This window comes from Crinia signifera, chromosome 2 (genome assembly GCF_055691185.1).
Source record: "Crinia signifera chromosome 2, ASM5569118v1, whole genome shotgun sequence".
Classification (NCBI taxonomy): domain Eukaryota; kingdom Metazoa; phylum Chordata; class Amphibia; order Anura; family Myobatrachidae; genus Crinia; species Crinia signifera.
The window spans coordinates 391,428,393-391,500,481 of NC_139218.1; the positions used below are offsets into that span (position 1 = coordinate 391,428,393).

Consider the following 72,089-nt stretch of genomic DNA (forward strand, 5'->3'; position numbering starts at 1 on the left):
TTCCACCTCCTTTCCTCGGCGCCGGCGGGACCTTTCCTGCTGCTGCTCCTCCAGCAGCTCAGAACCGCCCTCCAGAGGCCGGCGCCCTAGGCAAATACCTAAAGATGCCTAGTGGTGGCGCCGGCACTGCATGTAACATAATTTGGTGACAGATTCAATGTGGGAAACGAAGGACATTTCATAGTCAAGGATGACCCCTAAGCAACGAGCTTGTGCGGTAGGGTAGATTGTCCTTTTTAGTTCTGATTTGGAAATGTTCTTTTTTGTACCTGCGAGCGATCAGGTACAAGGCATGTAAGGCTGAAGCGTGGGGGAAGCACGGAGGCTTCATCCAGCTGCTACACATGGGATTTGGAATGAGGAACCATAGATTAGTGGACTCTAGGAGAAACGTTGATACAGGAAAAGTCTTTGACCCCAGCAGACAGCATGACTAGAAGCAGGAACAAGCTGGGATTACTGGAACGGGTAGCTGGGATTACTGGAATGGTCGGGTAGCTGGGTTTACTGGAACGGGTAGCTGGGATTACTGGAACGGATAGCTGGGATTACTGGAACGGATAGCTGGGATTACTGGAACGGATAGCTGGGATTACTGGAACGGATAGCTGGGATTACTGGAATGGTCGGATAGCTGGGATTACTGGAATGGATAGCTGGGATTACTGGAACGGATTGCTGGGATTACTGGAATGGTCGGATAGCTGGGTTTACTGGAAGGGATAGCTGGGATTACTGGAATGGGTAGCTGGGATTACTGGAAGGGGTAGCTGGGATTACTGGAATGGATAGCTGGGATTACTGGAATGGGTAGCTGGGATTACTGGAAGGGGTAGCTGGGATTACTGGAACGGGTAGCTGGGATTACTGGAAGGGATAGCTGGGATTACTGGAACGGATTGCTGGGATTACTGGAATGGTCGGATAGCTGGGTTTACTGGAACGGGTAGCTGGGATTACTGGAAGGGATAGCTGGGATTACTGGAACGGATTGCTGGGATTACTGGAATGGTCGGATAGCTGGGTTTACTGGAACGGGTAGCTGGGATTACTGGAAGGGATAGCTGGGATTACTGGAAGGGATAGCTGGGATTACTGGAATGATCGGATAGCTGGGTTAGTGGGCAGACTGGATTCAGGTAGACATCTAGAATGGAGTAACTCCTATTGCTGATTCTGGCTTGGTTACCAGTGTGAAGAAGTCTTGGAGGCTGAACGGGAACCAGAGAGCTCCCCCGGCCTCTTAGGACATCTGGTGCGGAAGTCTCTGTAGTCCAGGGCGGCTCACAGGAAAAAGGGGGCATGGCCTTATGAGTTGGGGGTGTGGTCTCACAGCCTGGAACCCAGTGGTGACAAAACCAGGGACTCTGGCTGCGTTGCCAATGACCTGCAGGGTGGAGTGGTCAAAGGTGATGTCATTGGAGGATATTGGTAACAATATCGTTCAGTGTGTATGTGCTATATCGTTCACAAAAAATCGTAACTGTACCGCACAAATCGGGACAGATGGTACACATCCATTTATGTGACAGATATGAACAACCTGAGATGTTACCACTGAATCGTCATTCTCCTTTATTCATAAAATCAGCAGATTATAATCGATGCCACAATACATGTATCTAAGAACATAGCGTCCAGATCGGATCATTCACATTACAAAAGGATGACGTGGAAGTGGTTATAACACTGACAATTAGTGATCTTCCTTAGAATGGTTCTTAAATCACATTAATTATAAGTAATCATTGAAATATTCACATAATGTAATATCAATAATTCAGTTCTTCATATATACGTGACCGTAGTGGTTACATAATATGGGATAGTGCGCCCCCTAGTGTACGTATTGGTAAATGACAGGTCACTGAGTTCTGTGAATGAATATATAGAGGACGAGTGAGCCGGCGAGGGGGTTAAACGGCAAGGATCAACGAAAACAAGCGATCCTCACTGTTTGACCCCCACACCGGCCTCTCACCCTATTCTACGTTCCAGGAGAATACTCGCTGTTAGGCTCGGGGCTAAGGCAGGGAGCCTGCTGCATTTAGCCGCGAGTCTCGCTGTTTTTGCGGCCGCATACGCCATTTCCCAATCGCTACAAAAACCTAACGAGGGGGAAACGGCGATGGCAGGGGGTAGTTTGAATACTGACCCTGCGAGCTGTGACAGCGAGCAATCAGCACTGGTCGCTGTCACAGTTCGCAAAGAGCATTGAATACATCCCAGAAAGTGGTGATGTTTTACAGTGTGTGTGTGTGTGTGTGCGCATGTGTGTGTGTTTGTGTAGGGGGCAGGGGTGACATGCATCTGTACTGTATTTACGGTATATAATACAAGTGATGAGATCAGTAAACAAGATTATAGCAGAATAATTAATACAACATCACAGCATCGGCATTACTGAATTGGACACAACACTTGGTTTAATCAGTCACATTTTGGGGGCGATTCTGGTTGATTCTGGTGTTAATAGTAGGTGAATAGGTGCATTTTTAAGACTCCAATTCCATACCTCCCAACTGTCACGATTCCGTCGGGACAGTCCCGATTTTCGGGTCCTGTCCCTACGTCCCACCCGCGGCAGGCATTGTCCCGCTGCGGGGGGTGGCAGTTGGGAGACCCCCCAATCTAGTAGAATAGACGCTGTGTCCTTTTTAGTTCTGATTTGGAAATGTTCTTTTTTGTACCTGCGAGCGATCAGGTACAAGGCATGTAAGGCTGAAGCGTGGGGGAAGCACGGAGGCTTCATCCAGCTGCTACACATGGGATTTGGAATGAGGAACCATAGATTAGTAGACTCTAGGAGAAACGTTGATACAGGAAAAGTCTTTGACCCCAGCAGACAGCATGACTAGAAGCAGGAACAAGCTGGGATTACTGGAACGGGTAGCTGGGATTACTGGAATGGTCGGGTAGCTGGGTTTACTGGAACGGGTAGCTGGGATTACTGGAACGGATAGCTGTGATTACTGGAACGGATAGCTGGGATTACTGGAACGGATAGCTGGGATTACTGGAACGGATAGCTGGGATTACTGGAATGGTCGGATAGCTGGGATTACTGGAATGGATAGCTGGGATTACTGGAACGGATTGCTGGGATTACTGGAATGGTCGGATAGCTGGGTTTACTGGAAGGGATAGCTGGGATTACTGGAATGGGTAGCTGGGATTACTGGAAGGGGTAGCTGGGATTACTGGAATGGATAGCTGGGATTACTGGAATGGGTAGCTGGGATTACTGGAAGGGGTAGCTGGGATTACTGGAACGGGTAGCTGGGATTACTGGAAGGGATAGCTGGGATTACTGGAACGGATTGCTGGGATTACTGGAATGGTCGGATAGCTGGGTTTACTGGAACGGGTAGCTGGGATTACTGGAAGGGATAGCTGGGATTACTGGAACGGATTGCTGGGATTACTGGAATGGTCGGATAGCTGGGTTTACTGGAACGGGTAGCTGGGATTACTGGAAGGGATAGCTGGGATTACTGGAAGGGATAGCTGGGATTACTGGAATGATCGGATAGCTGGGTTAGTGGGCAGACTGGATTCAGGTAGACATCTAGAATGGAGTAACTCCTATTGCTGATTCTGGCTTGGTTACCAGTGTGAAGAAGTCTTGGAGGCTGAACGGGAACCAGAGAGCTCCCCCGGCCTCTTAGGACATCTGGTGCGGAAGTCTCTGTAGTCCAGGGCGGCTCACAGGAAAAAGGGGGCATGGCCTTATGAGTTGGGGGTGTGGTCTCACAGCCTGGAACCCAGTGGTGACAAAACCAGGGACTCTGGCTGCGTTGCCAATGACCTGCAGGGTGGAGTGGTCAAAGGTGATGTCATTGGAGGATATTGGTAACAATATCGTTCAGTGTGTATGTGCTATATCGTTCACAAAAAATCGTAACTGTACCGCACAAATCGGGACAGATGGTACACATCCATTTATGTGACAGATATGAACAACCTGAGATGTTACCACTGAATCGTCATTCTCCTTTATTCATAAAATCAGCAGATTATAATCGATGCCACAATACATGTATCTAAGAACATAGCGTCCAGATCGGATCATTCACATTACAAAAGGATGACGTGGAAGTGGTTATAACACTGACAATTAGTGATCTTCCTTAGAATGGTTCTTAAATCACATTAATTATAAGTAATCATTGAAATATTCACATAATGTAATATCAATAATTCAGTTCTTCATATATACGTGACCGTAGTGGTTACATAATATGGGATAGTGCGCCCCCTAGTGTACGTATTGGTAAATGACAGGTCACTGAGTTCTGTGAATGAATATATAGAGGACGAGTGAGCCGGCGAGGGGGTTAAACGGCAAGGATCAACGAAAACAAGCGATCCTCACTGTTTGACCCCCACACCGGCCTCTCACCCTATTCTACGTTCCAGGAGAATACTCGCTGTTAGGCTCGGGGCTAAGGCAGGGAGCCTGCTGCATTTAGCCGCGAGTCTCGCTGTTTTTGCGGCCGCATACGCCATTTCCCAATCGCTACAAAAACCTCTCGTATGAAAATAAGGTCGCGGCTAATTAGCATAAGCCGCGCCCTCATTTGCATACGCAACGCCCCCTTTTCGGGCGCTCGCGCGGCTTCGCCGCGCGAGTGTCCCTATTTCCTCCGGCCAGAAGTTGGGAGGTATGCAATTCTGAGTTTGGTGACAATCAGAAGAAGTAAGTGACTATCTGGAACAAACCATGCGGCAGTGAAGGGGTGCTGGTGCATCGCACAGAATGTTCCACTTGGCCCCTCTAGTCTCACACGGAATCGGTACATCTGTCAGAATGAACTTAGGTCTACAGTCATTAGGTCGACCCCACTAGGTCGACTGGCAGGAAGGTCGACCTGACTTAAGGTCGACATGGGCCAAGGTCGACATGACTTAAGGTCGAATTTGCATAAAGGTCGACATGAGGAAGGTCGACTGGTCATAAGGTCGACATGGGTTTTTCACTGTTTTTTTATCCGAATGTCGACACAGTCGACATGGACACAGTTGGCAATGAGAATCGGACCCTCGCATCGCTCGCTTTGCTCGCAATGCTTCGGGCACGGTGCCTCGCTTATTTTATTCTCCCACCACGCCCTAGTGGATGGTAGGGCATGAAATGCCGCCTGTCGGCACATGTCGGCTCAAAAAACAGTGAAAAACCCATGTCGACCTTATGACCAGTCGACCTTCCTCATGTCGACCTTTATGCAAATTCGACCTTAAGTCATGTCGACCTTGGCCCATGTCGACCTTAAGTCAGGTCGACCTTCCTGCCAGTCGACCTAGTGGGGTCGACCTAATGACTGTAGACCTAAGTTCATTCTAATAGATGACCGCTTCCCTCTCACACACACACTCTTACACACTAGGGTTAATTTGTGTCAGGAGACAATTAACCTACTAGTATATTTTTAAAGTGTAGTAATAAACAAGAGAGCCCAGAGGAAACCCACGCTGGATGGGACACATACAAACTCCACACAGTTAGAGCCATGGTGTGACTCAAACCAGCCCATATTGGCCATTTACAAACCACCAAACCTGTCCCACGGTCCCACTGGAAGGCCAAAGTGTCCCGCGGTGGGGTTGGACGTTTCATTTCACCTCTGCTTAGAAGAGCAGCTGTGAATAGATGCTGTGGGCATGTGAATGGCATTGCTTCACAGGAGAGAAGGACGGGGGGCATTACCAGCACCTCCCAGAGCACTAGGCACACCCCCCAGGTGGACAGAAAATGTGGGGTGTGGTTTGCACCCCTCAGCTGCGAGCTCCTGTGTTTGGCTAGAGGTCCCGGTCTGCAAAAAGTTGGGAGATGCAGATATTGTTCTTGCATGCAGGGTAAGTAATGGCTGCTTATACACAAGGCCCACAAATGTTGGGCATATTTATTTTTACACCTCAAAAAGCAGAGCAAAATCTACCAACAGTTCATGCTTTCCAGAGCATCTAATAGGTGTACAGGTGCAGTCATTACTAACGGTCACATTATACAGACCACCTAGCTGGTGCACAGGTGTAGTTATTACTAACTGTCCCATTTCCCAGACCACCTAGCAGGTGCACAGGTGCAGTTATTACTAACTGTCACATTTCCCAGACCACCTAGCAGGTGCACAGGTGCAGTCATTACAAACTGCCCCATTTCCCAGACCACCTAGCTGGTGCACAGGTGCAGTTATTACTAACTGTCCCATTTTCCAGACCGCCCCTAGCAGGTGCACAGGTGCAGTCATTACTAACTGTCACATTTCCCAGACCACCTAGCAGGTGCACAGGTGCATTCATTCCTAACCGACACATTCTACAGATCCACAAGTGCCCACCACTTCCTATTAAGGATGACCTTCAGTAAACTAACCATCGATGGTCAGCATCCATGACACCAATGGTGGTTAACCTCAATGGTATGAACCCACTGACGTGGAACCACCAATGGTTTTGCCCACTGATGGTCATCCCTGATTTATTCATTACCAGGCAGTGGTAATTAATAGAGGGGTAGTCAGAGGAGTAGGGGCGGTGCTTCACAGGTGGGGCGGAGCTACAGATGGAGCCCCTCTCAACTATCTTCCTTAGGTCTTGGCTCACCATGGCTAGCCATGGCTATCCTATTGTTCTCAGCAGCAATACAATACATAGAACAATACAGCAGGGGATTAGCAGAGTAATCCTATTACTCACTTAATCCTATTAAAGGGCTAGACGAGGAGGGCTCTATCTGTAGGCTCTGTGTCCCAGTGCCAGGGAGAATAGGAAAAAAACATTGTGTATCCATAGTGGAGAACTTTTAGATCTCTGTCATCGATGGCAAAACCATCTAACATCTGTGTTGAACCATCAGTAGTAGTTAACATCGATGGTCACTGTCCATCCCTACACACATTAGAGAATTTGATTATATACAGTATATACAGGTTACATAGTCCCATGAGGGCTAATGGTCTTCATATTCTTAGTAATATTCTTTGTTAATTGTCCTTCATGTTCAGAGATGAAGCAAACATTGTTTTATTCTTTTGCCCCCCTCAGTGGTATATATAGACAGTAAGGGGTATATACAGACACTGAATGAGCTTGCTCATTCCGACGTAGGACCTTTTTGGAAATCATGGTCTCCGAGTTCCCCAGACTTGATCATCATAATTGAGTCTTAGAAGTGCTGTCAACCTTCCATTTGCCGGTAACCCTCAACAGCAGTGATTTGGTGCCTTGCCGAAACTTCTGCTGGGTGAAATAAAACAAGATGGGGTCCAAGACGCTGTTCATACTGGCGAAGGGCCTGGTGCATTTATACACAATGGCAAAAGTCTGCAGCTCTAGGCAGGGAACCCCGGTGCGGGAACGTATGACCAAATAGATGGTTTTAGTGAGATGGAACGGGAAGAAGCTAATGGCAAAGACTATGACCACAATGATGATCATGCGGATGGCTTTGTCCTTCCTCCGACGCACCACCGCATCAGAGAGATCATCCTTCTGGCAGAGAATCTTGGTCATGGCACAATAACAGCCTAAAATGGAGACGAAGGGGATCAAGAAACCGGTTATAGTCAACGCTATGCCGTATGGAAAATAGCTCGAAGAGAGGGCGGGAGGGCTCAGGTCATAACAGACTGTCCGGTTCCTCTGAGTCCCCGTAGACGCGAACAGGAAGGTGGGTATACACTGGACGATGACGATGAACCAAACCACCCCACAGACCACCCACGTAAACTTCTTGCCTCTCTTCTTGTGCCAGACGGACAAGGGGTGGCAGATGCCCATGTATCTCTGGAAGCTCATGCAGGTGAGGAACATGATGCTGCCGTGCAGGTTTGTGTAGAACTGGAACCGGACGAACCGGCAGGTGAAGTCCCCAAACGGCCAGTAGTCGTGCTGGACATAGTTATAAATGAGAAGCGGGAGGGAACACACGTAGAAGAAGTCGGCCATGGCCAGGTTTAGCATGTAGATGGCGGTGCGGGTCAGTGCTTTCTTCGACAGCCATATTTGAAGGATGACATATAGGTTGAGTGGAAGACCGAAGACTAAGACCACAGAGTAGACCACGGGAAGGAGGATTTGCTTAAACTCCTCATGAAAAGTGCAGTTCGTCGCCACAGACGTGCCGTTGTCCATGTTTCCGGGGAAGGTGGAGGGGATCACATCGTTACCTCAGGAACCTGAAAGAAAAATACAAGGAATGTTGAAAGGAGAGATTGCAAAATACACCATATACTATCAGTATTATATATATTTATTTATATTAAGTGGCCATAAGAAACATTATTTGAAAATGCATATAGCAATAGGGATCATTGTGGTGGGCAAGTCTGCCACAATCCCCTCAGCCTCCTGCAATCCCCCCTCCGCATCATCATGGCCCCGCACCCCGCTGTGCAATGCCCATAATACCAGCATGGCCACGCCCCCATTCAAGGCTCGGTTGCTTAGCTCCACCTCTGGCCCTGCCCCTTTTGTGTCACGCCTGCCCCCTCTTGCTTCCTCTAGCTCTGGGAGAGGGTAGTCTAAAAGTAGGCAACCTTGGACCATTTTGTTGTCCCAGAGTCTACCTCGCATTTGTAGGTCTCTGGGAAAATGCGCAGCCACCATTTACCCAGTCTTTTTTTTATTTTTTATACTGTGTATGCCACAGCAACATTTTCCTAGTGATTTCTGCAGCGGTGCGCTGAGTCCTGCGTGCACTGTACACACTACAAATATGCCAGCAATAACAGCGTCTTTGGGATATGGTCGGTTGGTCAACCTAAAGATGGCCGACAGTCATTAGGTAGACACCACAAGGTCGACATCATGCAAGGTTGACAGGGGTCTAGGTCGATATGGCACAAGGCTGACAGGTCGTTAGATCGACACAAGCATTAGGTCGACATGGTCTAGATCAGGCATGTCCAACGTTGGCCCTCCAGATGTTGTGAAACTACACATCCCAGCATGCTTTGCCACAGTTTTGCTATTAGAGAATGCTAAAACTATTGCAAAGCATGCTGGGATGTGTAGTTTCAAAACATCTGGAGGGCCAACGTTGGACATGCCTGGTCTAGATTGACAGTCAAAAGGTTGACATGGAGTTTTTCACTGTTTTTTTGAGCCGACATGCGCTTAAGGGGCGTTATTTCATGCCCTACCATCCTCTAGGGCGTGGTGGGAGAATAAAATAGTGTGCCGAACGCAGTGAGCCATGTGAGGGGACGCAGTGCAATTAAAACTGTGTCCATGTCAACTGTGTCGACATTCAGGCAAAAAACAAAACCAGTGAAAACCCCCACGTCGACCTTTTGACTGTCGACCTAGACCATGTCGACCTAACGAACTGTCGACCTAGACCCCTGTAGACCTTTTAGTATGTCAACCTAGTGGTGTTGACCCTATTTAGGTTGACCATACAATCCATTCCCGCATCCTCAGGTAACCAGGGAAATTGCTACTCTTTCAGGCAGTCTCCCTGGCTTCCACGTGTATTTGTGCACCACGTAGTACTGCCACTAGAGGCCACTTGATGGATCAAATTACTCCCTTGTGGGCTAAAAGATGTCATAACAGAAAGCGAGAGCAGTTTTTGTTGGGACACTGATCTGTTTCAAACTTGCTGGATATGGAGAGAGGAAGCTGTGAAGAGTTAGTGGGCTAAAAACTGTCACAGCTCAAAGTGAAAGTAAAAACCGTCACAGCTCAAAGTGAAACTAAATTGCAGAAACGGTCATTGTGACGGGCTTTAACTAGTTAACACGTAATAATGAAAAGACTTGTAGCAGTATACATTTCTCAGCTTGTGATGTACTGGCTGGCCACTAGATGGTGCTGCTGTCATACATTTCACATTTCCAAACTCATTTCTCTAAGGAGGTTATTCCAGACGCCTCGCTCCCCCGCGTGTTCGCACGGGGCGGCGAGTGGCCAACTTGCAGAACTTTTTTTTAAATCACTAGTGTTTCAAACCCCCCCCCCCCACAAAAAAAAAAGTTTTTTGCAACGGAATAAAAAAAAAGTCAAACTTAATTTATGCAAATAGAATGTTGGGCCAAGTGTGCAGCACCCCAGCTGTAAAATAAAATTACCCAGCGTCCTCACTGCCTGTTAGGAGTCTCCTGTAAGCCGCTGTTCGGTGGTACTCTGCGCAGTGCATTTTAGGGTCCACATAGTAATTAGGTCATATTTAGCACAATAGGAGAAAGGGGCCCAAATTCGCATTTTGGGCCCATTGGTATCTCATTCTGTCGCTCGAGCCCAGTGTGTAACCTTGGCAAGGACGGGGTTACTGAGGCCGCAGTCTCCTTATTACCTAGAGGTTTGGCCACAGAGGTTTGTATGCAAATCCTAATGTTGAGGGCCTGAGCTTGTCCAGAAGGGTTGGGATCATTTGGTCTACAGCATAATGGTCAACAGTCATTAGGTCGACATGGGAAAAGGTCGACATGGTTCTAGGGCGAAAGGTCATTAGTTCGAAAGGTCATTCGTTTGGCAATGTCTAGGTCGACAGTGAAAAGGTCGACATGGGGTTTTTCACCGTTTTTTTTACCTGAATGTCAACACAGTCGACATGGACACAGTTTAAAGTGCACCGCATCCGCTCGCTATGCGTCGGGCACGGTGCCTCGCTGCGCTCGGAACACTATTTTATTCTCCCCCCACGCCCTAGTGGACGGTAGGGCATGAAATATCGCCTGTCGGCACATGTCGGCCCAAAAAACAGTGAAAAACCTAATTTCGACCGAGACACTGTCGAACTAATGACCTGTCGACCTAGATTCATGTCGACCTTTTCCTATGTCGACCTAGACCCATGTCGACCATTTCCCATGTCGACCTAATGGTGTCGACCTAATGACTGTCTACCATAATGCTGTAGACCAAATGACCGCATCCCGTCCAGAACAGGTCCCATGACATCACTTGCAGCTCTCCCTTAGCTGCAGCTTGGCGGACATGCAGCAGTGTTTGGGGGCCGACTGCGTCTACTTGAGTACACAGGGTCGCGTCGCCCCATTTTGTGGATGCGCCGAGGTCTGTTGGCCTGATACCACCTAATGCAATATAATACAGCTGCCGTAACTACGGAACAGCCCACTGTGACCTACTAGAGCCCTCTGTGAGCCGTCGGCAGGGATGTCGGTCATGCAACGTCGTGAAATTTGAGGGAAAAAGACAAATACCTGATAATTGCTGTCTCCCCGGTGGGCGCAGGACCCTCCTCAGATCCACTTGTACAGCGGGGTCCTTACCGGCCGCAGATCAGATCCTTCCACTCTGAGGAAGAAAGAGGAAACGAGAGGATGAGAGAACCGGCGCGTGAGATTTCTACCAACTTCCCTCTTTTCTCATTTTCATGTTAAAATGATGAAACAACAAATCCCCTATTTATAGATAGAATTCTGCAGTATTAGCGTATAATGTCACACTCACAACATTGTAATTGGCCAAACGTCAATCTACACACACACACACGCACACGTACACACACGCACACGTACACACACGTACACACACGCACACGTACACGTACACACACGCGCGCGTGCTTTTGTATCGCAAGGGACGGATCTTAACGGAAGAAATGTCCCTTGTGATTCTGTTTTGCATCCCATGGGCCTAATTCAGACTTGACCGCGGGTCAAATTTGTTCGCAAAATGGGAAAAACCATGTGCACTGCAGGTGGGGCAGATGCAACATGTGCAGAGAGAGTTAGATTTGGGTGGGGGTGTGTTCAAACGAAATCTACTGTAAATTGCAGTGTAAGAATAAAGCTGCCAGTATTTACCCTGCACAGAAACAAAATAACACCCAAATCTAACTCTCTCTGCACCAGTTACATCTACCCCCCTGCACCGCAGCATGGTTTTGCCTGTTTTGAGTACAAATTTGTCCTGCGGTCAGCTCTGAATTAGGGCCAATGCAGAATGTTGCGCCAGAAGATAAGGAGAATCGCCGTAGGGCTGACTCACATAGAGCGCGCAGGAATGGCGCGGGAACATAGTGTAAACAGTAAAACATTCACTACGGGGCTCAGATTACAGTCACTGCTGTCTCTTTAATGCACGTTTGAGGCCTTAACAAGTGGATAACAAGTACATGAAACTCGGAACAAATAAGAGAGAAGAGTAGGATTACGTATTCGTCATTTACCAACACACCGTGCCCCTTCCACCACACCCCTTACTCATGCAGCAATGATACAGAGGCAGTTTCATCTGTTCCCTAGTGCATCTTTGTGAATCCTCTCTTACTGGGGGCATGTACCAAGCCTCAGAGAGAAATAGAGGGTCTGCTAATCAACTGATAACTGCCATGTTACAGGCTGTGTTTGAAAATGACAGTTAGAAGCCGTCTGGTTGGTACTTCATCTCTTTGTCAGGGGTTATTATGGGGAACTGCACTAATTATTGGGGATAAGTATCACACTAATTAGGTAGAATAGGGGATAAAACTGATTTTAATTTAGAGGAATATTATTTGTATTTTACATCACACTAACCTCTACCCTAGGGTCCTAGGCTGTGGGAGTGATGTTCAGTGATGCACCCCCGAGTAGGGCCACGTAATATTTAGCAAAAAAAAGAAAAAAGAAACTCGGGTGGGGTGCACTCTAAATCCCCTAACTAAGGTTGTTCTGTTAAGTTAAATTTGTCATTTTTATATTTTTCTCTGCTGTGCACTTATTTTTTAATTATAATTAATTTTGGTATTTTTTGTGTATTTAAAAAATAAATATATTTTATATAAAATGATTACTGTATAACCGGACCCCACGATGATGCAGGTGGTCAGACTCTATTAAGGGTCCCGCTGACATCTAGTAGGGAGGTGGTCCGTTTTTATCCATTCCACCTTTCTTTGCCTTTATCTGTGGTTGCCCTCTATATATGGGGGATTGATTGAACGTCACCCTGCATTTGTAATGTCATTGGATTCGGCTACATAGTGGTGTGCATCTATAAAAAGAGTGCACATCCAATATCCCACTGAGACTCTGTATGCAAGTTGGGGATAAACACCCATTGATTTTTTTGAATGCAGCTTGGTTCTAGCAATGGTGTGGTGTGTATGCAGGCGTACCAACTAATGTGTTGCATGCTGGAAAAACTCCCAACAATTTACCTGTGTACACACAATATAACTATGGAGTGGGTGTGAATTCTGATTTGGTAAGAGAGAGGTGTGTGTGCTGAATTAATTAACCAAAACTGGCATCAGTAGGGTGTTAACCCCTAGTGGATACTGTGATAATGAAGTTTTCTGTGAGGATACTTTGTTATTACTGGCACAGGGAGTCAGCATAGCCACGAATGTTTCAATATGTGCAGAGGAAACACACTGTTGCAATAAGTAAATAAATGGTTACACATACTTCTTATGCTGTGTACACACGGGGGAGATATATTGCTCAGCCATATATGGCTGAGCAATATATGGCTGAGCCATATATTGCTCAGTTTCTACTTTACATCAGCGACCAGAGATGGTCGCTGATGAAAAAGAAACTGCCGCGGGGAGCCCAGCAGTGGTAATCAGCTGGTCGCAGGAGCATGTTCCTGCGACCAGCGATCACCACAGGGGCAAAAACGGGAGCGCGCACCTGGCGATATATCGCCGGTGCACACTCCCATTGCGGGCAATATGGTCGCTCAGCGACCATATTTCCCCCGATTTTGCACAAAATCGCCCCTGTGTGTACGCACCTTTAGGAACACCACTTGCTTGCTCAGAGAACGGAACGTTGTAGCCCAGTCTATATGGTAAACAACCACTGACCTAAATGGTATAATGATTGATGGGACAACCACTGTAGAATTGTATATATGTAAATTACCTGTATATACTTTATTTATTATTTTCTGAATGAATTTTTTGACCTATGATTAGAACCTTACCATCACTCAATTGAGTGAAACACCCATAAAACCTATGGTGCATTATGGATAGGGTGATATGATGGTCATATTTCATCTTGCATTCTGGCCATTTTCTCTTATTGCCATTGATAATTCAATTTCGCTGTGACAGGTGGATATACACTAAATATAATACCAGTATCTAAAATTTAATAAAATGTAATAATCTTTATATTGTCGCTGGGTTTTGATGATCTTTTTACACAGCAAGAGTAGCGTGGAAGGATCACTATACAGTAATAATTTTATATAAAATATATATATTTTTTTTTTTAAATACAAAAAAAATACCAAAATTAAATATAATTAAAAAATAAGTGCACAGCAGAGAAAAATATAAAAATGACAAATTTAACTTAACAGAACAACCTTAGTTAGGGGATTTAGAGTGCACCCCACCCGAGTTTCTTTTTTTTACTAAATGGTACTTCATCTCTGTCCAATTATAACTCTCTTACCACGGTTTGGTGGTACAAGCGCCTGTCACAGTTTCTGAAATACCACATACGACCAGCGGAGGGCAGCACAGTCTTATTTGTCAATAACTGGACCTTACATACGACAGAGACTTGTGCAGAGAAAAACTCCCGAGCTCTCTATTACTTGACCACTGGTGCATTTAGAATGGGTGCAGTGTGTGCCGTGCACTCAGGCCCCATGGGACCAGGGGGGAAGGAGGCCCACACCGCACACCCAGCACCCATTTTTTTCCCACGTCAGCAGCAGCTGTGTTGCACAAATCACCCAGAATATGTTGACGCGTACAATTTAGCTGTTTTGCGCAAGCCCAGTAAGAACATCACTGCCATTTTCCCGAAGACCTGCACATATGCAGTAGACTGTGGGACTAGTGCTCGGAGTGCTGCCTGAGAGAAGGGAGGGGGCCTAGACGAAGGCTGCGCACAAGCCTCTCTAGAAGCGCCTCTGCCCTAGATTGTCCTCTCCAGGACAGACATGACTGCCAAGGTGCCAGATCTCCGCTCTTCCGCAGATGCTGCTGCAATCTGAAATTACATTTAAGCAGAAATCCCAACTTTTGATTTCCCACAAGTGGGACCTGCAGTGCCAAAAAGGAGGCAGGTCTACCAGGTGAATGGGCTACGCCTCAGAGGGGCATGGCCTAGCATTGAGAGCCCTGGTTTTCATCACTTCGGGGAGCGCTGGGCACGTGCCCAAACAGCTAGTCAGCCCCAAGCTCCCTCCCTGCACTGAAGAGATGCTGTGTGCATGTGCTCGGCATTACTTCAGCGATCAGAGAAGCGGAAATCTGACTCCGCCCAACTGCCCCCTCTACCAATGGGACACTGCCACCCAGGGCCGTTTCTAGACAGTTTAGCTCCCAGGGCAAAGAAATAAAAATGCGCCCCCCCCCTCCCCCCCCCAAATATATAACATGGTACAGAAGAAATTGCGCGCGCCAAAGGCGCGCGCGCCAAAATAGGGTGTGTGGTTTATTTGTCGAAAGGGGCGTGGCTTAATATAAGGGGTTTGGTCTAGCAGGACAACAATTACCTTACATCTCACTTTTGCGACCTGCATGACCAGACATTGGTTACCGCAGGAATTGTCATTGTCCTCCCGCACTTAAGTTGGCCAGCTGAAGGCCACACAGTGACCTAGTACACCTCACAGATCAAGGCCAATGACAGCCTACTTAAATCATTATACACTATTTATCCGTGATTCCAATAACACATTACGTAGCACTGTGATGACAATTACACATTATGTCGCACACCGTGATGACAATTACACATTATGTCGCACATCATGATGCCCATTAGACCCCACACTGTGATGCCCATTACACTCCACACTGTGATGGCAATTACGCAATACTCCCCACACCGTAACGCCTATTACACATTCGGTACTTGTGTAATATCTGGGCGCCCGATTTTTTCATTGTATTGCATCGCATCGCATCGCATGCAATATAGTGGCATACAATTCATGCGATGCGATTTTTCATTGTAAAGACCCGATTTTTAATTGTATAGTCACCCATGGGTGATTTCATACCCCCACTATCCAACTATGCATGGAGTTGATCTTATATAGTGTGGCGAGCGCAGCAAACCACCGAGCCGGAAGCGTGGCGAGTGCAGCGAGCCCCGCGAGGGGACGCAAAATACATGTAAAGTAATCTGCGTCCGCTCGCCACACTACAGTATATAAAATCAACTCCATGCTTAGTTGGATAGTGGGGGTATGAAATCACCCATGGGTGGCTATACAATAAAAATTGGGTCTTTACAATGAAAAATCGCATCGCATGCGATGAAGAAAATTGGCCGCCCAGATAATACATAAGTACCACACATTCTGCCCCACGCACCGCTGCCGCCGTTTACTAATATGCCCCCACAGTGCCAGATATGCCCCCACAGTGCCATATATATATGCCCCCACAGTGGCAGATACGCACCCACATTGCCACACATATGCCCACACAGTGACAGCTATGCACCCACAGTGCCACACATATGCCCCCACAGTGCCAAATATGCCCCCACAGAGCCACAGATACGCCCCCCACAGTGCCATACATATATGCCCCCACAGTGCCATACATATATGCCCCCACAGTGCCATACATATATGCCCCCACAGTACCACACATATATGCCCCCACAGTGACAAATATTCCCCCAGTGCCACAGATATGCCCCCACAGTGCCAAACATATATGACCCCACAGTGGCAGATTTGCCCTCACAGTGCCACACATATGCCCCCACAGTGACAGCTATGCCCCCACAGTGCCAAATATGCCCCCACAGTGCCATACATATATGCACCCACAGTGCCAAATTTGCCCCCACAGTGCCACAGATATGCCCCCACAATGCCATACATATATGCCCCCACAGTGGCATGCCCCCACAGTGGCAGATATGCCCCCACAGTGCCACACATATATGCCCCCACAACTCACTGTCTGTGTCTTGGCTGCTGCTGTGCTGCTGCTGCGTTGTTGCTGCTGCTGCTGCTTTCCTGGGGACTCGGAGGGGAGGGGAGCGGAGCGCACATGATCATGCACCTCGCCTTCACAGTGTTTGCCTGAGCCGTCAGCCATTCATAGCTCGCGGGCTGGCTCCTAATTGGCTGCCGCCCGCGAGCTCTGATTGGCTGACAGCCAAGTGAGCGAGGGGAAGGAGAGACGCGATGCGCTCCCCTCCCCTCCCCTGGGAAATTAAAAAGCTGTGGCGCCGCGGACGGGGAGAGGGGGCAAAGGCGGCGCTGGGGGGAACTGCCAGGCGCCCCGGCTGTTTAACAGAGGCTGACAAGCCGTGCGGCGCCCCGGGCTGCTGCACGGCTTGTCCGCCTCTAAAAACGGCCCTGCTGCCACCCGCAGGAGGGACAGCGGGACAGTCTCCTATTAGTGGGACTGTCTCGCTGTAATCAGGACAGTTAGGAGGTATGTTTAAGTATTTGTAGCTAGATCCGTGCGTCTTGTGCACATGTGCAACATCATGTCAGAGTCATGTGGCCTAAGCCTTCCGCTGCTGGAGAGGGATCCGGATATCCCTCTCTAGTGGGCTGATGGAGGACCCATTGGGAACGGTTTATGCATGTTTGAAAGCCGCGCAGTAGCAACAAAGGTGCCCATAGGCCAAGGTAAAGTGATCATGGATGCAGGGGTCTATGTACTGAATAGAGATAAAGTACCAGACAATCAGCTCTTAACTCCTGTGAAAAAGAAGCTGGAGTTGGTTGACTGGTACTTTATCTCTCTCCCAGGGCTTAGTACATAGACCCCTCAATCACTTCTTCCCGGTCGCCGGCCTTGGCTCTTATTGATGTATTCCTGCGAAATAAGAATTCTACTTGCGACGCTATGCAGCGAAATAGATCAGAATATTTGGGGGGCAGAGCACATTTTGCACTAAATATCCCCCAATAACCACAGACTTTATTAAAAGAAAATGACTAAATATATTTCTCCTAGAAAAGGAGCCTCGTGTCTGACAGGAAGCCCCCTACCCAGTGATTTATTACCAAACCCCCTTCCTCACACCGTGCCGGCAGCCAGAGGGGACAGACTGAGCACATGTAATACGCTGATCTCAGCGCTTCTGCCGCGTTTCCTGAGAAGTGACAGAGCTCGGGGTTATGTGAGGTGACACTGGGGTGCAGGATACACATTGCACTGGTAGGGTCTGTATTCCTGTAGCTTCTAACCCCCTCCTCTTGGGCCATGCAGTAAAAAACCTAACATCTAATCTATAAAAGTGAAAATTTGTCCTCCTGACTTTCTTTACAAATCCAGTTTACAAGAGAAGATCGTGAAATTTTACATACGAGCGGATTAAACCACGGCCGAGGCAACTAAAAAAAAAAGTGAAATCAAAATCAATTACTGTTAATTTTTAATTGATAAAAAAAAAACACAATTGGTGCTGTACACTCGGCATATGCGGAGGGCCTCAGAGCAAGCTCTTTGTGTTGTCGTGTATTGTCACAATCTCAATGTGTATTATGGAAGAGAGCTTTAGCAGGCTTTTCCCAGCATTCTCAGCTCCCTGACTATACCAAATTATGCTTCGCCATCGGAGATTGTGTGTAAACAAACTTCATTTGTAACCAATATTCTTCAGAAAGGATTTTCACAATGTTGTATTGTTTTCAAACCGAAGCGAAGATAGCAAAATTTTACATCCGAGCGTGCTTTTGTTTTTGTTTTGAATTTACAAATGTGTGTAGCAGTTGTGCAGTTTTAGATTTTGTTCCACATTGTCTTCCTTAATATGTTATTGTTCTTTTCTGGTACGTATGAAGTTGAAATCATAAAATTACACCAAAGAAAAGAGGGTACCCGGACAGATCCTAGACTGACTCATGATAGACAGTCATATGGACACACAATAGGTCGACATGAAAAACGTTGACATGCATTTGTTTTTATAAAAATGGTATTTCATGCCCTACCATTCACCAGGGCGTGGAAGGAGAAAAAAATAGTGTGCCGCTTGTAGCGAGGCACCGAGCCCGAAGCATGGCGAGCGCAGTGAGCCATGCGAGGGGACGTGTTACACTTAGACAGTGTCAACACAGACAACCTAAAATCGCACGTCGACCTTTTTCCGTGTCAAGCTTTTGACCCTGTCGATCATTAGTGGCCGATGATATCACTGTCTATAATGAGTCAGTCTGTGATGCATACCATAACCAGAAAAGAGCTAGATACGTAGGAAATAAAAATAATTCCACAAGGAATAAAATGTTTGCGGCAAATAAACAATCTTCTCGGACAGTGGAATCTCAAGAACAGAGATAGAGAAGACTGGAACGTGATAGCGCAGCTCAGGCTGTCGCCAAAGCTTCTGGATCTATACTGTGTGTTTAAGATTTAAATTGTCACTAACACAGCAAATACAATTATTACACTACTGGGAAGACTTTGAGAACTGCATATGCCACTAAGTATTTAATAGGGGGCTTATGCCAACATAGGTACCCAGCTCCGCCACCAGCCTACATTCACGCGCTCCTTGTGGCCAGTTTACAATGGAGTCCGTTCAGTTACTTCTGACACCATTTTCCTAATTCCTCTGACATCTGAAGACGGAGGGATATTTCCCACAATCTGAGACCCCACAGTTTCCCATCTCCGGCTTTTCATCTTCCACATCATTTCCCACAAGCGTCTGCTCACAGAATATCCGCCGGGCCAGGAGCTGTTTTTGTACCATTGTTTGTGCTATTATCAGTGTAAGGGCCCAGTATCCTCCCTGTACCGCACAATGCAGATTCCCAGTGCTAACAAATAAACAACATCACAAGTCTGACTGGAAGCGTGACGTAGATGGGGAGGAGAGGGGACACTATGACCCGTACCAGAGGAGGACTGTTTTGGACATATGGGCAAGAGATGTGCAATCTTACATTAATGAGCACATGAAAGTGAATGCATACAAACGCCCAAAATATATACTGTAAATCCCACAGGTACAGAGTCCACATCAAATCAAATAACAGATCTCCTGGCCTGTCCCCTCTTTTTTAGGAGCTGTGAAGTACTCGGCTCCTTTCTCCATGAAATTCCTCCAAAAACTTAGCTCAGAAGCACCAAACTTTATTGGAGGTCCCACAGTTAGAGATAGTCCTCCGGCAACAAAAAGTTTTCTTCCTCCCATCACCCATTGCCGATCTCCCAAATAACCTGGTCAAATGTATTATCCTGTCAGATAGGACCCTACACAGTGTTTGATGCAAATTGTGCCTCTCTTAAATTTTCCTTTCCTCCTGGTGTGAAATGTTGAAGCTGGAGAGTTCTAATTTGTAATCTCGATATTGGCTCCTTAAGGGCCAATCCTTGCCCAAGATGGCCGCCATCTGTACCTCAGTGTGCATGGTTCGCTATGACGCCCTGTCAGCCGCTGATTAATAGGCTGCAGGTGTTTTGAGGAGGCAAAGGTGAGCATTGCAGAAAATGAGGGCGTTATGGCCCCACTTGATGGGTATGGCTAAGCCAGTGGCTGCATCTTTGGATATAGGGTTACTCAGATGTCTGAAAGTCACGAAGATGCCCGATAGGCTGCCTTATGTTCATGCAGTGGATCCCAAACTGCATCCAGCACACGGGCAGCGGATCTGAGAAGACGGCATTGGTCAGTCTATTAGCATTAAGTATTTCCTCATAAAACAAGATGGGGCATGGATTGTTCCTTTCACAGTAAGTTTGTGGATCTGTCGGGAGGGGGCGGGGCCAAAATGATGCAATTCTTATGAAATCCTGTCATATTGGCCCCTCCCCAACGACCCGCGAATCTCCCATAAGGGCGCGGGGCTTAGCAATATTGTGCCTGGTCTCTTTCCTCTGGTTTCTGGGTACTCAGTCCCCCCACCCCTTGAATGCGCCACTGTGCGGATTACTCCATTATTTTCATAGCAGGAAATTTGGGCTGGTGCTGAACGCCCCAATAAATGAATATTGCAGCTCTTACACTATTACTTCCTCTCGTTGTCATTTCAAATAAGAAGCATGGAAATGATATAAAATAAATCTTGCAGGAACAGCGGGAGAAAACGCAATTATATTAATCAGGAATCCTGTTACAGCTGCTGGGGACGGACGTCTGCTTTCCTTCCATCTTCTTTCTGCGCTGCCTTGTGCCTAATTCATGTCCTGGCAAAGCATCTGTTTATTTTCTAGATGTACGCAGAGTTATCAGCGCAGATTGCCCAGACGGTCCCCGATGCCGCTGTCTCAGTATCCTGTTATAACGTGGCTGACAACGCACAGAGATCGCGGAGATGCCGGCGTAACATGAGCCATTAACGCTTCCCCTCGATTCTGTTAGGAGTAAAACAATTCCAGGAATCCGGTACCACTTATACCAGATGCTGCAGGAGACTGGAATCCAGTAGTAATCACAAACACGTACAGATATCATTACGTGATACTGAGCGTACCACAAAACCACGGGGAATTATTCATACGCCCTGTAAATGCCTGGTTTATCCTTTACTAAATAGAAGGAATCTTGTCATTTGCATGGACACCTTGGATCCTGGAATCTGCTCCTGTATCTAATAGCAAGGGTTCTCAAACCTGGTCCTCAGGACCCCACACAGTTCACGTTTTCCGGGTCACCCGGCAGTTGCACAGGTGCATTCATTACTCATTTTGAAAGAGCCACAGGTGGAGCTAATTATTTCACTTGCGATTCTGTGAAAAGACCTGCAAAACATGCGTTGTGTAGGGTCCTGAGGACCGAGTTTGAGAACCTGTGTCTTTTGGGATATATCTCGGCCCAAATCGCACATATAGACATCCCCCCGTCCCGATGCGCGGTCCTGTGCGCATCAGATCGGAGTCGGGAGGTCGGACGGGTTGCACATAAGATATGCTAAAGCTGTGCGGACAGGGGAGGAAGCCGCTTCCATCAGTGCGCCAGCGGGAGCAGGGGGTGGCGCAGGGAACTGGGCAGGAGAAGAGTAGACGCTGCCGGGCAGCAGCGCAGCGCCAGCGGCGGGAGAACAGGGCTTAAAAAAAAAAGCCCATACAAATGAATGGGAAGCCATTCATTGGCTGAGACCTCTCTCAACCAATCAGTGGATGGTAGAGCATGAAATACCATCAATGTGTATCCCACCAATGGCCATCAGTAGGTAGTCCAAATTATTCCATGGCACAGAGAGAGAAAGACAGGATAAATGACAGGGAAACAGACACAGGGGAAGAAGGGGAGAGAGACAGTTGAAAGTAAAAACCCTGCAATGGGCCACAAATGCTTTCACTCCAGAGAATGGCTTATAAGTGTCAGGGGCCCAATTATCCTTTCCTTACTCTTAGTATAGACAATAATCCTATTATTCCATTTGTGTCATGTTTTATAAGAAATGTAAAAATTGCACAGGTTTAGTGAATGATTCAAAATGGAAAAAAATAAAATTTCCCGTAAGGTTTTCTGCCTCAATTGAATAGTAAAGGGTATTGGTTATAATGGTTATTGATTAAGGAAACGGGCGAATGGCTGAGCATTAGAAAGATTCATCAAAATGATTATATTTACAGACACATGCAGGTATATGAGGGGGAAGAGATGAAGCTGATCTTCACTAATCCAGGATATTGTCAGTCACCTGCCACAGTGAGCCTCATTACTGGAAATTGGGGTCTATTGAGTAGCTGCAACCAGACCGAGCCACCTTGCCTGAACTTGGTGGTGACATATTAGCCAACATACAAAATTTCACCAATAAAGCATGAAAAAACAATTGTGATGAGCTTTTGTGAGTCAGCCTTTGTGATGTCAACTTTTTGTCCCCCGCGACCTTAGCCACTGTCGAGCTTAACTACTGTCGATCATTTTGCATCAACCTATTGACTGTCGACTTAAACACTCTTCTATACTACACCTCATCATAGTCTACCAGATAGTAGTGTGAAACGTGAGTATAAAAAACAAAACAAATACAATAAGCCATGAAAAAAATTAAAACATTAAGCACCGAGATTAAAATATACAAAGCTAAGTGGTGCAGATGGAACAGCGCAATTCATTTACAACCACTTATTCTTTGTGCGTGGAATGCACTCTATAGAGATGCCAAAAAAAAACTAGTTTAAACAAACAAATTACTAATACGGATCAGGTAATGTAATCAAGCCCAAATCCATCCGCACTGCTTAACTAGGCTGTGACACGATGGACAGAATTCATAGTCAGCCCAACGAGGAATCAACAGGGATACATATACGGGTGACCGGCGGTCAGAATACTGACACCAGCCTCCCAAAGGAGGGAATACCAATGGGTATGGGACAACTGCATTAAGGTTGACCACTGAAGGTTGACAGGGCGTTTACACCTGAAATAGATTGACATGGCCAAGGTCGACACAAGTATTAGTTTGAAAATAGGAAGGTCAACAGTAAAAAAAAGTGAGTTTTTCACATTTTTATTGTCCCAATGTCAACATGGACCCCACCTAAGTGTACCATGTCCCCTCACATGGCTCGCTGTGCTTGCCATACCTCGGGCGCGGTGCCTTGATGTGATTGCCACACTATTATATTCTCCCACAAATGGATGGTAGGGAATGAAATACCGCCTGTCGGCACATGTCGGCACAAAAACAAATCGTGAAAAAAAAACCAACTCATGTTGACCTTTCGACTGTCGAACTTCCCATTGTTGATCTAATTCTTGTGTTGACTTTCCTACCTTAGCCATGTTGACCCTGTCAATCATCAGTGGTCTACAGCATGTCGTCCTTCAATGGGTCAACTAAATGACCGTGTCCCATACAGTATAACCCCCCCACACTTTAACCCTTTATGTTGGTGCCTAACCTTAACCCCTCCTACCTTGCCGCCTAAACATAACCCCCCCGACTGCAGCCTAACCTTAACCCCTCCTACCTTGCCGCCTAAACCTAACCCCCCCCCCCCCGACTGCAACCTAACCTTAACCCCTCCTACCTCGCCGCCTAAACATAACCCCCCCCCCCCCCGACTGCAGCCTAACCTTAACCCCTCCTACCTTGCCGCCTAAACCTAACCCCCCCGACTGCAGCCTAACCCCTCCTAGGTGCTTCACCTTAACCCTCCCTGCATATTACACATATTTTATCTCCTCACAGATATAAATTCTTAAATGTAATCATTCTCATTTCAAAATGAGATTATCGGTGAAGTGTTTAGTTTTCGCATCTTGAGTGTAACATCATTTTTAGGCAATCTGGACCCAAGTCTGTTCCAGTCAGTCAGAGACGGTATCTGCCTCAGGTCACGTCCTCCAGCTGGCTTCAAATAACAGACAATAAAAATGGGAGATGGGACTGACGGATCGGGAGCAGCACCATCACTTTGGGGCCAATTCAATTATCTGCGACGGCCGTGATTTTGCGCACCTCTATGTCGCATTTACGGCATCCAAATAACGGTGTATTTTAAAAAAACACACCCTGATGGGTCTGCAAAAAATTTGTTGCAGTTTTTAGGCAAATTAAAATAATTTTGGGGGGTCCTATGTCATAGCAAGGGCCCACAGCGGGCATCGCCCTTCATGGGGGGCTTTCCAATTGAGGTGTTATTGTTGAGGTTTTCCTGTGTAAATTACATTAAAGTCGGTTTTATTAAGCCTGTGCGGCTGTGTCCAATAAGCAAACTGTATTCAATCCATGCATTCACACATGGCCTCCTATAGCCAATCAGAACTTGTGATTGTTCAGATGCCTCGAATTTGTAGCCAATTAGAGCAAGAGAACATTAACAGACCAATCACAGTCTTTCTCTATGTTCATAGGCATAGACCAGTGGTAGCCAACCCTAGCCTACGAGAGCTACCAATAGTGCACATTTTCCAGACAACCTAGCTGCAGCACAGCTGCACTCATTAATTACTGACACATTTTAAAAGATACACAGATGGAGCTAATTAGCTCACATGTGATTCTGTGAGGAGACCTGCAAAACATGCACTGTTGGTAGCTCTCGAGGACTAGGGTTGGCTACCCCAGGCATCTCCTATATATTTGGCTACATCTGTCACTCAAAGTGGGTGTCTGTATCTATAACGCTCTGTTCCTGGACTTTCCTCTTAATGTGTGATTGCCTTCATCTGTGCTGAACACCTTTCTGAGAAATTAACCTGTTTAAAACAGGTGATGGCAATCATACATTAAGGGGAAGTCTAGAAACAGAGCATTGTGTCCCTCCTGGAGAGGGTCATGTTGGGAGGTATGTGACAGAGAACCTTACCAGTGAGCCCACAGACAGTTTTCAAAGAAAAAAATAGCAATAAGTGGCACACTTATGTCAACATTTACATGTGTTGACCTTTCTGTGTTGATTTTTTCTTGTGGCGATTCGCGTCACACCCCCCCGCAACCCCCCCTCCCGCGATTCGCGGCACCCCCCGTGACCCCCCACCTCCCGCAATTCGCGGCAACCCCCCACCGGAACCCCTGTGAACCCCGCCCTCCCGCGATTCGCGGCACCCACCCCCGCGACCCCCCCTCCCGCAATTCGTGGCACCCCCCCCGTGATTCGCGGCAGCTCCAGAATTAAATTGCACATGGAAAACACTGACATGGCTATGGTCGACAATGAAAAAGGTTGACATGAGTTTTTGAAGTTTTTTTGTCATTTTTTGAATATTTTCATATTCATTCTCATGTGTCGACATGGACACCAATGAAGTGGCACACTTATGTCAACATTTACATGTGTTGACCTTTCTGTGTTGATTTTTTTCTTGTGGCGATTCGCATCACACCCCCCGTAACCCCCCCTCCGGCGATTCGCGGCACCCCCCCGCGACCCCCCCCCCTCCCGCAATTCGCGGCAACCCCCCACCGGAACCCCCATGAACCCCGCTCTCCCGCGATTCGCGGCACCCACCTCCCGCAACCCCCCCCCTCCCGCAAATCGCGGCACCCCCCGCGATTCGCGGCAGCCCCAGGATTAAATGGCACATGCAAAACACTGACATGGCTATGGTCGACAATGAAAAAGGTTGACATGAGTTTTTGAAGTTTTTTTTTTCATTTTTTGAATATTTTCATATTCATTGTCATGTGTCGACATGGACACCAATGAAGTGCCACACTTATGTCAACATTTACATGTGTTGACCTTTCTGTGTTGATTTTTTCTTGTGGCGATTTGCGTCACACACCCCCCCCCCCACAACCCCCACTCCCGCGATTCACGGCACACACACACACACCTCCCCCGCGATTCTCGGCACCCCAACCCGTGACCCCCCCTCCCGTGATTCACGGCACACCCCCGCGACCCCCCCTCCCATGATTCGCCGCAACCCCCGCCCCGTAACCCCCCCTCCCGCGATTCGCGGCACCCACCCCCGCGACCCCCCCCCCCTCCCGCAATTTGCGGCACCCCCCCGCGATTCGCGGCAGCTCCAGAATTAAATTGCACATGGAAAACACTGACATGGCTATGGTCGACAATGAAAAAGGTTGACATGAGTTTTTGAAGTTTTTTTTTTCATATTTTGAATGTTTTTCATATTCATTCTCATGTGTCGACATGGACACCAATGAAGTGCCACACTTATGTCAACATTTACATGTGTTGACCTTTCTGTGTTGATTTTTTCTTGTGGCGATTCGCGTCACATCCCCCCCCACCCCCCCCCCGCAACCCCCACTCCCACGATTCACGGCACACACACACCCCCCCGCGATTCTCGGCACCCCACCCCGTGACCCCCCCTCCCGTGATTCACGGCACACCCCCCGCGACCCCCCCTACCATGATTCGCCGCAACCCCCGCCCCCGTAACCCCCCTCCCGCGATTTGCGGCAACCCACCCCGCGACCCCCCTCCCGCGATTCTCTGCAATCCCTCCCCTCCCGCGATTCGCAGCATCCACCACCCCACAACCCCCCCTCCTGCAATTCGCGGCACCCCCGCGACCCCCCCTCCTGCAATTCGCGGCACCCTCCGCGACCCCCCCTCCCGCGATTCGCGGACACCTAAGTTGCAATACAGGGCATCTTTCATACAATTCTAACCATATTTCTCATATACAAACGTTCACAAATTAAGGGGGCGCAGCCCCTTACGACGGTGTGAAGAGCGCCCGTAGGGCGCGATGAATCACCTAGTAGACCAATATGTAGCCAATCAGGGCTTTAGAGTAAATATGTAGCCAATAAGAACCTTGGAATGTTAGCGGGTGAGACCAACCTGTAGCCAATCAAAACAATCACAACACAAAGATAAAACTGAATTGCAATAGAAACCGGTAGAGCGGGTTTATGGAGTACACATGGGCGGCCGGCCAGGGAAATCGGCTTTATCTACAGTCGTGTGCGTATCAAATATAAATATCAATGTCACAAACTCCCGCTCGTAGCCCGTACCCTGAAAATAGCAGAAACGGCCAATGAACAGCCTTGTGGCTCCAATGACAGGATCCGTCTTATAGTTGGAGCTATTTTTGTAGAAATCAAGAATTACGGCATAAAGGTCAATGGTCTGTGACCCGGGAGACACTATGTGCATGCGCAATGCAGCGCTGGCGGCCGTGGGGCATTCTGGGTACAGGCTACAGCTGATGTTACACTAAAAGGGGCTTTAGTGCATTCGGAAATGCGGCATACTTGACTACTTTTGAAAACTAGTTTCAGGGAGATTATAGTTGGTTGTAGAATTTTGCACAGCGCCCCATTGAGTCATTGTGCCATTGTGTCATGCTCCACCCAAAGGGCGTGTCTAGTTCCATATATGGAGAGATGGTGAACGTGGCACCTAGAAGCGTGGGTGTGTGCTGCTACATCTGAGAGGAATCTATTACACTGACTTCTATCCAAATGTAGATGAGCCCCAAAGCAGTTAGTAAGAGATACTGTACTTGGTAAAGAACAGTCACTGATACGTGTCGGGGATTGTTCATCTATTGCGTTTTACACGTGGGTCCATACAAATGGGCACAAGAAATGCATGTAACCATAGGGATCATTGTGTTTTCTCACCAATGCTGGGAAATGGTGCTGATGATTCAATGTAAATGTATCTATCTCTCATTCCTTTTTCCCAAAAATGTAACAGTGTAATGTGGGCTAGGTGAAATGAGGGAGATTGCTAGACTAATGAGGGAGAGAGGGAGATTGCTACTATGTCAGGGAGTCTCCTGCAGAATGCAGGAGGGGAGGTAACTATGATGTAACAGTGTAATGTGGGCTAGGTGACATGAGGGAGATTGCTAGACTAATGATGGAGAGAGGGAGATTGCTACTATGTCAGGGAGTCTCCTGCAGAATGCAGGAGGGGAGGTAACTATGATGTAACAGTGTAATGTGGGCCAGGTGACATGAGGGAGATTGCTAGACTAATAATGGAGAGAGGGAGATTGCTGCTATGTCAGGGAGTCTCCTGCAGAATGCAGGAGGGGAGGTAATTATGATGTAACAGTGTAATGTGGGCTAGGTGACATGAGGGAGATTGCTAGACTAATGAGGGAGAGAGGGAGATTGCTGCTATGTCAGGGAGTCTCCTGCAGAATGCAGGAGGGGAGGTAACTATGAAGTAAAAACCCAGAAAACAGGGTTTTTACCGCATTGCTTCTTTAGTACATTCCACGATTTGTGAGAGTTCTCCCGCTTTCTTAAAACGACAATCAGGATGATTTTACCATGTGAATGATTGCCGCTTTAAAAAACAAACAAAAACAATAAAAATCCCCAGGAATACGCTCACTTCCTGGGTAATGTCGCTGATTAATAAGACATTTGACCATGGGAGAGGCCGTTGCCTAAGGCGTAGGTAGTAAAGTATTTATCAGTGTCCTTTCTGACACCTCATGGTAAGCATATCCCAGATGTTCTACTTCCAACACAGAGAGCCGGAATGCCACAGAACTTCCTGCTGTCTACCTGGCGCATATAATACCGTACAGGCGTAATACTGGCGCCACAATAACCCAACATTTCCTCAGCTCTGCAAACCAGTCTTTATTTAGATATGTCTATCTCTTGATATAAACTGCGAACATCCCTTGCGCAACGTTACGTCTACAAGACATTAATAAGCGTCTGTATTTTCTGGCCTGGATCGCGGAATCTTAGTGGAGACTTTGGCTGTGTTATATGCCAGAGATTTGGGAAGTGAAGTCTGTCATCGGTATTGACAAACTGCAGCGGTGTTACACGAGTAGTCACCCCAATGATTCATCCGGGTCACTGCCGGAACCTGCAACAGATCTTATTACGAGCCGACAGATGGGCTGCATCAGTCTCTCCCCATTAGAGCAGGGGACATTGCGCACAGCCAGGGCGGTATTTACCGGTCTCTTCAATAACAACAGGCAGCAAAACACAACCGATCGTAAAACGCAACGGAATATGCTGGCGCTACAGAAACAGTAAACGTTAATAAAAACATTACTGATCGAACGCAATTTATAGTGAACTTCCCCAACAAGAAATCGCTGTTGCCGTTAGCAAACTCAGAACCTTAAATACATGGAAATGTTCATCTGCAATACAAACATGGAATTATTCTTACTGAAGGTCTTGCTTTTAATTGAGTAAAGAACTTTCATTTTCGGGGAGAATTTACTAAAGCTTCTAAAATGATGTTGCCCCTAGCAACCTATCAGTCTGTCTATCAATTCTCTATTGCATCCTAAAAAAATATTTTAGAAGCTGTAATTATACAGCTTAAGCCCCCAAACACACTAGAGCAGGCATGTCCAAACTATGGTCCTCCAGCTGTTGTGAAACTACAAGTCCCATCATGCTTTGCCACAGTTTTTGCTATTAGGGAATGCTAAACCTGTGGCAAGGCATGCTGGGATGTGTAGTTGCACAACAGCTGGAGGGCCACAGTTTGGACATGCCTGCACTAGAGGATGTAGGGCCATATTTGTAAAGGCTTTTTCAAGGCAGTTGGTTGCACCGTCCTTCCACGCACAGCGGGACCACACCAACACGACACTGCTCTCCACGATGTAGGGAACACTAGTATGTACGGACGCGTGTGGAACACATAACATAAATAATGTCATTCTTAAAACATCAGTATAAAATATTTAAGCAAACTGCAAGGAGCATCGCTGTGTTTGAACTACTAGCTCGCCGGCTGAATCTCTGTTTCCTGTCATTTGCTGATCATAATCTAAAACGTAATCTCCGAAAACCCTGGCTCGGAGGAAATGAATGACATAATGTGTGGGATGAGTGCCAGGATATATACAGTAGCCCTGGTTGTGTGCTAGAAGACCGAACGCTGCTCAGCTAAAGGGCTGGGATGAGGGGTAGGCAGTACAGGCAGCTGCCACTGGCGTCACACAGCACTGGGGAGCCAGAGGAACATTACATCAAGCAGCCTTTCCTTAGGACTCGCAGGACGCTATGCAGTCAGCGGATAGACGATGTCTAGGTTGACACGTAAAAAGGGTTGACACACCTTACGTGGACACTGCCAAAAGGTACACACAAGCTTATGGTTGACATAGGTGAGATCGACAGGCAAAAGGTCGTCCCTGGCAAAGTCAACAGTACACCGGACGTTCTGTTGGGGAATGAGAATCTCATTTCATAAACAACCAAGAGTTAGACGTTTGCTTTGCAGTAAACTTTTCATGGTTCCGGTATCACTTCTGTACATTGTTGTTGTGACTTCTCCAATATAAAGGGGGTTTCCTTCTCACCATGGAGATAAAAACAAATGATTGAGTCTCGTAAACAAGGGAATAGGTTCCGAAATAATTTGTTTGTTTGACATCCCATCCCTCCACGTGCGCATTGGGTTGGTCCCTAGAGATCGAAACTCCAGCACATAAAATCTATCTGATCGGACCTATCAGTGGCACGTATATTGGGTCCGATGTATTGGGTTCGATTTCATCGGTGTGTGCCAGCGGTGAAGCACTGCTAACACACACAAACTTGCAGGTATGCGTGGCGGGGCAGACATCGGTGAGTTCTGGGTGCCAGGCATCGATGATCAGTGGGGCAAGCAGAGGTGGGTGCCGGGCAGATGGGGTGGACAGAGACAGCAGGAAATTACACTTTACAGACTGTCTGGCCGCTGATTGGCTGAGAGAGTTCTCCTGCCCCCCTCTGCTGCAGCTTCCTGGGAGTCTTTACATGTGATAAGTCAAGTGCCAAATCGTAAGTGATCCCTCCCAGGGGAGCTGCCGGGGGAGCACAAGGGGAATTTGGTCCGACTGGACTAGTGTATGGGGGCCTTAACAGTAAGGAGGATAACCAAGATTGAGCCCATCTGTGCTCAGCCAGAGATATTCTCAAAACCTGGACTGTTAGGGTGCCTTGAGGGCCGTGATTGGGAACCTCTGGAATATATATAGCTTATGGTTTGTTTGCAGAGTTTATGCAGGAACATTTGACTGATAAATATTAATAAACATTTAATTCGTACAGTAATGTATAGAAGTAGAGAAGTAGAGAAATTTGGAGTAAAAACATCTAAACTTAACTGAAAAAGTTGAGAGAAACTTTTAAAAGTGACCTAAACTTTGCAGTGACACCAAGGAATCAGCCCGTGCCCCAAACAAAACCCTCACCCACATTTAAGTCCTTGTTAAGAGTCCCCGATATATGTTGATGGGAAGCATCAACCCCTAAGCAGCAGACAGCGCGTCGCTGTTATATCCGAGTATTTATAGATGGTGCTATGTTGGAGCATTTGGTCTCGATCATTGCAGGAGCGGACGACATGGCAGCAGCTGAAATCACTGTGTGTCACTTCCAGAAATAAAATAAATAGAGAGTATTAGACAACAAGCTTCGGATTTAGAGCTGTCTTTGGTTCAGGAGTTTTACAAGCTGCTGATGTTGTTTGTATGGATTGGCAAGAGGCTCAGCTAGTGTATTAATAAGAAGACATCACTTTGCATCTAGCGAAGCTTAGTACAGGGGGACGCACAGAAAAAGCTTTCAGTGTTACCTGTGTTCTATGGCAGCCACAGGCCCATGGCAAATCATGTGAGCAGAGATGCTTTGGAATGCCCCTCTGATCTCTTTCTGAACTGTGAGACTCTCCCCATCCATCTCCCTTTTAAATTCAAATCCCTGGGTGGCAGAGCTGCTGTACTGCAGATGTGGAATAACACAATATTTGGGGACAGTGCAGTGTAATAATGTGCACCAGTTGGCTGAACAGGCCTCATATACACCCTGGCCCACTGGGAATTTTCCCTGCTGGCCCTATGACCAATCCTCCACAATCCACCAGCCCTGTACTGTAATGGCGGATGGAAGCCCCCAGCCCACACCCAGCTGTGCATACATAGTAAACCAAGCCTGTCAGATGTGTGACACTGATTTACGCTGGCTTCCTTCCTGTTGTGTGTGCGGCAATGTGTCCGTATGTGGGGAACAAAAGACGATTGTGACCTAAGATAGGCGGTTGGGAGTTATGCAATATGGCTGTGCCCAGGAAGACATCTCTGAGTAATATAACACAATGTGCTGTTTATACAACAATACCTACTCGGAACATTTCTACAAGACTCACAGGTCATACGGTGTACACACAGGGCAGGTGATGGGGGGGCACAGGTCATACAGTGCATGTACACACAGGTCAGGTGGGGGGGGGCACAGGTCATACGGTGTACACACAGGGCAGGTGATGGGGGGGTCACAGGTCATATAGTGCATGTACACACAGGTCAGGTGGGGGGGGGCACAGGTCATACGGTGTACACACAGGGCAGGTGATGGGGGGGTCACAGGTCATACAGTGCATGTACACACAGGTCAGGTGACAGGGGGGTCACAGGTCATACGGTGTACACACCGGGCAGGTGATGGGGGGGTCACAGGTCATACAGTGCATGTACACACAGGTCAGGTGGGGGGGGGGGGGCACAGGTCATACGGTGTACACACAGGGCAGGTGATGGGAGGGTCACAGGTCATACAGTGCATGTACACACAGGTCAGGTGGGGGGGGGGGCACAGGTCATACGGTGTACACACAGGGCAGGTGATGGGGGGGTCACAGGTCATACAGTGCATGTACACACAGGTCAGGTGGGGGGGGGCACAGGTCATACGGTGTACACACCGGGCAGGTGATGGGGGGGTCACAGGTCATACAGTGCATGTACACACAGGTCAGGTGGGGGGGGGGGCACAGGTCATACGGTGTACACACAGGGCAGGTGATGGGGGGGTCACAGGTCATACAGTGCATGTACACACAGGTCAGGTGACAGGGGGGTCACAGGTCATACGGTGTACACACAGGGCAGGTGATGGGGGGGGTCACAGGTCATACAGTGCATGTACACACAGGTCAGGTGGGGGGGCACAGGTCATACGGTGTACACAGAGGGCAGGTGATGGGGGGTCACAGGTCATACAGTGCATGTACGCACAGGTCAGGTGGGGGGGGGGCACAGGTCATACGGTGTACACACAGGGCAGGTGATGGGGGGTCACAGGTCATACAGTGCATGTACACACAGGTCAGGTGGGGGGGGGGGCACAGGTCATACGGTGTACACACAGGGCAGGTGATGGGGGGGTCACAGGTCATATAGTGCATGTACGCACAGGTCAGGTGGGGGGGGCACAGGTCATACGGTGTACACACAGGGCAGGTGATGGGGGGGTCACAGGTCATACAGTGCATGTACACACAGGTCAGGTGGGGGGGGGGCACAGGTCATACGGTGTACACACAGGGCAGGTGATGGGGGGGTCACAGGTCATACAGTGCATGTACACACGGGTCAGGTGGGGGGGGGCACAGGTCATACGGTGTACACACAGGGCAGGTGATGGGGGGTCACAGGTCATACAGTGCATGTACACACGGGTCAGGTGGGGGGGGGGGCACAGGGTCATACGGTGTACACACAGGGCAGGTGATGGGGGGGTCACAGGTCATACGGTGTACACACAGGGCAGGTGATGGGGGGTCACAGGCCATACGGTGTACACACAGGGCAGGTGATGGGGGGGGTGTCACAGGTCATATAGTGCATGTACGCACAGGTCAGGTGACAGGGGGGTCACAGGTCATACGGTGTACACACAGGCAGGTGATGGGGGTGGGGGGGTGTCACAGGTCATACGGTGCATGTACGCACAGGTCAGGTGGGGGGGGCACAGGTCATACGGTGTACACAGAGGGCAGGTGATGGGGGGGTCACAGGTCATACAGTGCATGTACACACAGGTCAGGTGGGGGGGGCACAGGTCATACGGTGTACCCACAGGGCAGGTGATGGGAGTGTCACAGGTCATATAGTGCATGTACACACAGGTCAGGTGACAGGGGGGGTCACAGGTCATACGGTGTACACACAGGGCAGGTGATGGGATCATTTGGTCTACAGCATGATGGTCGACAGTCATTAGGTCGACAAGGCAAAGGTCGACATGGATCTAGGTTGACATGGGGAAAGGTCGACATAGTTCTAGGTCAAAAGGTCATTAGTTCGACAGGTCATTAGTTCGACAGGTCATTAGTTCGACAGTGTCTAGGTCGACAGTGAAAAGGTCGACATACGGTTTTTCACCGTTTTTTGACCCGAATGTGAACTCAGTTGACATGGACACAGTTTAAAGTGCACCACATCCCCTTGCATCGCTTGGCACACTATTTTATTCTCCCACCACGCCCTAGTGGATGGTAGGGCATGAATTACCACCTGTCGGCACATGTCGGCTCAAAAAACAGTGAAAAACTCCATGTCAACCTTTTGACTGTCGACCTAGACACTGTCGAACTAATGACCTGTCGAACTAACGACCTTTTGACCTACAACCATGTCGACCTTTTCCTATGTCGACCTATACCCATGTGGACCTAATGACTGTCGACCATCATGCTGTAGACCAAATGACCGCAACCCGTGCGCACAGGGCAGGTGACGGGGGGAGGGTGTCACAGGTCATACCGTGTATGTACGCACAGGGCAGGTGACTGGGAGGGTCACGTCATACAGCGAATGTACGCTGCCTAGCGAGGCAACCTGAATCAGGCCCCTAGGGTGACGGACTAACCTTTTTGCTTTGTTTGCAGCTATAAATAGAGTAGGAGATGATTTTGGCTGCACGGACTGTCCCATACCCATACAGTGACACCAGCAGTCATAGGATGACCATTACCAGTGTAGGAGGCTTTTAGGCTTCTCTGTAAATGCCGCAGCGATGAGCCTGACGGGCTGCCGTGTGTCACTGTTATTATGCCGCATAACTGGGCTTATCCCGTACACAACTGTGTGATGTGCTCCAAAATAAACCTCCCCATGCTGCCAAATTATTGTGATCGCACAAAATCAAACCCTGCAATAAGATTATCTTACAGTAAACTCACAACCAGCTTTGTACACGACCAAACTAGAATTTATCACAAAACAAATCAATGACCTAAAAAAAATTATCATGTGTCAAAAAGCAAAGTTACAGGTGGGGCCGTGCTTATCCCTGTGGAAAATATCTCGACGGGCCGATTGCTGATGGTTGCCAAGAATCGGACACACGTGTGTGGGATGCTTGCGTGCCCCGTTCACGGCAATGGGACGCGTGTGTGTGCGTGGCTCCATCTAGTTAAAATGTATGTTTCTTCAGCCACAAAAATCACTATTGCAATTGAGCAGATCTATGTAGTGTTCAGCCACACATTCAATCCCATGCAGCCACACACTACATAGATCTGCTCAGCTGCACTGCGGATAACTTTTTCATGAAGTAAAAGGTGATTTTCAAATAGAGTTCTCTCATTTCCAATGAAAGGCCAGATCGCTCATGAATAGAATGCCTGACTGCAAAGCCACAGGCGATGGGTATGAATCACGGCTAGGTCAGAATCTTGAAATGTAATAAAGGACAGTGTGACTGAATAACAAAGAGCTCTCAAGTTAAGTTCATGAATATTGTAATGGTATCAGTGACGGTAGGAGAAGGAGACAGGGGCGGTCAGGAGATGCTGGGTCTCAAAGAGGAAGGACCCAAGAAGTGAAAATAAATTAAGTTCTGCACCTCTACCCCAGTGGCAAACGCAGGATTTTCAGAAGGGGGTTTCCAGAGGGGCGGAGCAAAGCACGGAAATGGACACTTAGGTGACCCAGTATATGCCGGGTCAGTTAAAGTATTATAGATAGACCAAATGTATATAAATAATAATAATATATAAATATATATATATATACATACATATACATACATACATACAGGGGCGTCAACAGCAGTGTAGACCCCTGGGCATAGCAATGTATTGGGGCCCCTACCGATCCTCCAGCGGTAGGGGCGGGGGAAACTTTGATGTCCTGTGGGTGGTAGGGGGTATTATATCAACCGCTCAGCATGTAGGGCCTGGATCAGTAATTTCCACTTATTACCCCTTTACTGCACATGGTGGGAGATGGGATGGGAGAAGGGGGCATTGGGCTGAATGAAGGGGTCCTGATACATAACTTCCAGGGTGGTAGAGGATGTTTAATATGCAGAGGAGGGGTGTATAGTGGAGTGGGCTTATTATCCATAATTTTCTGGTGGGAGGACAGCTTGCTTGACTGCAGATATCTCCAGTTCCCCAAAATAGATTTCTTAGATTTTAATGGAATTAAAAACTAGAGAATCCCACCTACCAAATAGTATTGGGGACTAGGGGATCAGAGTTCAGTAGGCAGAGCAATCTGCCAACAAGTATATAAAACTACATACCAGGTGTGTGGAGCTGGAGCAGTAACCAGCTGCTGGAAGGCTGATTTCTCTGGTTCTGGGAACAGTAGAGACAAGCTACTAGTGTCCATCAAAGGGGGAGAGTCCCAACTTTTGGAATATATCCTCAGAAAAACTCTAAGTCAGACAGAACCTGAAATATCTGACTGGGAAAAACAATTAACAGGCTTGGATGGGGATCACTGCTTTGAAGTCAGATATCTCCGGTTCCCAAGGGCCGATTTTTACAATTCTTGTACCCCTGGAAAGAGGGGACCCTCAGCTTTTCAACTGCTGGGGGTTTCTGGGTACTCAGAAACCCCCCCTGCGTGCACTACTGTACCCTGCAGCCAAAGTATTTAGTTAATGTAAAAATATATACATACTGTAAGCAATACTGGTCAGCCAATGGCTTGATGTTTACAAATTGCAAAAAAAAAAGCTCCTGCCCCCTTATCCGCTCTTGGAAGAGAAATCCAGCCAATCAGCTCCTGTAATGGGTTTGATAAGATGACAGCTGAGAGCTGATTGGCTGCAGCACCATTTATCTTACGCAATGAGTTTTAAATAGCTAGAACTTATATATAAATGGTCCCCAAACCACTATTTTTGCTCCCTACCCTCCATGAAACATACTATATAATAAATCAGCCTCTTACCGCCAGGCTGAGATAATACTGATGTAACTTGTTTCTGGGACATACAACATTTTTGTTTCTACTCTTAATACGGGAATCTGTTATCTGCACCTGTGTGATGACTGTATACAGCTCCCACAATACCGGCGTACAGCCAGATGCTACAAATAATATTGATTACAGCAGAAGACAAAGACAATATCAATACTAAACACACAACACATGTGAGATTGCTCAGCTGGGCGCACTCAGGTTAAGCTCATCTCATTGTTATATATAGGGCGCGTCAAGGTCGCCCCTGTGATGTCATCGTTAGCCTTAAAAACGATTTGATTCAGTCGACGCTAATGTGCTTATAATTATTAGTGCATTAAGTTACCCCTTGCCCCCACCTCTGCAGCAGTATCCCCCATCTTCCTGGAAGTGGCAGAGGGTGGCCCAGGGGGTCTGATTTATTAAATATCACCCAAATGTACAACTAGATGCAGAGGCATCCTTCAATCACCCGCTGTACCGGTGTTGTACAGTAGGTGGCAGTGCTAATGAATGACCCTCTGGATATTAATAACTGGCCTTGTCCCAAACAAGATGGACGCCGCCCTCTACGGAATTGGTTGCTATTGTATTAAAATATATTCCGATGTTCTCGATCTACGGACGTGATTAAATATAGCGGCCTCTGACACTGGCTCACATGTAAACATGGCGCGATAGAGATTGTGTACACAGCACAAACCCTGGTAAACAAACTAAATCTGGAATTAAAACACAAAAGTGATCCCGACACACGAGAAGGGATTTGTGGATGGGATTATCCCAGGGGCACAGAGCTCTGCCAGTGCTACTACTGTATGTGTCCAGCACACCTGAGCGTGCGGCGGAGTCCTGCTGTGCTACTATGTGTGTCCAGCACATGACAGCGTGTGGCAGAGTCCTGCAGCACTACTATGTGTGTCCAGCACATGGCAGCATGTGGTGGAGTCCTGCAGCACAACTATGTGTGTCCAGCACATAGCAGCGTGCGGGGGAGTCCTGCAGCACTACTATGTGTCCAGCACATGGCAGCATGTGGCAGAGTTCTGCAGTGCTACTTCTGTATGCGTGTCCAGCACTTGGAAGTGTGTGGCGGAGTCCTGCAGTGCTACTATGTATATTCATCACATGGCATAGTCCTGCAGTGCTACTATGTGTTTCCAGCAGCGTGCTTCGGAGTCCTGCAGCACTACTATGTGTGTCCAGCACATGGCAGAGTTCTGCAGTGCTACTTCAGGTGTGTTGGTAGCTGCTCACATATAAAAGCACAGTCTGCTGTGAGCCTCAGACCAGATAGCATGCCTGGTATCAAACATTGATGTGATACTGTAGCTATGTGTATTGTAGCCATTTTCAGCGATAGTGTTAGGACCTGCAGAAAAGTGGGGTCCCGTGAAGGGGGCTGCAGGCTTAAATGCATTGATCAATTCATGAACCAAATCTCCACTATTTATTAATATCAGTTAATTTAGTGTGTGCAGAGCCCCTACAATGTCTGTTTAAACAATGTGGTCACAAGCCATAGGGCACCCCAAAACTAGGAAAGGTGAGTGCCGATGCTTAGTGTAATTATATATATATATACAGATATAGGGATGCAGTTTAATATATATCTGGGATTCAGTATGAAATCCCGGCGTTCAGAATCCCGACGCTGGAATCCCGACCGCCGAAATCCCGACACTTTCTCCCTCCGTGGGTGTCCACGACACCCTCGGAGGGAGAATAAATTAGTGTTCCGAGCGTAGCGAGGCACCGGGCCCACTGCGTGGCGAGCGCAGCGAGCCCGCAAGGGGGGGCGATCCACGTCCCCCCCTTGTCGGGATTTCAGCGGTCGGGATTCCGGCATCGGGATTTTGAACGCCAGGATCCCGACCGCCGGGATTTCATACTGAATCCCAGATATATATATATACACACATACATATACACACACACACATACATACCCGGAGAAGTTCTCTTTCTGTCTATTGCAGTATGAGACCCAAAACCACACGTTCCCCGTTCACCGACTCCGAGCCAAATAAGTCTCAGCGGACTGTGGAACAAGGACCGTATCCGACAATGCATACACAGGGCGCCACATCCTTTATAGGGTCAGACTAGTTGGGCCAAGTGGTTCTTAACTTCTTATCTGCCATCACATTCTATGCTTCACATCACCTGTTTCTTTATATCTACACAACACAGAACCCCTGCAACTGAGTAGTGTCCACTGTTTCCTTCTAGATAAAAGAAGACGCATCAGCCGAAGTCTTCCCCAGTACCACCACTGCCCATTTGCCTTTGAGACAGATCCCCTCAGTCACATAATACAAAGGTTATATTTACAGGAAGAGATACTGAGACACATTACACTGTGTGTAGAAGTTATATGAGTGTGGATCGGCGTCAGGGAGCCTTACCTGCTGCAGAACATCTTCCTACAAGTAAGCGCTTGTTATGTCTCTCTCCCCAAGACATAACACATACCTGCCTATTAGCATTTCAGTGTAAAGTTAGCACCTACGTGCAATGGTACATCTGAGAGGCGCACCATAAAAATAACTAACATCCAAATGTGAATGAGCCCCAACGCAGTTAGTAACATCTACGTGTCGGTGAGAAGACACAGATGCATTTCAGGACTTCCTTGTGTATTGTTTGTTACGCCATTAAGTGGCCCTGAGAACCTCAATTTGAAAATGTATGTAGACATAGGGATCACTGTGCCTTATACCTAATGCAGGAAAATGGCCCTGATGTCCCATATATCTTATTTATCCCCCCTCCCCACACAAAATAACAGCTATATATTTGGGGTAAGGTGCATTAAGGGAGAGTGCTGCTATATGAAGGAGTCAGGGAGAGTGCTGGTATATCAGGGAGACAGGGAGAGTGCTGCTGTATCAGTCACTACCTACTGGAGTAATCCCAGAGGACTGGAAAATAACAAATGTAGTCCCACTGCACAAAAGTGGAAGCAAGGAAGGTGAGCCTTACATCAGTAGTAGGGAAATTGATGGAAAGACTCTTAAAACAAAGAGTTGTAGAATTTCTAAAAAAAACAGCAACTTACAGGATCCGAAACAGCATGCGTTTACTGGGGGAAGATCATGTCAAACAAATCTTATTGACTTTTTTTTTTGACTGGGTGACAAAAGTAATAGATCAAGGGGGGGCTGTAGATGTAGCTTATCTAGACTTTAGTAAGGCTTTTGACACTGTCACATCGCAGACTGACAGGTCAGTTCTTAAGCTGCCCATAGACGGTCCATTCCCATCCGTTCTGTACTATGAGATGCGCGCTCCCTCGCATCTCATCATACGGTACAAAAAGTATGTGCTGCACATACTTTTTGTGCTAGCTGTTCATCACATCGTATCGCATTGCATGCACACTGCATGCACAAGGCATGCGATGCGATGTGTACTATTTAAGTCCCGAACGGATCCGTTAAACGGACCGTGTATGGGCACCTTAAGTCTTTCAGTACTTTCTGTATAAAGACTTATTCTGCTGAGATTGCTTCTCCATCACTAGTTTATAGCGTAAGCGATGTCGCGGTGCCTGAACGCCCATTGGTAGAAAGTTTCCCGGGTGGTTTATGGAGCCGGTGTGATGTACTTTATAACGTTATGAATTCTGCTGATTCAGACACAACTTCATCTAAGTGATTCGCACGGAGCCAATACACCACGGATAGCGTTTTGGAGACAATAGAATATACCCGATCCCATTGAGCTACTGAATAAATTATATACATCAATTAACCATCAGAGGTGCAGGTACATATTTAAAAATTATTGATCCGGGGGAAACTTTTTTGGAGCAGAGACCTCAACTAAAAGCTTTGGATACAGAGCTCGGTACAGGTAGAGACGGCTGCCGGGAATCTGATGCACTAAAAGTGTCAAATGAACGCCCATTTACTTTACTGCCACCCACATGATGCCAAGGAACGCTCTCCGCTATTCTAAGTCGACTTTATATGCCCATAAATGATCTGATTTTTGTTACAAAATGTAATGTTTTTGATTAAAATCGGCCACAAATCATAAGAGGACGGCCAATAAATATCTGTTCTGGATCTAGAACACACTGACGGGAAAGAGGGAAGAAGATACTGGAATTTGGAGCACTTCAGCGAGGGGGTGGGACTAAAATGACATCATATTGCATCAATTTAACTCCGTAACCTCCCACCCGCCGCCTCTCTTTCAGGGGATCCTCAATATTTGTGAGTACCCCCGGAAAGGAGTATTTTCACTGGATAACTAGCAAATATTCTGTAATAAATATGGCCTCCATGCGCTGACCGCAAATGATAACTTTTTATTTTCTTTAAACCTATTTGCAGAGCTGTAGCAATGATTCCTGATTCCGAATCATCCAGCAGCAGCATTAACGAGCACGTCTCGTTATACACAACATAAGGCCTTATTACAGAATTGTTTATATTCCGCTAAACCTTCAATGTTTTGTCTGTCTTCTAAGGAATGTGCACACGCTCACCATGCGCTGGGACGGGAAGGTGCTGCTGGCACAAACTACAACCTAAACAACAATGAATTACCGGGGACCGTCTGTTGTGCTGCAGGTGTAAAAATAAATATGTATATTATGTAATAGTTTGTTCAATTATTTTGTCATACAGAGAAAGAGACGGGTGCCAGGAACACATACCTCCCCACTTTGAAGCCGCTGGAGGCGGGACACAGCTTATGCACGCCGAAATTTTCAGAGGGAGTGGCCTAATTTTGGGGGCGTGGTCTATACGGCAGCTCTCCCACGAGGCCACGCCCCCATTATGCCGCTATGGGGGCATGACCCAGAGGCTCTGTGAGCCTCTAGCCACGCCCCCAGCCCCCTGGCTGCGGGGCATGGCTAGCAGCCGACATGGGGGACTCCCAACAGCCCCCCCCTCACTGCGGGACACTGCCGGCCGCAGGAGGGACAGCGGGACAGGCCCTGATAATCGGGACTGTCCCGCTAAAATCGGGACTGTTGGGAGGTATAGGAACATAGACGTTTCTATGATGGGTGCAGTGTGTGCGGTGCAGGGGGGCAAACACCTTACGCCCATATATGAAAATTACCCCTACAAAGTCCCTTGGCACACCTCTGTACTACAGATACAAATCACTTGGAAAATGGCCGCAACTGCCATTTCCCAGGGAGCTGCACATGCTCACTGGAGATGTCCCCAGAAACAAGGCATGGTCGCCATGTTCCCAGAGACCTGTGCATGTACAGTATACTCTGGCATAATGTCTACTTGCTGTTAGAGAGGCGGGGGCTAGCAGCTGAGGCTGCACAATGTTCCTCTACTCTCTTAAATACCCCCGTGTATAGCAGTTGTGGCAATTAGAGCTGTTGAGAGATCAGTAGGGCCGGGTACTGGAGTGGGTGTGGCCAAATATGGGAGACATTGGCAGACCGCTTAAATTTACAGGCATGGCCAAACTGTTGCTCTCCAGCTGTTGTGACACTACACATCCCAGCATGCCTTGCCATATTTTAGCATTTCCTAATAGCAAAACTGTGGCAAGGCATGATGGGACGTGTAGTTTCATAACAGCTGGAGGGCCACAGAACCACTGTAAAACACTTTGCGCAGCGCTGTGAATACCCCTCAAGTTTCAATGGTGCGACCCATGCTGGCATAAAGATGCACCAGGCAGTATCACTGCGTCTATACGTGGTTATAGTGGGTATCTCCGCAGCATATGCAGCTGCATCCTTACTGGGGCTCATTACCGAGCGCAGCGAGAACCAGGGGGGTGTTAAACCTTTTAGTAGATAGTTAATATTTCATAAGACAAAAGTCAGCTGTCACATGAAGAGCGATCAGGGTCGCATTCCGAATTGGTATGGTAACATTGAAATTCAGTTATTTTTCCATGGAAAAGCCTTGGTTTATCTAGCAAGCAGAGACATGCGGGGAGAATGGAGGACACAGCACTGAGAAATGTGATACCAGAATTCTCTCCCTCCTGGTCTCTCTCCAATGTGATCTGGGTGGGATCTTACCGCCCACTCTCGCATTGCAAACGGCGGGATTTATACCCGTGCAGACGTAGGTTCAGGGGCTCCAAAAGCCTTTATTGGAGGCTCAGTCCAATCCACGGTCTCTCCCCTCTGCGTCACCCCTGTCAGAAGTTCATTGTTGGGATCTTATTTCTCTCCACATTCTCTCCAAGCTGTGTCTTACATTACCCCCTAAGTAGAGGTAATACACTCGTGCGATACGGCCCCTTGTCAAACGATAAAGGTCGATAAATCGTGTGATCCGAAATCGCCATGTTCTTTATTACAGCACCGAGATTCTATAATAAGTGCCAGCACTGGGCCATAAGGTTAGGAATGTCATGGTTTTCAGATAGAACTGAAACAAATGGAGATAACCGTTTGGAGCCAATTGTCCCAAAGAGCTTGCAATCTATTCATACGAACAGTAAGATTGGCACTGGAAGACCTGCGAATAGCCTTAACACGTGGTGATGAATATTTCCGCTGCTCCTGGTTGGTTAATAAGATTGATGAATAAATGAGTGAGATGGAACACGACTGAGATGTAGGGACGCCGTATAACACCCCATCCTGGGAAATTCACCCCGAGAGGTTCATCCAACGTAATACCTAACCCAGCACCACAATGCACAGCGCTGAGAACAATGGCAGGCAGCACAGCAAGGTCTCAGTCTCGGAGGCTGAAGTGTATTATAAACACCTTTTATTCCCACACAATGAGAGGGATTTGGTTGGCAGCAGCCGCAGAACTACGTGTTACACTAAAGGTACAAGATCTGTAGAGGGAGAGAAATAAAAGCCGCACAAAAGGCAGGCTCCTCATTGGTCAGTGGGTTCCAAAGAAAGTGCAAGCTCTTGGGTTACAAAGTCATCATGATCAGAGAAGATCTATAGGACCGATTCAGATCTGTATGCAGGCGATTATCGATTGACTGTACATGCGCGCGTCTCGTAATGCGAACAAATCCAGCAGCGGCCTTTTCATGCAGGCAGGATGCTGGGTGATTGACAGGACGCTGGCATTTGTAGAACCAAACCGGCTGTTTATTGGGAGAAGGGTGGCCAAACCCGGGATTGGGATAGGTGGGATTTCAATCCTGGTATTTTGGGATGCGCAGTCTAATGCCAGCAAGCGTCTGATCACTCGCTCCGATGCTGCCCGGCTTCTCCCGTCCTTGGCTATGTGGCTCTGTGCAGCGTGACGTGGTCAGAGGTCATGCTGCGCAGGCCACACAGCCGCACCGCATTGTTGTCCTGGTCCTGCTGCCAGTCACCTGCCCGTCCGCAGGGAGCGTCTGGAAAAATGCAGACAGCAACCAGGTGTTTAATGTGATAACTTCTGATGTTAGCTCCGGCCCATTCGCAACGTGGAGTAAGTCACAGGCTACTCGCCGATGCACACATGGGGGGTACTCGCCGATGCATACATGGGGGGTACTCTCGCCAATGCACACATGGGGGGTACTCGCCAATGCACACATGGGGGGTACTCGCCAATGCACACATGGGGGGTACTCACCAATGCACACATGGGGGGTACTCACCAATGCACACATGGGGGGTACTCGCCAATGCACACATGGGGGGTACTCGCCAATGCACACATGGGGGGTACTCACCAATGCACACATGGGGGGTACTCTCGCCAATGCACACATGGGGGGTACTCACCAATGCACACATGGGGGGTACTCTCGCCAATGCACACATGGGGGGTACTCGCCAATGCACACATGGGGGGTACTCACCAATGCACACATGGGGGGTACTCTCGCCAATGCACACATGGGGGGTACTCGCCAATGCACACATGGGGGGTACTCGCCAATGCACACATGGGGGGTACTCGCCAATGCACACATGGGGGGTACTCGCCAATGCACACATGGGGGGTACTCACCAATGCACACATGGGGGGTACTCACCAATGCACACATGGGGGTACTCACCAATGCACACATGGGGGGTACTCACCAATGCACACATGGGGGGTACTCACCAATGCACACATGGGGGTAGATGAAGCTTCTACTATGGCAGGGAGACAGCTAACTGTTTGCTGGGCTCTGAAGATTTGCAGCACAGCGATCAGGCCTGAATTGGGCCCTATAGCCACCCACCCTGAATGAGGGACGTTAGTGCTGCCCTATCTATCCGGTCAGTCACTAACAGGCTGTTACATACACGAGGAGAGCGAGACCGCGTCTGTTCTGCCGGATAACACAGTCCCATTATACTGGCAGGGAATACTGAGGAATACGATGTCAGCGATCATTCCCAGCAGGGAACGCAGCATCTGGAATTACCAATAACCATTACTGCATTATATACACTGCGTTATATCGTCTGCTTATAAATACATGAGGATATTACTGTACAGGACTCACAGACAAAGGAGAAAGGACTTAATTGATGGCAAGACATAGCCTGGGTTATAGGGCCCATTTATCAACAAGTTATAGCTATTTAAGACTCGCAGCCTATGATAAACAGTTCTCCGGGGAAGGTTAGGGTCAGGCTGCGGGGAGGGGAAGGTTAGGGCCAGGCTGTGGGGAGGGGAAGGTTAGGGCCAGGCTGCGGGGAGGGGAAGGTTAGGGTCAGGCTGCGGGGAGGGGAAGGTTAGGGTCAGGCTGCGGGGAGGGGAAGGTGATGGTTAGGCCGCGGGTAGGGGAAGGTTAGGGTCAGGCTGCAGGGAGGGGAAGGTTAGGGTTAGGCTGTAGGAGGGGAAGGTTAGGGCCAGGCTGCGGGGAGGGGAAGAATAGGGTTAGGCTGCGGGGAGGGGAAGGTTAGGGTTAGGCTGCGGGGAGGGGAAGGTTAGGGTTAGGCTGCGGGGACGGGAAGGTTAGGGTCAGGCTGCGGGGAGGGGAAGGTTAGGGTCAGGCTGCGGGGAGGGGACGGTAAGGGTTAGGCTGCGGGGGGGGGAGGTTAGGGTCAGGCTGTAGGGAGGGGATGGTAAGGGTTAGGCTGTGGGGAGGGGAAGGTTAGGGTCAGGCTGCAGGGAGGGGAAGGTTAGGCTGCAGGGAGGGGAAGGTTAGGGTTAGGCTGTAGGGAGGGGAAGGTTAGGGTCAGGCTGCGGGGAGGGGAAGGTTAGGGTTAGGCTGCGGGGGAGGGAAGGTTAGGGTTAGGCTGCAGGGAGGGGAAGGTTAAGGTCAGGCCGCGGGGAGGGGAAGGTTAGGGTCAGGCTGCGGGGAGGGGAAGGTTAGGGTTAGGCTGCGGGGAGGGGAAGGTTAGGGTTAGCCTGCAGGGTGGGGAAGGTTAGGGTTAGGCTGCGCGGAGGAGAAGGTTAGGGTTAGGCTGCGGGGAGGGGAAGGTTAGGGTTAGGCTGTAGGAGGGGAAGGTTAGGGACAAGCTGCGGGGAGGGGAAGGTTAGGGTCAGGCTGCGGGGAGGGGAAGGTTAGGGTCAAGCTGCGGGGAGGGGAAGGTTAGGGTCAGGCTGCGGGGAGGGGAAGGTTAGGGTTAGGCTGTAGGAGGGGAAGGTTAGGGTCAGGCTGCGGGGAGGGGAAGGTTAGGGTCAGGCTGCGGGTAGGGGAAGGTTAGGGTTAGGCTGCGGGGAGGGGAAGGTTAGGGTTAGGCTGCGGGGAGGGGAAGGTTAGGGTTAGGCTGCGGGGAGGGGAAGGTCAGGGTCAGGCTGCGGGGAGGGGAATGTTAGGGTTAGGCTGCGGGGAGGGGAAGGTTAGGGTTAGGCTGTAGGAGGGGAAGGTTAGGGTTAGGCTGCGGGGAGGGGAAGGTTAGGGTCAGGCTGCGGGGAGGGGAAGGTTAGGGTTAGGCTGCGGGGAGGGGAAGGTTAGGGTCAGGCTGTAGGGAGGGGAAGGTTAGGGTCAGGCTGCGGGGAGGGGAAGGTTAGGGTCAGGCTGCAGGGAGGGGGAAGGTTAGGGTTAGGCTGTAGGGAGGGGAAGGTTAGGGTCAGGCAGCGGGGAGTGGAAGGTTAGGGTTAGGCTGTAGGGAGGGGAAGGTTAGGGTTAGGCTGTAGGGAGGGGAAGGTTAGGGTCAGGCTGCGGGGAGGGGAAGGTTAGGGTCAGGCTGTAGGGAGGGGAAGGTTAGGGTCAGGCTGCGGGAGGGGAAGGTTAGGGTCAGGCTGCAGGGAGGGGGAAGGTTAGGGTTAGGGCTGTAGGGAGGGGAAGGTTAGGGTCAGGCTGCGGGGAGGGGAAGGTTAGGGTTAGGCTGTAGGGAGGGGAAGGTTAGGGTTAGGCTGTAGGGAGGGGAAGGTTAGGGTCAGGCTGCGGGGAGGGGAAGGTTAGGGTTAGGCTGTGGGGAGGGGAAGGTTAGGGTAAGGCTGTAGGGAGGGGAAGGTTAGGGCCAGGCTGCGGGGAGGGGAAGGTTAAGGTCAGGCTGCGGGGAGGGGAAGGTTAGGGTCAGGCTGCGGGGAGGGGAAGGTTAATGTTAGGCCTACGGGGAGGGGAAGGTTAGGGTTAGGCTGCGGGGAGGGGAAGGTTAATGTTAGGCTACGGGGGAGGGGAAGGTTAGGGTTAGGCTGTGGGGAGGGGCAGGTTAGGGTTAGGCTGTAGGGAGGGGAAGGTTAGGGTTAGGCTGTAGGGAGGGGAAGGTTAGGGTCAGGCTGCGGGGAGGGGAAGGTTAGGGTTAGGCTGTGGGGAGGGGAAGGTTAGGGTAAGGCTGTAGGGAGGGGGAAGGTTAGGGCTAGGCTGCGGGGAGGGGAAGGTTAGGGTCAGGCTGCGGGGAGGGGAAGGTTAGGGTCAGGCTGCGGGGAGGGGAAGGTTAATGTTAGGCTACGGGGAGGGGAAGGTTAGGGTTAGGCTGCGGGGAGGGGAAGGTTAATGTTAACTACGGGGAGGGGAAGGTTAATGTTAGGCTACGGGGAGGGGAAGGTTAGGGTTAGGCTGTGGGGAGGGGCAGGTTAGGGTTAGGCTGCGGGGATGGGAAGGTTAGGGTTAGGCTGCAGGGAGGGGAAGGTTAGGGTTAGGCTGTAGGAGGGGAAGGTTAGGGTTAGGCTGCGGGGAGGGGAAGGTTAGGGTTAGGCTGCGGGGAGGGGAAGGTTAGGGTTAGGCTGCGGGGAGGAGAAGGTTAGGGTTAGGCTGCGGGGAGGGGAAGGTTAGGGTTAGGCTGCGGGGAGGGGAAGGTTAGGGTCAGGCTGTGGGGAGGGAAGGTTAGGCTGCGGGGAGGAGAAGGTTCAGTTAGGCTGCGGGGAGGGGAAGGTTAGGGTAAGGCTGTGGGGAGGGGAAGGTTAGGGTTAGGCTGTGGGGAGGGGAAGGTTAGGGTTAGGCTGCGGGGAGGGGAAGGTTAGGGTTAGGCTGCAGGGAGGGGAAGGTTAGGGTCAGGCTGCGGGGAGGGGAAGGTTAGGGTTAGGCTGTAGGAGGGGAAGGTTAGGGGTAGGCTGCGGGGGAGGGAAGGTTAGGGTTAGGCTGCGGGGAGGGGAAGGTTCAGGTTAGGCTGCGGGGAGGGGAAGGTTATGGTAAGGGTTACGCTGCGGGTAGAAGAAAGTTAAGGTGGTATGGATAAAAGGGTAGACAGTAAAAAGGTTGATCACTATTGGTCGACAGTCAAATGGTCGACACATGAAACAGTCAACATGGTCAAAAGGTCGATATGAAAAAGGTGACATGGACACCGTATAAGTGCGTCGCGTCCCTCGCAAGGCTCGCTGCGCTCGGCACACTGTTATATTCTCCCTCTATGCCAACTGGGATGGTAAAATATGAACAAGTCTTGATGACCTTTTTTGATGTGTCAACCTTTTTTCCATGTCGACACAATGCATGTCAATCTTTTTTCATGTGTAAACGTTTTGCCTGTCGACCTAATGACCACAAACCAAGACGACTTACTTGATCCCTATCTTGAGTCACTCCTTCGGGATGCCGGCGTCGGTATACTAACCCCCAGCATCCTGACCGCTGGAGATATTCTGTAGGGATGCGTCACAGGCGCAGCCACCTGCACCGTGGGGCCCTGATGTGTTCCGTCTGTAAGATACAGTGTATTCCACCAACTGCTCTCCACATGTCTGCCATATACTGCAGTCATTCCAGGATTTATGGCACTGTGCGCCATCTCACAGCACAAAGCCCCGACACAAGAATTCCGTTACTATGGATATATAATCCCTATTGTCCTCCGCGCCACACGGATGGAGATCTGGCCCTTTTTCAACAGAAGATTATATAACCTCGTAAACGTGTACAGTTTAATGAACGCCCTGAGAGCGACAGGGAAACTGTTACTAGGCGAAATACGTCCTATAAGTGACATCACACATAAGTGACATCACACATAAGTGACATTTCCATGTGTGAGTCATAGATCATTTACATACACGGAGGGAAAATCCTGCCAGAGTGTGAGGTGGGCATTTGGGCCCTGATTCTGGTTTGATCGCTCCCCTTCGCATTCACATAGGGGGGCGATGTTTAGCTACTGCACATAAAACTTTTATGCACATGTGCCGCCGCTTTGTGCGAGTGGGTACGGCAAATGTATTATTTACTGGCCCGTTTGCACATAGCAGTGCTGGCGGGGGGCACGGGTAGCGCCCATCGGGACGGACAGCATTCCATGTGAGTTCCATAAAAATGCGGCGGTGGCGGGCAGCTGACATCTCCGGCTGCAAGGGCGCCGTACAAGGCGCATATCTAAGACACCAGAGATTGTCTTAGATCTGAGAGAGCTAGAGAAATCATTCGATGGTCGGTGACCATCGATTGATTTCTGCCCTGCACGCAATCTGCAAATGGATGTTTATGCAAAACATATATACGCATGCAAGCAGTGAGATTTGCGGTGTGTGCGGCGGTTGGACCTTCGTGCGAATGGTGGGCGGCGTTTAAATGTCCCGCAAAGCTGCGGAACAAGGTGGCGGGGGAAGGGGGTGGACAAGACGTGAGGTGCTAGTCCCAAACACTGTCCTCTTAGTGCAGGGAATGTGTACAACAACCCAACACAAAAGCGAACACAAAGGATGACTTGCATGGTTTGTTCCAGGCACAAAGTTACTGGTTTCTGTTTGGTTTTGCCCCCGAGCCTGTTGGATGAGTCCCCATTGGGCCTATTCATGGAGCTGTTTTGTGGTAAATGGGACATGTCTCTGCTTTGTGCTATTCATACAATGGGTTACATTGTGGAAGCACCTGCCTTCTACAGCGGCGTACCCGCTCCGTGGCGGAATCCACCACCGTACTTTAGTAAGTGGAGAGCAATACATTAAAGGACAGTCATTGCTACTTAGCAAAGCTCTACAGTTCAAAACCAACAAAAACGTCCGATCCTTTTAAACGTTGGCCAACCAATTGGGGCTTGCCAGCAGCTCTGCATTTCTATTCGATTAGAAGAAGGTGGGGTATGCAGGAGACCGCTCTGTAAAAGAGAAGCCTCCTGCATATAGCTGTAAACCCAGGGGCTGATTCAACCGGGTCTCTGTTTGAACCCTTTAGAGTTGTGAACAGATCCACTGTAAGTAACATGGTTCTGGGCTATATAATACACAATGTCTAGGTCAACGATCACTAGGTCGACCTCAAATGGTAAACACCTAAAATGGTCGACATTCTATAGGTTAACAGTGACAGAAGATCGACACAAAATGTTAACATGAACATGGCCAACACATAGAACGGTCGACATGTTGAGTTTGGGTGTGGGGCTGACTGCACAAGAAAATGTATTTAAAATTTGATTTGCTCCTTACATTAAAGCTCGAAGCTATCTGCTTGCGGAAAGCACCAGGGGTAATTCCATCTGCCCCCAAACAGTATGCAGTGAGAGGTGTTATCAGTCCCAGTCGTTCTCCCACATTGTATATTCCAGTATTTTGGCTTTAAAATTCCCCACAATCTATTGACAGCCTGCAACCAGCACTCCCACTTTAATTGTAATTAATGAGGCTGCATCTGCATAGAATGGGTTTGTTTGGGGTCTTTTATGTTTTGTTTTGCAATTATGGTAATTTTAGCTGCATTCTTACACAAACAAAGTTCCAGGTGGTCATTTACTGCGATTGCCCCAAGTTATCATCCAGGCAGATCAAGGGGACATGTAGATGATCACAGAGCAGGGGGACAGGCAGATCACAGATCAGGGGGGGCAGGCAGATCACAGATCAGGGGGGGACAGGCAGATCACAGATCAGGGGGGACAGGCAGATCACAGATCAGGGGGGACATTTAGATGATCACAGATCAGGGGGACAGGCAGATCACAGATCAGGGGGGGACAGGCAGATCGCAGATCAGGGGGGACAGGCAGATCACAGATCAGGGAGGCAGGCAGATCACAGATCAGGGGGGGGGGCAGGCAGATCACAGATCAGGGGGGGGCAGATCACAGATCAGGGGGGACAGGTAGATCACAGATCAGGGGGGACAGATCAGGGGGGACAGGCAGATCACAGATCAGGCGGGACAGGCAGATCACAGATCAGGGGGGGCAGGCAGATCACAGATCAGGGGGGACAGGCAGATCACAGATCAGGGGGGGACAGGCAGATCACAGATCAGGGGGGGACAGGCAGATCACAGATCAGGGGGGACAGTCAGATCACAGATCAGGGGGACAGGTAGATCACAGATCAGGGGGGACAGGCAGATCACAGATCAGGGGGGACAGGCAGATCACAGATCAGGGGGGACAGGTAGATCACAGATCAGAGGGGACAGGTAGATCACAGATCAGGGGGGACAGGTAGATCACAGATCAGTGACAGGCAGATCAGTCAGGGCTACCAACTGCATTGTTTCTTATTTAGCAAGGGCCGAGCCTCACTCTGTGCTGCGATTTATTGCGTGTTTGTATTCTTAATATTTATTGAAGGCTACATTGTGTTACGCGGGATCCTAGCTCCGGAGTGGGAAAATATACAGTATATCAGCTATTAAAGCATTGTAGTGGCAGCCATGTAAAATAGGGAGTATAAATGTTCTGGGACCTCACAATCCCTTATTAGACCTGTACAACACAAGGGAGGAGAGGTACCGGTGCCATCCCTCAGGCTGGTAGTTGGTAGGGCCCATTTACTAGTGAATATTCCCAGAAAACCTGTTTTAGCTGCAAATATTAAGAAACTGACGCATTTATCAAGGAGGTTCCGAAGCGGGAATCGCCAATACCTGCTGAGATCCCGGCTGCCCTGCCACTAGGTTTCTATGGGGGATGCAATGCTGCCCGATGTACTATTAACATCGGGCATCAGGTCTCCGGGCTGAGATGACAGTAGCCCATTGTAGCCTGTGGGTTATAGACCACACCCCCCGCGGTGGTGCAGTGCAGTCAGCATAGGTCAACCGGGGGTCAGCACTAAATGTGCAGATCGCAGGAACGCAGGCTCCCAGCGCAGCCGCCGAATCGCCCGCACACACAGCACGATGCGCCGATATATCTTTAGATATATATGGCATTGGTTGTGGTGCACATCCGACGCAATATAACTCTGAACATCGCCGTTCACAGATAAATCGTTTCGCACACACTGGCCGATGGTGCACCGATATATCAGCCAGTGTGTACACACTTTTAGATTTGGGTAGGGGTGTGTTGAAACTGAAATCTAAAAAGTGCAGTGTAAGAATAAAGCAGCCAGTATTTACCCTGCATATAAACAAAATAACTCACCCAAATCTAACTCTCTGCACCTGTTACAACTGCCCCACCTGCAGCGCAGCATGGTTTTGTGAGTCTGCAAAAATAGCAGCCTTGCTAGCAGGTCTGAATGAGGCCCCATGTAATGGGGGGTCATTTGTTTAGGGGGGGCAATTATTTATAAACCTCGGAACTGCCGCGAAGCTTAGCGCTCATAGCTGTGACTTTCAACAGCGACTGGAAAGTGGCTTCAGAAAGTGTTCATGTAAATACTCTGCCACCGTCAGTGGAAGCCGCAATGCCCCCAGCAAAACCGCTCCGTGATCCATTGCTGCCAAACTCGCTGAGGGACTCAATTACTTGCAGCTGAGCAAACATCAGTTGATGTTTATTTTATTTTGGGGTAGTGTAGATGCCGACTGATATAACCCTGACACAGCTTATCGCAATCGCTTGTGAACGCTACTACGCCTGCTCATTTTTGGCTGATAGAAACAAACTGATAGCGAGATATTTTTGACCGGTAGTCATCATCGAGTTATCCAATTATGGCCCCTTTTATTTGTACTAAAAATGTCCCATTTTTGGGTGATAACATCCGGACCCATGTGTTAGCACGGAACAGCGGGGCTGTTATCTTGGATTACGCTTTGCTTGTCTGAAGCATGTAAAGCATAATCCCTGATAAGCGTCGCCATCAGGGACTAATTGGATAGCCCCCGGCAAATGTATTATTCGTGGTAAATGACTGCAGATAATTGCATACCCCCCCCCCCCCCCCCCAGTGGCATATCTATAATGGGGGCCCACACTTCACACATTTTGGAAATATGTACCCTCCATAGTCCCACGGCAGTGGCAGGAGCTCTGCAGAAATTGTCTGAACAACGGCGCAACGGCGTTTAAATCTATAGGCTCCCGACTGGGCCGGTGATGGTGTCAGTACAGCTGGAAGATGACTGCACAAGAACAGAATTCGGTGAAGCTGGACGGGATCCCTATTGGAATGCGCTGCAGATTATGCTGGTGCTATATAAATGAATGCTGAAATAATACTAATAACAACGATTTGACCAGTTACCCTAATGGCGGACAGAGAGGATTATACTAGGGTTGGCCATTTTTTTTCTCAAAGTGCCGGGACACGGAGTATAGCTCCACCCCCTGACACCCGTGAAGCCCCGCACCCTGTGTTTTGATTGGCCCACAGGCCAATCCATCAAATACAACGGATGACCATCGATATGTAAACATATTGATGGTCATCCATTGCATAGTTAAGCACTATCGATGGCCAGTTGCAGAATTGCCATCGATGGCAATTGGAACGATGGCCATCCCTAGATTATAATGTCACAGGACTTCTGGGATAAACAGGACGGCCCATGAGTTAAAACAATCCAAGTCCATCATTGTGGTATCCAAGGCCATCAACTAAAGATCGACATGGCTAAGGTTGACAGGGTCAACAAGGCCGACATGAGTTTTTCACATTTCTCTGAGCCGACTTGTGCCGACAGGCGCTTTTCCATGCAGTAGCACGTGGAGGGAGGATAAAATAGTGTGGGAACCATGCCTGAAGCATGGCGAGCGTCGCGGTACACTTTAACGGCGTCCATGTCGACGTACGTTGACATTTGCGACAATTTAAAAAAAAAAAAAACCTCATGTCGACCTTTTAACTGTTGGCTTTATTATTGTTTACCTAATGCTTGTAAAATCTACCTACCTACCCGGTCAACCTGAGCCCTGTCGACCTATTTCATGTGTCGACCTAATGTATGTCGGCCTTTTTCTTGTGTCGACCCCATGACCCATACCCTGACTAGGAAGCAGGACCGTGGCGGGGCGCGGTTAGTCCATAACAGTGACAGAAGGACACGGGTGGCTGCGGTGTATCTGACATACCTGACACGCGCAGTATACCCGCTGTCGCAGCGCATTGTCCTGGTAGCGGAGTGCAGTGCAGGGACCGTCTGTCTGACCACAACATCTGGCACACAGGGTAAACACGCCAACGTCATGCCACATAGTGAAGTCCATTGTACGATATCATCCATCAGCCCCCCCCCACCCCCCTCCGCCTCTGACACATTCATCGTATAAAGTTCACGCTCTTCTGCTTTTCCTGAATAGAAATGTTTTCCTCGCTCCCCGCATTCCTGGCATCCAGTCGCTTTCAGTAAAACCTCAGGAATAAAATCCAACGACCAGATAATAGGCGGCGGAATTGTGTAAATACATTAGACCCAATCACTGCGTCCGTCACTTAGCCTGTCCGCGGACGCGCCTCCGCGCTGCACATGCACGCACGTTCCATAGGATCCCACGGGTGCGCAACCGTCCGCAGATGCGTTGCACGCAGGCGTAGCGGATTGTGGTTCCCTGATAGAGGACCACGGACGCATCTGTAGTGATTTCGTGCCAATTATTCCGATCAGGAATACACAATTCTGTATATGATTTTTATAATGACAGACCGCTATGACAGTGCCTCTAGCGCATTCCGCTTCCCCACAATCCCCCCAAGGAGAGAGGTTGATCCCTCACTTATATAATTATGGGTCTAGACATACAAATTGCTGCCTATGTTTCCCTTTGGCCCCGTGTGCCTTCACAGCCCGGATGATTCCAACCTTCACTCTGACCTCGATGGTTAAACCCAAGTTAGGGTGAAAGTCACTGGTATCGCCCAATCTAGAACACTGTGTTTGGATCTGGAGACCGTATCCTCAGAAGGGTGTTAATGCTGTAGAGACGGTACAAATTAACCCTTTGAGGGCCAACATTTTTGCGGGAGACGCGCAAAATAATCGCAAAAATTTCCGGCGTCGCTCACATTTGTTATATAAATTCAAATAAAAGAAAATGTTGTGTAAAAATAGATTCCATTTCCTATATAAGGTCACATTACAGGTCGTTATGAGGAATACAAATGTTTGCTTGGCAATTTCCACACCTATTTCTGTAAATTCACTTGGCACTCAAAGGGTTAGATTGGGGCATAGGCGACACCACAAACCATTAATGTGGTAAAAGTTGGAGTTTTCGAAGGTACTAAAGCCCCCTCATGTGGGGATTAACTTCAGAGGGTATCGCCAGCCAGAGCTACCCTATGGGCGGATCCCTCCCAGCATTCCCTTTGGCTGCCAGCATCATTGCGCATACGCAGAGGGACTCCCAGGCACATACCTCCCAACTGTCCCCTTTACCGCAGGAACGTCACGATTTTTGGGGACGTTCCCGCATCCCGCCCGGGGCTAGCAGTGTCCCCCGGCTGGGGGGGGGGGGGGGGGCAGTTGGGAGTCCCTACTGTCGCAGTGAATGGATACAGTGTCTATTCATGCCCTACAGTGACGAAAATGGGATGTGGCCTTGCGGGAATGCTGTGAGTATAGACCACGCCCCCTTTTGTTAGGTCACACCCCCCAAAATTTCCGGCACGCATGTGAGCATCAGGCAGAGGCAGGGAGCGGCAGGGATTGCAAAGGGCAGCTGTCACCTGAAGAGCCTCCCTTTGCGTTGCTCATCGCGTATGTTAGTACATAGGAGGTGAGCACCGTAACGATGGGTGGCGGGATGTGCCGTCGCTGCTTGGTACATACCGTCCTATGTCGACATGGACTGACACCTTATACTGTGTGTATGTAATCTAAGTCTATGCCCACTTGTATAAACCAAGTCGGTTTTAAAAATTCATGAAAAACTCACATCTGAGGAATGTGACCGGGAATAAAGCATCGAGAGTGCCACCTACATTGCTGATGACAGATATTTGGATTGTCCTGTAACTGACAACACTGTAACAAGTCTGCAGGAAACTTTGTATTTTCTAAGTCCCAGAAAGGACATTCAGGCCATGGTCCATTTCATGCTGATTTATAGCCAGTGTCTCAGACTGCGTATTACCTGTGTTAGGTAAATAGACATACATGCAGTAAATCACTGAGCTACTGCGGCAACAACACCCAGAGCTGCGGAATTACTGAATTATCCGGGTCATATTTACAATAACGTATAATTACATTTGGTACTTATGTATTATCTGGGCTCCCATGTTAAATGCACCCCATTTTTTCATACCCCTACTATCCAACTACGCATGGAGTTGATTTTATATAGTGTGGCGAGCGCAGCGAGCCACCGTGCCCGAAGCGTGGTGAGCGCAGCGAGCCCCGCGAGGGGACGCGGTCTCATAAGAAAAACGGGAGTCCAGATATTACATAAGTACCTTACATTTTATTTTTAATATTATATTTCAGTGGTTCCCATACGTGGTTCTCAGAACCCCAAACTGGTCACGTTTACCAGGTCACCCAGCAGGAACACTGGTATCCTGAAAAACACGGACTGTCAGGGGACCATGTTTGAGAACCTGTGCTGTCATTTATTAATCACAGACCCATTCCTTACACACTGAGGAGGCAGCAGGGGTAAATTTAGAGGTAACAGTCTGTGTATTATTTTTTCAGGATGCAACAGAGCGGAGGTTCTCAAACTCGGTCCTCAGTTCAAGTTTTCCAGGTCATTCGGCAGGTGCACAGGTGCACTCATTACTCATTGACACATTTTAAAAGATCCACAGGTGGAGCTAATTATTTCACTTGTGTTTCTGTGAGGAGACCTGGAAAACATGCACTGTGTGGGGTCCTGAGAAATGAATGCAGCATGTTTGAAAATGTGTCAGTCAGTAATGACTGCACTTGTGCACCAGCTAGGTGGTCTGGGAAATGTGACATCTAGTAATGACTACAGCTGTGCACCAGCTAGGTGGTCTGGGAAATGTGACATCTAGTAATGACTACAGCTGTGCACCAGCTAGGTGATCTGGGAAATGTGACATCTAGTATTGACTACAGCTGTGCATCAGCTAGGTGATCTGGGAAATGTGACAGTTGGTAATGACTGCACCTGTGCACCAGCTAGGTGGTCTGGAAAATGTGACAGTTGGTAATGACTGCACCTGTGCAACAGCTAGGTGATCTGGGAAATGTGACAGTTGGTAATGACTACCCCTGTGCACCAGCTAGGTGATCTGAGGAATGTGACGGTTAGTAATGACTACCCCTGTGCACCAGCTAGGTGGTCTGGGAAATGTGACATTTTGTAATGACTACACTTGTGCACCAGCTAGGTGATCTGGGAAATGTGACAGTTGGTAATGACTACCCCTGTGCACCAGCTAGGTGGTCTGGGAAATGTGACAGTTGATAATGACTACCCCTGTGCACCAGCTAGGTGGTCTGGGAAATGTGACAGTTGGTAATGACTGCACCTGTGCAACAGCTAGGTGGTCTGGGGAATGTGACAGTTAGTAATGACTGCACCTGTGCACCAGCTAGGTGGTCTGGGAAATGTGACAGTTAGTAATGACTGCACCTGTGCACCAGCTAGGTGGTCTGGGAAATGTGACAGTTAGTAATGACTGCACCTGTGCACCTGCTAGGTGGTCTGGGAAATGTGACAGTTAGTAATGACTGCACCTGTGCACCAGCTGGGTGGTCTGGAAAACATGAACCGTTGAGTGATTTCGTGGACCGGTTTGGCCAGCCCTGGTCTAGCGTGTAAGTAGTTTCAGGGCCAGATGCATCAAGCTTCACAAAAAGTGATAAAGTGGAGAGTGATAAATAACCAGCTCCTAATAGTCATTTTCAAATTCAACCTGTAGCATGACAGTTGTGAGCTGATTGGCTGGTGCATTATCACTCTCCAACTTATCACTTTTTGAAGCTTGATACAACTGGCCCATAAACGGTGTACACACAGGGGCGAGAGGGGCTGATATAGCTGGAAATATGGTCGCTGGCGACCATATTGCCAGTGATGGGAGTGTGCCCCGGCGATAAATCGCTGAGTGCGCGCTCCCGTTTTCAGCCCCGTTCTAATCGCTGGTCTAATCGCTGAGCAATATATCTCCCCCGTGTGTACACAGCTTTAGTCATATCTGTTTAATTGCAAAATGATCGGCTCCACCAACATGGCAGCTTCCACCATGTGCACATACAAGGTACAAGATAATAATTCCCATATTGTACCGAGCACATAACACACAAAATAAATAACAAGCAAAAATACATTTATAAATCTTTTTCATTAAATTATAATTGCCCATTATCACATCCATAATTACAGGCGTAGGCGACCGGTGGCTGCAGCTGCTGTGGAACTATACATCCCAGCATGCCCAGGTATTATTACATACTAATATTCTCTATTGCACAAGTTTTCAAAGTCGGTCCTCAGGACCCCACACAGCGCATGTTTTGCAGGTCTCCTCACAGAATCACAAGTGAAATAATTAGCTTCACCAGAGGATCCTTTAAAATGTGTCAGTGAATAATGAGTGCACCTGTGCACCTGCCAGGTGATCTGTAAAACATGAACTGCCGGGGGTCCTTGAGGACCGAGTTTGCAAACCACTGCTCTAATGCAGTGGTTTTCAAACTCGGTCCTCAGGACTCCACACAGCTCCCGTTTTCCAGGTCACCCGACAGGTGCACTTATTACTGACTGACACATTTTAAAAGATCCACAGGTGGTGCTAATTATTTCACTTGTGATTCTGTGAGGAGACCTGCAAAACATGCACTGTGTGGGGTCCCGAGGACCGACTTTGAGAACCTGTGCTCTAACTGCTAATGTTACCCTGCCCAGTTCATTGACAAAACAAATCCAGCTCAGTGGGGAAAAGAAGTGTGAAAAGCAGAATCAATGATTTCCCTGAGACGTGTAGCCCAGATCTCAGCTCTGGAACCCCGTGTGCTGCACTCACCTTTACATCCGAGCCCAGCAGCGTATCCTGATATCCGTGTAGATTACGATAAAACTTCTGCTTTCCCATTCAGCAGCATTGTATAGTCTGTCGCTTGTTGATATCCGATAGACGCAGCTTCCAAATCAGCCAAGGTCATGTCATGCAATCTGATCCCTATATAAATTGGTGGTATGTGGATCACAGCCCAGAGAGGCACCCTCTACCCGCTTCATTTAACCCCACAAATGGCTGCCCATTGCCAGACCCAAGGAGACCCAGTGCCTGCAGCTTCCCTCATTGCAGACTCAGGACTGACTGAGCTGAGATCTGCTGCTGACTCCCAGATTTACAAGTCTCTGGACTGAAGTCTCACCCTCCCCTTCCTCACACAGGAGCTGTGTGCAGCTGAGCACAATACAGTCCTGTAGTCACCTCAGGGTGCGATATATGCAGCAATTATTATTATTACCAGTTATTTATATAGCGCATACATATTCAGAAGCGCTGTACAGAGAATACAATCTATATTCCATACCACGTTGATCCTGGATTGGTTTGCTGCCGCCGTGGGGGCAGGTAGAGGGTTAGGTGTAACCGTCTCTCCTATTGTTTGGCATTAGCATCTCAGCAGCCATATTGTATACATGTTGCCCCAGGAGGTTTCACGTGGCCTTGTTACCTCACAAATTTCCCTGAAATCCTTCTATACACCCCTTGCATGCACCCACTCCCCTCTTAGCCCCTCATGCAACACAGAGCTCAACTTTGATCACCTTTAAAGTTTGCATCTATCTCCTAATGAGGCTGTTACGGCGCTACAGACCCCTTGTGGCGCCTTATAAATAAACCATGCGAGTAGAGATGCAGGTAGATGGTTCTGAGCTGATCACCTCCCTCAGCTGGTTCCTGCTCTCTGTCCTTTTTCCTGCACTTCTCACATGTTGTCTCCTATGACCCCAGTCCTGGAATGCAGCGGGGGTGCCTGTATTGCAGCATTGAAGTGTTCTCACATTGTAGGTGTGTGTGGGTGTGTGTGTGTGGGGGGGGGGGGGGGGGGAGCAGGGGGTGTGCAGTACAATATTAGGAAATCGCCATAAAATGCTTATTTTCCAACTGTCGGATCCATTACTGGGGAAAGTAATATACATGTGAGGAGATATCTAGGTATGTGCAGGCTCAGAGACCATCTCAGGTGTCGCCTGGGGGCGCCAGCGTGTTGTGTGCTGCTCAGTAGCCTGGAATGCAGCGTGGATTAGTATACAGAACTCCAACTCTGTGGGTACACATAGCTCCCAACAGGACCTGTCCCTCTTAGAGAGGGTCGTGGGGGGTGATTCTAGTTTCATTTATTTCAAGTTTTTCAAGCCCCCCAGGTTCGGCGATGGCCTCCTCCTTCGATGCAAATCTCTTTCCGCCAAGCTATTTTTTTATGTTTGGAAACAGGAAGAAGTCGCAGGGGGCCAAATCTGGAGTGTATGGCGCATGCATCAGCAATTCGTAGCCCAATTCCAACATTTTCACCGTGGCGACGTGGGACGAGTGTGCCGGCACTTTTTTTCTACACCAAGTGGGGCCGTTTTCTATTTAATGCCTTCAATAATTCAGCATAATACGGCCCTGTGATCGTTCTTCCCTTTTCCAGTAGTCAATGAAGATCATGCATTTCGAAGACCAAAAATCAGTGGCCATGATCTTTCTGGACAATGGCCAGAAAGGTCATTGTCTTCTTTGGTGCACGTTCGCCATCTGTTTTGAATGTTCCTTCATTTCTGGCGTGTAGTGATGGATCCATGTTTCATCAACAGTCACGTAACGGTGCAGAAACTCCTTGTGCTTAAACAGGTCCAACCACTGCTTTGAAGTCATCATTAGATTATGCTTGTTGTCCACAGTGAGCAAATGAGGCAGCCATCTTGTCGATCGCTTTGTCATGTAGGATATTCTGCATATGCTCCAATGAGATGCCTACGATCTCAACAATCTCTCTGATCTTCACTTGCCGGTCTGCCAAAATGATAATATCATGGTTTTTGTTGACCATTTCATCCATAAAGTCCTCAACTGGGTGACCTGGATGCTCTTCATCGAGGATGGATGTAAGGCCACACTTGAATTCATTGAACGAATATCTGATGGTCAGGGCCGAAAATAGGGGGGTGCTGTGGGTACAGCTGACCTGGGCCCCTGAAAGGGCCCAGGCAGCTAATTTTGTCCACCGCAACCCCCCTGACTGCCTCCGCTGCGCTCAGTGCACTGAACAAAGCAGGAGCCCAGGCTTCAACCCAGGACGCCGGTGGCCAATTAAAATGCTGCAACAGCTTTTGAGCCAGTCAGAGCTCGCATACTGGCAGCCAATCAGAGCGGCTGCCGGTATGCGAGCTTTGATTGGCTCATCAGCCGATGCTGCATTTTAATTGGCCGCCGGCATCCTGAGTAGAAGAAGTCTGCACTCTGGGACCTCCCGGCTGCAGCTCAGCAGAAGAGGAGATGGGGGAGCAGGAGCTGGGTTACGGTAAGTCAAGTGAGGAGGGAGGGCCCGGACTAGAAATAAGTCCTGGGCCCCAAAATTCCTGATGGCAGCCCGGCTGATGGTTGTCATCGAAGGGGAAAGGTCCCCATAAACGTCTTCCAGTCTCTCCTTGATTTCCTCACATGTCTTCCCACCTAAAAACAAGAATCTAATCACCGATCAGTACTGCGCTTTCTCCATAGTTAGTAAAGGGTGAAACTTCATCACTTCCAACAGTCACCAAAACAAAAGTACAAGAGGAATTTATCTGAAATTCTGTTGTTTGACAGATGGCGATGATATACAGGATTTGACATCAGTGGCGCCATCTGTCTTCAAACACAGGCCAATCACCCCTTGTACAAACAGAGCGATGTTTGTGCTCTTTTCTAAGTGATCTGACTAGAAAGTATAGATCTCTCGGTGTGTATACACTGAGCGATTACGATGCGCCATCCCGCACGTTAGTTAAGCCAGTGCAGGCAGTCAAAATCTAGTCAAATTGCTTAGCAAGTGTCTGCAAATCGCTCTGTGTGTACAGAATGATCGATCGCGATCTACGTCATCTTGAACCTCTACCCGGCCTTTTTTATGTTTGTGGAAAATCCCTTAGCACACATTTTTTACAATTTCTACATTACCCAGGTCGACCTAATGACCCTGTCGACCGTCCTGCATGTCGACCTACTTGCTGGTGACCTAATGATCCAGACCCCTTTTTATAGCCCTAGTCGAATTGCTGGGGATGGTCGACCCATGTTACAAGGTTTGGTGAACCTGGCAATAACCTGGGTTTTGGGGTAAGAAGGGGGTGCACCATACCACACTCCATCTCTCTTACTTATTAGAGGCTGCCTTTACAATGAAGGTAACACGGACAACCAATCACATACAGCTAATTAAATGCCATTTGTTTTGCGAAGTAATTACATGGTTTTTCAAATGCTAATTATAATGACCTTGCTAGACGGTAGACACCAGGCATGTAGCCTGTGGGAGCTGCCCAGTAAGCTCGGAGTAATAAGAGAAATGAACGTGACAGTTTAATAAGAATAAAGTAAAATAAATAGTAATGTATATGGCGCGGCGCTCTGGCTTTGTTCTGCAGCGCGGAAACAAGCGTAGCTTCCATTAGCAGCCCAATATACTTTGTCATTCTCTTATCATTTCCCGTGTACAGAATGTATCTGTGCACACTGCCATATAGATTGGAGTGTCTGTGGGACAGGGATGCTTTCTGTTTGCTTATGTGTAATGCAGATTTTGTGACAGGGACCCAGATAAGAAGCACTAGACTCTGCGATGATGACACAATCTGTGAGTGTATTCCCCTTATCTCTGTTCTATGCGGATATCATAAGGGACCCAGCTGTTTCCCCGACTGCAAGAAGCAGAATAGAGAAAGTACAGTTTAAGTTGTATGGTCCATTGTTGTTGTGTATGGTCACGGGGAGGGCGATTTGGTCAAACAAAGGGTCAGACAGGGGGCCAGATGCAGTAAGCTACAAAAGTGATGAACTGGAGAGTGATAAACAGCCAGCCAATCAGCTCCTGTCTGCCATGTCTCAGAATGTGTTTGAAAAATGTCAGACAGGAGCTGATTGGCTGGCTGTTTATCACTCTCCATTTTATCACTTTTGAAGCTTTGTTTACCTGGCCCAATATATTTTATAAGAAGCAGAGGAGCTATGACAAGTTCTGTGTGGGTGAGGCCAGTGATGTGTGGGTGTGGCCAGTGGTATGTGGGGTGTAACCAGTGCTGCATGGGTGTGGTCAGTGCTGCGTAGGTGTTGCCAGTGCTACGTGGGTGTGGCCAGTGCTGTGTGTGTGTGTGGGTGTAACCAGAGATGTCTGAGTGTACCTAGGGCTGTGTGGGTACGACTAGTGCTTTGTGCGTGCATCCAGTGCTGTGTGGGTGTGGCCAGTGCTGTGTGAGTAGTGCTGTGTGAGTGTGTACATTGCTGTATGGGTGTGGCCAGTGCTGTATGGGTGTGGCCAGTGCTGTGTGAGTGTGTACATTGCTGTATGGGTGTGGCCAGTGCTGTGTGAGTAGTGCTGTGTGAGTGTGTACATTGCTGTATGGGTGTGGCCAGTGCTGTATGGGTGTGGCCAGTGCTGTGTGAGTGTGTACATTGCTGTATGGGTGTGGCCAGTGCTGTGTGAGTAGTGCTGTGTGAGTGTGTACATTGCTGTATGGGTGTGGCCAGTGCTGTATGGGTGTGGCTAGTGCTGTGTGGGTATGACTAGTGCTTTGTGCATGCATCCAGTGCTGTGTGTGTGTGGCCAGTGCTGTGTGAGTAGTGCTGTGTGAGTGTGTACATTGCTGTATGGGTGTGGCCAGTGCTGTGTGAGTGTGTACATTGCTGTATGGGTGTGGCCAGTGCTGTGTGGGTGTGGCCAGTGCTGTGTGAGTAGTGCTGTGTGAGTGTGTACATTGCTGTATGGGTGTGGCTAGTGCTGTGTGGGTATGACTAGTGCTTTGTGCGTGCATCTAGTGCTGTGTGGGTGTGGCCAGTGCTGTGTGAGTAGTGCTGTGTGAGTGTGTACATTGCTGTATGGGTGTGGCCAGTGCTGTGTGAGTGTGTACATTGCTGTATGGGTGTGGCCAGTGCTGTGTGGGTGTGGCCAGTGCTGTGTGAGTAGTGCTGTGTGAGTGTGTACATTGCTGTATGGGTGTGGCCAGTGCTGTGTGGGTGTGGCCAGTGCTGTGTGAGTAGTGCTGTGTGAGTGTGTACATTGCTGTATGGGTGTGGCTAGTGCTGTGTGGGTGTGGCTAGTGCTTTGTGCATGTATCAAGTGCTGTGTTGGTGGGGCCAGTGCCGCATGAGTAGTGCTGTGTGGGTGTGTCCTGTGCGTGGCCAGTGCTGTGTGGGCGTGGCCAGTACTGTGTGTGTGTGGCCAGTGTTATGCATGCTTTCCAACCTTTGAAGTTGGCTCTCCGGGAGAAGCCCAGAGAGGACAACCAAATCTGCACACTGGGGGACGGGGACAAGGCTGACGTCTCAAAGCCCTGCCCCCAATCCACACAAATGCCCTGATTTGCAGGTCTGTGAGGAGGAGGCGTGGCTAAAATGGTTTGCGTCATTTTAGTCCTGCCCCCTCCCGCGGGCCCGTGAATTCTGGCATTTCTTAAAGAGGCTCCGGGAGGATTTTCGGGAGCCTCCTGACCATTCTGGGTGGGTAGGCAAGTATGGCGCTATGTGAGCATGTGCATTACTGTATGGGTGTGTAAGTACACTGGCATCACAAGTGCCGCACCTGGGTGTCACCTGCCGAGAGGCTACTACACAGTGATAGAAGTCAGGTGCTGCATATAATGTTACAGTGCAGCACCTGGCTTCTTTAACTGAGCAGGAACCAGCATTTTGGTGTCACCTGGTTGCGGGCCTCAATACCCTTTGGGACGCCAGTGTACTTACATTCACCTTGCAAGGAGGATCCCAGTGTGCTCATCCAGGGCCACTATAAGTAACTCCAGGCCCCGGTGGTAAGTGGGGGCATGAACAAGGCCGTGTCGGGCTGCGATTGCTTGGCCCCCTCTGTAGTTTCTTCAAGTTCTCGCCATTTGGGCAGGTGTCGCTGCAGGTAATTTGCACCATCAGACCAGCCTGGGGCACTTGTACTTCTCACTTCTGCCCCCTGGTGGAATGACAGCAAAGACATAATTGGTACAAGGATGAATATAACTGCTCTGTGTATATGCAGGATGATGCCTATCTATTGTAGACACATATCAGAGCGTTGTGACACGTGACCCAATAAGTCTGTTAGACATGTGATATCCCACAGGCAGAAGTGGTCACAGCGCTTCCTTCCGAGCGTTCTCTGCAAAGCACAAACCTTGGAGAAGTTCCCTATAAGATAAGACAGCTGCTCGTCACATAATGACTGTTACTTACCGCTCACCAATTATCAAAGACATTACAGGAGAACTATTATATTTAATGTAAGCGGCTGCAGGTAGTGCTGGAAAATGTCTTCCTGCCGGCGGTCTAGCGGGGAAGAGGGCCGGCCAGATGGGTGCACCTGGGGCAGAGGCAGATTTGACACAAGGCAACCTAAGCGTTCACCTAGGATCCAGCTGATACAAAGGGGCCCCATCCAAAACATTCCCAGAGGAGCACTGAGCTACTATCGCTTGGAGTCATGACATCACATGGCCCCGCCCACACTTCCAAAGTCCCTTTGATAGTATAAGTTTCGTTCGACAGGTCATTAGTTCGACAATGACTAGGTCGACAGTGAAAAGGTCGACATGGGGTTTGTCACTGTTTTTTGACCTGAATGTCAACATGCAGGGCCGGCAACAGAAATCTTGGGGCCCGGTACCTAGACATCTCCGGGCCCCCTCCTCCCAAAAAAAATCCCCTGTTCACACACACATATATATGTACATATATGTGTGTGTGTAAGTGTATTAATAGGAAACACTCCATGCCCTGTAAGCATGATAGCGATAGATAGATAGATAGATAGATAGATAGATAGATCAGAGTGATGATAGATAGAGATCAGATAGATAGATAGATAGATAGATAGATAGATAGATAGATAGATAGATAGAGAACTGTCTCCCCTCCCCCAAGGCACTTACCCGGTCAATTAAAAAGGTGGAGTAGGCAATGCATTAAGCAGGTCCTCTGGACCTTTTTCCTGCAAATCTTCTCCAGTCCTCGCTCACACTCCCGTTAAGTTCCGCCCCTTTTTCTGCGGAGCAGACAGCATAATAAAAAAACGGAGTGCATTTTTTTGTGTGCCCCATGTTCTTGGGGCCCCTCTGACCCTTGGGGCCCGAGTCAGATGTCCCCCTTGACCCCCCCTGTCGCCGGGCCTGTCAACATGGACACAGTTAAAGTGCACCACATCCCCTCGCAGCGCTCGCCACACTATTTTATTCTCCCACCATGCACTAGTGGATGGTAGGGCATTACATACCGCCTGTCAGCACATGTCGGTTTTAAAACCAGTGAAAAACCCCATGTCAAACTTTTGACTGTCGACCTAGACACTGTCGAACTAATGACATGTCGAACTAATGACCCGTTGACTTTTTCCCATGTCGACCTAATGGTGTCGACCAAATGACTTTCTACCATTATGCTATAGACCAAATGACCGCATTCCTTCGAGATGGGGAAGGCCGACAGTCAAAAGGTCGACATGGGGTTTTTCACTTTTTTTTACCCAAATTGTCGTCATAGGCGACATGGCCCCTAAAAAAGTGCACTGTGTGCCATGCTGTGTTCGGCACACTATTTTATTCTCCCACCACGCCCTAGTGGATGGTAGGGCATAAAATACCGCCTGTCGGCACATGTCGGCTAAAAAAAAAACGTGAAAAATCCCATGTTGACCTTTTGACTGTCTACCTTGGCCATGTCGACCTAATGTTTGGTTTCGACCCAACCCATGTCGACCTTCAGTTATGTCGACCTACATGCATGTCGACCTAGCGGTGTCAACATAAGGCTTGTAGACCTAGTGACTGTATCCAGTATTAGAGATTTATCTTTTAGTTTTAGTTAGATGACATATTTCACTTCCACATATAATACTTGTCTCCTCTATTGTTATACCATGTTGCAGGTATTTATAACGTTACTGGCATTCAGCTCTTCCCGGCATCATCATTATGCCTCAGCTGCAGCCCATAGATGCCAAAGAGGCAGCCCCGGAGGGAGGGAACACCTCCCAGTGGGACTGCCTTGTGGTGTGACTGGCAGGTCAGACTCCCAATGGGAAGTCACTGCCAGTCACAGAGAAGCAAGTGCAGTCTCACAGACCGCATATGGCTTCACTACAGTGATGGATTCTACCTGGGGGGAGGGGCAAACGCAGGATTTGTGAAAGGGGGGGGGGTTTCCAGGTAGAATAAATAAAAAATTATTTTATATATATATATATATATATATATATACACTAGGTGATTCATCGTGCCCTACGGGCGCTCTTCACACCGTCGTAAGGGGCTGCGCCCCCTTAATTTGTGAACATTTGTATAAGAGAAAGATGGTTAGAATTGTATGTAAGATGCCTGTATTGCAACTTGAGTTATAGGTGAAATGTGCTAAATAGAGAGCATATGATGTGGAAGGGGGTGTGTATTGTTTTGTTTAATTAAAAAGCGGTTACAGAGTAAGATGTACATTGATAGTGTGGATGGTACAGTGACATTTGTGGGTGTGTGGGGGGGGGGGGGCTGTGTGTGCATGTTGTTTAGGTGTGTGTGTGTGCAATAGTATAGTAGGGTGTTTCTGCGTCAGCGGCTCCCCACTGGCGGAGGTGACGACACAGGAAAACAGGAGGCTGGGTAGTGATAGGAGGGTGGGAGATACTGTGCAGCTTCTGCCAGTGGTTGGGGGTCCAGCGTGGCAGTACAGGAGGGTGGGCCTGAGTCAGGGTCTCCTCCTACTGAGTGGGAGTTAGGGGGAGGGTGCCGCGAATCGCCACAAGAAAAAATCAACACAGAAAGGTCAACACATGTAAATGTTGACAGAAGTGTGGCACTTCATTGGTGTCCATGTCGACACATGAGAATGAATATGAAAACATTCAAAAAGTGAAAAATAAATCTTCAAAAACTCACGTCAACCTTTTTCATTGTCGACCATAGCCATGTCAGTGTTTTGCATGTGCCATTTAATCGTGGGGTTGCCGTGAATGTGTGGGGGGGGAGGGAGGTGGGGGGTGTCTGCGATTTGCACGGGGGGGTCGCGGTGGGTGCCGCGAATTGCGGGAGGGGGGTCGTGGGGGTGGGTGACGCGAATCGCGGGAGGGGGGGGTCGCGGGGGGGGGGGGATACCGCTGGGGTGCCGCAAATTGCCACTAGAAAAAATTAACACAGAAAGGTCAACACATTAAGTGTTGACATAAGTGTGGCACTTCATTGGTGACCATGTCGACACATGAGAATGAATATGAAAACATTCTTAAAATGAAAAATAAATCTTCAAAAACTCGCGAATCGCGGGAGGGGGGGCGGCGGGTGGCGCTCACCTGGTGTGTCTGGTGAGTAGCTGTGTCTTTGCTGGGTAACATGGGGAGGCAGAGGGTGTCTGGCACTGTGGACTCACTGGGCTGGTTCTCTGTCATGTGAGTCAGAGGCTCCACCCAGCGTTAGAGAGTCAGACACACTTTGAGTGACAGATGTAGCCAAATATATAAGAGATATATATATATATTTACATATGTGTGTACAGCGCAACAGATGCACGCTCCTGCATCATCGCTAGCCCTGCCGCTCATCTGCTGGTGTCACCAGCAGATGAGGAACAGAAGTGACGGCTTTTCCATAGCATCCTGCTTTGAAAAGTCATCCACCCTCTGGAACATCGCTACAACGAACGAAATTGTATGCACTGAGAGATTTTCAGCCCAGTGATTTTCAGTCAGCATATATGCCGGCAAAATCGCCCAGTGTGTGTATGCACCATTAGGTATGGTCCTATTTGGGATACTGACCACAACGGGTGCCGGATGGGGTCCTGACAGTCAGGATCCTGTCAGTCATTAGCCCGACGTCGGGATCCTGACTGTTAAAACTCTGACACTCGGGGTCCCGACAGCCACCGGCTATTTTCCTCATGGGTGTCCATGACCCCATAGTAGGAGAATAGAATAGGTGGTGAGCGTAGTGAGCCTGTCGGGATCCCAACTGTTGGGCTGCTATATCACACCCGACCACAGCAGCCTCTTCTGAGCGGTCACTGACAGGTCACCAGTATAATTTCTATGAAACTACTTAATCTGAGAACATACAACCAGCACAACAAAAAATATTTTTTTTAATAACAATGCTTAGTCTTCCATATAGCGGTAACACAGGTGAGCTCCCCTCTTCCATATAGCGGTAAGACAAGCGAGCTCCCCTCTTCCCTATGGCAGTAACACAGGCCAGCTCCCCTCTTCCTTATGGCGGTAACACGGGCGAGCTCCCCTCTTCCCTATGGCAGTAACACAGGCCAGCTCCCCTCTTCCCTATGGCGGTAACACAGGCCAGCTCCCCTCTTCCCTATGGCAGTAACACAGAAGAGATCCCCTCTTCCATATAGCGGTAACAGAGGCGAGCTCCCCTCTTCCCTATGGCGGTAACACAGGCCAGCTCCCCTATTCCCTATGGCGGTAACACAGGCCAGCTCCCCTCTTCCCTATGGCGGTAACACAGGCCAGCTCCCCTCTTTCCTATGGCGGTAACACGGGCCAGCTCCCCTCTTCCCTATGGCGGTAACACGGGCGAGCTCCCCTCTTCCCTTTGGCGGTAACACGGGCGAGCTCCCCTCTTCCCTATGGCGGTAACACGGGCGAGATCCCCTCTTCCCTATGGCGGTAACACGGGCGAGCTCCCCTCTTCCCTATGGCGGTAACACGGGCCAGCTCCCCTCTTCCCTATGGCGGTAACACGGGCCAGCTCCTCTCTTCCCTATGGCGGTAACACGGGCCAGCTCCCCTCTTCCCTATGGCAGCAACACAGGCGTGCTCCCCTCTTCCCTATGGCGGCAACACAGGCGAGCTCCCCTCTTCCCTATGGCGGTAACACGGGCCAGCTCCCCTCTTCCCTATGGCGGTAACACGGGCCATCTCCCCTCTTCCCTATGGCGGTAACACGGGCCAGCTCCCCTCTTCCCTATGGCTGTAACACAGGCCAGCTGCCCTCTTCCCTATGGCGGTAACACAGGCCAGCTCCCCTCTTCCCTATGGTGGTAACACAGGGCAGCTCCCCTCTTCCCTATGGCGGCAACACGAGAGAGATCCCCTCTTCCCTGTGGCAGTAACAAAGTTGAGCTCCCCTCTTCCCTATTGTAGTAACACGGGTGAGCTCCCCTCTTCCCTATGGCGGTAACACGGGTGAGCTCCCCTCTTCCCTATGGCGGTAACACGGGCCAGCTCCCCTCTTCCCTATGGCGGTAACACGGGCCATCTCCCCTCTTCCCTATGGCGGTAACACGGGCCAGCTCCCCTCTTCCCTATGGCTGTAACACAGGCCAGCTGCCCTCTTCCCTATGGCGGTAACACAGGCCAGCTCCCCTCTTCCCTATGGTGGTAACACAGGGCAGCTCCCCTCTTCCCTATGGCGGCAACACGAGAGAGATCCCCTCTTCCCTGTGGCAGTAACAAAGTTGAGCTCCCCTCTTCCCTATTGTAGTAACACGGGTGAGCTCCCCTCTTCCCTATGGCGGTAACACGGGTGAGCTCCCCTCTTCCCTATGGCGGTAACACGGGCCAGCTCCCCTCTTCCCTATGGCGGTAACACGGGCAAGCTCCCCTCTTCCCTATGGCGGTAACACAGGCCAGCTCCCCTCTTCCCTATGGCGGTAACACAGGCCAGCTCCCCTCTTCCCTATGGTGGTAACACAGGGCAGCTCCCCTCTTCCCTATGGCGGCAACACGAGAGAGATCCCCTCTTCCCTGTGGCAGTAACAAAGTTGAGCTCCCCTCTTCCCTATTGTAGTAACACGGGTGAGCTCCCCTCTTCCCTATGGCAGTAACACGGGTGAGCTCCCCTCTTCCCTATGGCAGTAACACGGGCCAGCTCCCCTCTTCCCTATGGCGGTAACACAGGCCAGCTCCCCTCTTCCCTATGGCGGTAACACAGGCAAGCTCCCCTCTTCCCTATGGCGGTAACACAGGGCAGCTCCCCTCTTCCCTATGGCGGTAACACAGGCCAGCTCCCCTCTTCCCTATGGCAGTAACACAGGCCAGCTCCCCTCTTCCCTATGGCGGTAACACAGGCCAGCTCCCCTCTTCCCTATGGCGGTAACACAGGCCAGCTCCCCTCTTCCCTGTGGCGGTAACACAGGCGAGCTATCTACACGCTGTGCGGGATCCCCTCCAGCCACACAGCAGCCACTATAGTGACCTTCATGCACACCCGTGACCTTGCTGACTGTGGCAGATAAACCGAAGGAAAGACGGATCTGATAATGTCATTATCTGCAGCAAGCATGACAGATCTACATCTGTGTAAAAGATATTAGAGTGTTTGCTCCTGATACTTGAACTCACACTTGCTGATAATATGGTGGCACCATCCGGGAGCAAGACGCATGCTGGTGGCATGCTGAATAATTGATGGAATTCTTAA

General features: G+C 49.0%; 1 protein-coding gene across 3 annotated transcripts; it reads right to left on the reverse strand.

Moving 5' to 3' along the window:
* Positions 1-7,002: 7,002 nt before the first annotated feature.
* P2RY6 (pyrimidinergic receptor P2Y6) lies at positions 7,003-59,839 on the reverse strand. Of its 3 annotated transcripts, none has more exons than XM_083170382.1 (3): positions 59,518-59,839; positions 11,172-11,265; positions 7,003-8,180 (listed from the first exon to the last, which is right to left on the reverse strand). In XM_083170382.1, exon 3 carries the CDS (start codon positions 8,134-8,136, stop codon positions 7,156-7,158), a length of 981 nt encoding a protein of 326 aa, XP_083026508.1. In that variant the 5' UTR covers positions 8,137-8,180; positions 11,172-11,265; positions 59,518-59,839; the 3' UTR covers positions 7,003-7,155. The 3 variants fall into 3 exon arrangements, with proteins under 3 accessions (XP_083026508.1, XP_083026510.1, XP_083026509.1); XM_083170384.1 differs by lacking the exon at positions 59,518-59,839 and adding an exon at positions 49,004-49,182; XM_083170383.1 differs by lacking the exon at positions 59,518-59,839 and adding an exon at positions 16,847-17,370.
* Between the last annotated feature and the right edge of the window lie 12,250 nt (positions 59,840-72,089).

What these genes read in the sequence shown, in the direction of transcription:
- P2RY6 (XM_083170382.1), bottom strand. Translation starts at nt 8,136, where the DNA reads ATGGACAACGGCACGTCTGTGGCGACGAACTGCACTTTTCATGAGGAG.